The sequence below is a fragment of the Triticum aestivum genome, chromosome 2B (assembly GCF_018294505.1).
Source record: "Triticum aestivum cultivar Chinese Spring chromosome 2B, IWGSC CS RefSeq v2.1, whole genome shotgun sequence".
Taxonomy (NCBI): Eukaryota; Viridiplantae; Streptophyta; class Magnoliopsida; order Poales; family Poaceae; genus Triticum; species Triticum aestivum.
The window spans coordinates 577,097,628-577,169,159 of NC_057798.1; the positions used below are offsets into that span (position 1 = coordinate 577,097,628).

The 71,532-nt window shown below is 45.4% G+C and overlaps 4 protein-coding genes and 1 long non-coding RNA gene across 10 annotated transcripts; 3 read left to right on the forward strand and 2 right to left on the reverse strand.

Moving 5' to 3' along the window:
- Positions 1-6,422: 6,422 nt before the first annotated feature.
- On the forward strand, positions 6,423-7,343 carry LOC123041698 (uncharacterized). Its single transcript, XM_044464278.1, has 2 exons — positions 6,423-6,542; positions 6,646-7,343. Exons 1-2 carry the CDS (start codon positions 6,467-6,469, stop codon positions 7,161-7,163), a joined length of 594 nt encoding a protein of 197 aa, XP_044320213.1. The 5' UTR covers positions 6,423-6,466; the 3' UTR covers positions 7,164-7,343.
- Positions 7,344-10,143: 2,800 nt separating this feature from the next.
- On the reverse strand, positions 10,144-13,595 carry LOC123046123 (uncharacterized). Its single transcript, XM_044469408.1, has 2 exons — positions 13,313-13,595; positions 10,144-10,504 (listed from the first exon to the last, which is right to left on the reverse strand). Exons 1-2 carry the CDS (start codon positions 13,581-13,583, stop codon positions 10,407-10,409), a joined length of 369 nt encoding a protein of 122 aa, XP_044325343.1. The 5' UTR covers positions 13,584-13,595; the 3' UTR covers positions 10,144-10,406.
- Positions 13,596-13,833: 238 nt separating this feature from the next.
- On the forward strand, positions 13,834-16,327 carry LOC123041699 (uncharacterized). The gene is made up of 4 exons (XR_006418604.1): positions 13,834-14,035; positions 15,311-15,349; positions 15,495-15,598; positions 15,675-16,327. It is a non-coding gene; the product is annotated as an uncharacterized lncRNA (long non-coding RNA).
- Positions 16,328-29,796: 13,469 nt separating this feature from the next.
- LOC123046125 (IQ domain-containing protein IQM4) lies at positions 29,797-35,925 on the reverse strand. Of its 5 annotated transcripts, none has more exons than XR_006421959.1 (7): positions 35,460-35,924; positions 34,844-34,969; positions 32,644-32,736; positions 32,452-32,553; positions 31,599-32,346; positions 30,334-30,432; positions 29,797-30,234 (listed from the first exon to the last, which is right to left on the reverse strand). XR_006421959.1 is itself a non-coding variant. In XM_044469411.1 (5 exons), the coding sequence occupies exons 1-5, from the start codon at positions 35,766-35,768 to the stop codon at positions 32,137-32,139; spliced, it is 840 nt and encodes a 279-aa protein (XP_044325346.1). In that variant the 5' UTR covers positions 35,769-35,924; the 3' UTR covers positions 31,413-32,136. The 5 variants fall into 5 exon arrangements, 2 of the variants coding, with proteins under 2 accessions (XP_044325346.1, XP_044325347.1); XR_006421960.1 differs by having other exon boundaries at positions 30,312-30,432; XR_006421961.1 differs by lacking the exon at positions 30,334-30,432.
- Positions 32,161-34,436, forward strand: LOC123046124 (uncharacterized). 2 transcript variants are annotated; one of them, XM_044469409.1, is made up of 2 exons: positions 32,161-32,368; positions 32,443-34,436. In XM_044469409.1, exon 2 carries the CDS (start codon positions 33,088-33,090, stop codon positions 34,330-34,332), a length of 1,245 nt encoding a protein of 414 aa, XP_044325344.1. In that variant the 5' UTR covers positions 32,161-32,368; positions 32,443-33,087; the 3' UTR covers positions 34,333-34,436. The 2 variants fall into 2 exon arrangements, with proteins under 2 accessions (XP_044325344.1, XP_044325345.1); XM_044469410.1 differs by having other exon boundaries at positions 32,213-32,365.
- Positions 35,926-71,532: the final 35,607 nt, after the last annotated feature.

Here is a 71,532-nt window from a genome sequence, read left to right on the forward strand (position 1 = left end):
GCTAATGATGCCAAGTCATCATTTTTACTGTTGCTAGGTCCCACGTTGGTTCAAACCAATTCAAATTTCAAAATTAAAATAAAATCAAACAACGAAAGTTTTTCAAATGTCAAAAATAAAATGTTCAAAGTGTAGCAAATATTCCATAGCCAATTATGGTGCTGACCCAATAATTTTGTAAAAATATTTAAATGCTCTTTTGTGAATATAACAGTGATAATCATATTTAATTAAAGGGTCATTTGCATTTCTGCCCCTAACTCGAACCACCTACTCAGATTTGCCCCTAATTTCAAAGCATGCTCAAATTTGCCCCTCTGCCGTTAAGTCACTACTCAGAAATGTCCTTCCGTCCAGTCAAAGGCCTTTGACCATCAAAGGCCCATGTGTACTGTAGCAGACGGAAAGTGTTGCAGTATTGGACGGAAAGTGCTACAGTACTGTACGGAAGGGCATTTCTGAGTAGTGACTTAACGGCGAAGGGGCAAATTTGAGCATGCTTCAAAATTAGGGGCAAATCTGAGTAGTGGGTTTGAGTTAGGGGCACAGATGTAAATGTCCCTTAATTAAATACCTTTCCTAAGTTAAAAATTAGCAAAACCATTTTTATTTGGGAGTAGAACCTTTTGTGGCTGAGGGCTGAACTAAAACATTAATTTAGATGTTGGTCTCATATTTTATAAAACTATAATATGCTAATAGTAAATAAGACAGTAAAGAAAAATTAACAAACAAAAAACACAAAAGAAACCCCCTCCCCCTGGGCCTTTTGGCCCAGCTGGCCTCACTGGCTGAGCCAGGCCGGCCCACCTCGCACTGCCTCCCCCCTCCCTGTTCACGGGGGGGATCGTGGGCAGCACCGATGCCCGCCACGGCACCGACCATCACCGTGGCGGCCATCTGCCGTCTCCCCGGGGGCTATAAGGAGGCCCCGACGCCTCTCCCTCGCGCCCCCGAACCCTAGCTACCCTGTTCCCCTCCCCTGGTCTTCATCGTTCAGATCTGCCCGCCATTGCCACCGCCCGCCATGGCCGACCTCGTCCTCGTGCCCACCGAGCTCTCCGGCACCTGAGACCTCGTCCATCTTCTCTGTCGTCGTCCACCACTTCGTCTACGTCAATGAATCGAGCTGGAACGCGCCGAGTTGAGTGGAACGAGATCTTCTTCCACCTCCGGCCACCGCGGCGCCATCGTCGATTTCGGCGCCCTCTGCTGCTCCTAAACCTCACAACGAGCCTCCTTGTGCTCCTCGGTGAGCTTCTCCATCGGCTCCCCCTCCTCCCCCTTTTGATTTATCGCCGTACACCGCAACCCCCCTCGGGCCCGAGCTCCCGGCGAGCTCGTGGTTGATGCACCCGTGTGACCCGCCACGGTTGGCCACGCCTTCCCCTGGCTCCGCTCGCGCTCACCCTCCTCTTCCCGCGCTCACCATTGCTTTGGCGTCCGCTGCGAACTGCTGCTGCTGCTCCTCGCTGACGCCAGTTGCTGCCTGCCGCCGCGCCCCGTTGCTCGTGGCTGGGCCCGTCTCCGGCTGCCGCTGCTTCCTAGCGCCAGCCAGGCCCCACGCCACCATCGATGGTCGTCGCCCCAGTCCTCGCGGCTCCGGCCGGCCGTGCCATGGGCGCCCGAGTGCTCCCCGCCCCTGGTGGCCTCGAGCACGCACGCCCGCACCCGTGCGCCCGCACCCGTCGCCCGCTAGGCCACTAGGGTCTATGACAATGGGGCCCCACGCCCCTGTTCTTTTAAAAAATTAAAAAATATACATAATTAATTAGTTAATCAGTTAATTAACTTAATTAATTAATTAACCAGTTAATTAACTTAATTAACCGGGATTATTTAGCCTAATTGCTGGATTAGTTGAAACTATTTTAATTAACTAGACATAATCTATGACAGGGTGGCCCCACCCCTGTTGACCAGTCAAACATTGACTGGTCAACTGGGACCCCCTGGACCCATTGGTCAGCCCCTGGGTGCACTGTGGGTGCACTACACCGGGTGCACTTAGCAGTTTTGCTATTTTAATTCGAATTAATAATAATTCCAGAATATTGTTTAAAACTTTGAAAATTAATAGAAATTAAACCATAGCTCGGATGAAAAAGTTTTATACATGAAAGTTGCTCAGAACGACGAGACGAATCCGAATACGCGGTTCATTCGCCCGCCACACGTCCCTAGCATAGCAAACGTTGAACTTTTCCCCTCCGGTTCATCTGCCCGACAGACGTCCGGAACCGGGAAAACTTTCCCGGATGTTTCCCCCTTCGCCAGTATCGCCTAGCACTGCGTTAGAACACCTCTAGCACCGCTTGTTATCTTGCTATGCTTATGTTTGCGTGTATTTACTGTTTCTTCCCCCCTCTTCTCTCTGGTAGACCCCGAGACCGCTGTTGGTGCCCCTGTGATCGACTACGTCAACGACGACCCTCCTTGTTGTCTGAGCAACCAGGCAAGCCCCCCCCCCCTTTGATCATCCCGATATCGCCCATTCTATACTCTCATGCTTGCATTAGATTTTGCTACTGTTATTGTTTGCTCCTATCCTGATGCATAGCCTGCTTTTGTACCTGCTATTGTTACCTACCTGCTTATCCTAAACTGCTTAGTATAGGTTGGTTAGTGATCCATCAGTGACCCCCACTTGTCCTTGTTGCCCCTGCTTCATTATGGACGACTCGATCAGCATGATCGACGACCAGAGCCCGACACCTGACATCACATCACGCCCCTTTTGTTGCTCGACTCTGCAGAGCTACTATCGAGTGCCGAGGGTGATCCCTCATAACGCACTCTTGATGATAATTCTGTAGTGTAGCTATTCGGTCGTGGTCATCGAGGGTGATTTCCTCTTTCACCATTCCTGATACGGATCTGTCGTTCAACACCTCAAGTGTGAACCTCGAGGGTGGTCCCTCTTACGTTCACCTTGATGATTACATTGAGTGGAATCCACCGGGGGTGATTCCTCGGGTTTTCCCCTTGATGTCTGGACACACAGTTACCTCGACTTTACTTGAGACCTTTGTTGAAGTCGGGTGGGCCCGTTGAGCACCCGCGAGTTGATGTGAAAGTCGGGCGGGCCCGTTGAGCACCCGTGAGTTTTCCACATGGCACGACCGGGCAGTCTGGGCCCTTGCCATAAGTCCATGAGACAGGGCAACGGGGTCACCTTATCGTGAGTCTCTGCTCGTTTCCGCGAGCCCCCAATGCACTAACAGGTTTGGGTATTTGTTCTGAGTTGGCCTCTGGCCTTTACGCACTAACCACCACGCGAGAATAGATATGGGCCTCGATGTCATGGTATCAGCCGAAGCTTTGTCAGACGTCCAGTTCAGCAGTGCGGCACGGTCGGATCATGCTGGCCATCCGAGGCGGTGCTGGTATCCACCCTGCTCGCAACGACCCGGAGTGCTTCGGGTGATGGGCCCAAGACCCCGGAGTGCTTAGAATGTAGACCGGCGGGGACCTCTCTGCTGAGCCTAGGTAGGGCTACGACATGTTGATCTGCCGAGGGCGGGCATTGACCCCAAAAAGGTGTGTCCGGCCAGAAGGATCGAGCGTGTTGGGTAACGTGGTGCACCCCTGCAGGGAAGTTATATATTCGAATACCGTGTCCACGGTAATGGACGTTCAGACTTGTATCCCGATCTTATATAACTAGAAATGGATACTTGAGATATGTGTTGGATATGTGGCTCCGGGATTGCTTTCTCGGAGGTAGTCGAGGAAGGATCTCTGGGCGTTAATGCTACAACATGCTTGTTAATTATAAACTGCTATTCTTTACTCTTCTACATGCTGCAAGATGCTCGGAGCTGCGTGAAGATGCTAGTCTTCGATAGGCTAGGCGTTCCCCCTCTATTCTGGCATTCTGCAGTTCAGTCCACAGATACAACCCTTCCATTTGATACAAATGCATACTTAGTATAGATCTGATGCTTGCGAGTACTTTGGATGAGTACTCACGGTTGCTTTGCTACCCCTTTTCCCCCTTCTTTCTTCTTTCCGGTTGATGCAACTAGATGGTGGATCCTTGGAGCCAGATGCCACCGCCGACGGATACTACTACATGGAGGCCGCCGAAGACCAGGAGTAGTTAGGAGGTCCCAGGCAGGAGGCCTTGCCTCTTCGACCGTGTTGCTTTTGTGCTAGCCTTCTTAAGGCATCCTTGTTTAACTTATGTCTGTACTCAGATATTGTTGCTTCCGCTGACTCTTGTCTATCGAGCTTTTTGTATTCGAGCCCTCGAGGCCCCTGGCTTGTAATATAAAGCTTGTATTCTTTTATTTGTGTTTAGAATTGTGTTGTGATATCTTCCCGTGAGTTCCTGATCTTGATCGTACACGTTTGCGTGTATGGTTAGTGTACGATTGAATCGGGGGCGTCACAGGTTACATCTCACTACTTAGTTTTGCCACTAAGAATTTGAACTGCTAAAAAATGCCATCGCTTCGTTAGGCGCATCCTCAAAAATGCCACTAGACACCTTTACTGTCAGCTCAAATCTCGTTTTCCATGTTATAATGACCAAAATACCTATAGACCAACATGTCAGCTCTTCCTCTATCTCACTACAATAAAGTGCGGGTCCCACTTGATCCCAACAGTGTTCTTATTTTCCTCTAAAATTATTCGGTTACTTACTCCTGACAAGTGGGGTCCACACTTATCATTGTGAGGTAGACAGAGTTGACATGTGGGTATAGGGGAATTTTTTTCATATAACATTGTCAACGAGTTTGACCTCACAATAATGATGTCTAATGACATTTTTGAGCAAACATCTAATGGAAGGATGGCCATTTTTAGATATCTAATGGCATTTTTGAGCAAGCATCTCATGAAACGATGGCATTTTTGAGCAGTTGTAATTTCTAATGGCAAAACTGAGTAGTAGGACACAACTAGTGGCATAAATAATAAAAACCATAATAAAAATGCCATCTCTTAATAAAAAAAATCATCTCCTACTAATAAAAATGCCATCTACAAAAACAACTCGACTTGTAAAAAAAATGTTTAAATTGCCATGTGACATATTTCACAAATTTATAAACTGCATGTTTGTTTTTTCTACAAAATTGTCATGTGCAAGCTCACGCCGCCAGCTAGTGTGGTGCACAAAGGTGTTTTGAAAAGTAAGATGTTCCCTGAATTTACCCAAAAAGGCTTCCGCCCCGCTTTATATACAAAGCAAACCGCCAGAGCACGACATCGAATCAAGGTTTAACCCACGCCCCCCCCCCCCCCCCCCACACACACACACACAGACACACAAAGTAGCACAAAACAAAAGTACGGGGGTACTGCTGAGGGCACAGCTCAACAAGCCCTAAAAGACACACACCCAGACCCGACATAGGGTGGGGCAGCCGACGCAGGCTAATCAGGCTCATGAGGAGGCGGCGGAAGCAGCGGTGACAGTCGAAGCGCCATCGAGCGGAGGTCGGCAATGATGGTGTTGATGGCGTCCCGGTCGGAAGGGCGGCTAAGCGGCCGCCAGAGCTGCAGGAAACCACACATTTTAAAGACAGTGTCAGTTGCGCGTCGAAGGGTAACACGCTGGATCACAAGCTTATTACAGACCGTCCAGAGCGTCCACGCGAGCACTCCAACGGAGAGCCACCTAATATGGCGGGCCGATGGAGGGATGGGCTGAATTTCCGTGAGGAGGTCGGGGCCGTTGGTGTGGCACCAATGATCGCCAACGACTTCGCGAAAACAACTCCAAAGAAATTGGGCCGTAATACACGCAAAGAATATGTGGTTCGAGTCCATCATACCACAGAGGGGACACATCCCGTCTCCAGGGCCATTACGTTTGAGCACCTCCACCCCAGAAGGTACCCGACCCCTAACCCATTGCCACAAGAATATCCTAATGGCTGCCTTGGACAAACATCTGCCCTGCCACGGCTCGATCCGGTCCTAGTTTCAAAATCTGACGTGGCACCGGTCCTGCACCGAGATCCGTGCAATGGTGGGGAGAGTGTTCACTGGAGATCATCAAATATCCGGCGTTCGAGCCGGTTACTATTTCCATCTCTAAATGATGCAAGCCGTGTTGCATATGGCCATTGTGCCAAACTGTGTATTATAAACAGACTTTGTAGAAAAAGATCCTTTGGAATCCCAGAACTACTGATGTGCAGCCGGGCGGACGCTGCCGTGGCCGGCGGCCATGTGCGTCGGCGTCTAGCGTTGGTTTCTGCCACACGCAGTTCGAGTGCGCAGAGAGATCGATGGTACGACTTTTTTTATTTTTTATTTTTTGGTTTGCTGCGGGGATTGTTACGAGTTTGATTGAGACAAAATACAAGGTCTCCAATTGTAACCCAACTCTTGCACGTACACGCACCTCCATAATTTTTTTTTTTTGTATATATACAAGGCGGTCGCTGGCTCTGCAATATAAGTTGATCTGCTTGGGGGACAGATCGGCCTCAACAATCAATCAAGCATGGAGAAAGAATTGACCCATGTTCACTGGGGAGAGGTTTTGTGGTTTAGCTGGCTTTCCTTCCTGATTGGAGTCGGTACGGTTCCCCTCCTTCTCAAGATCGTTTTTGCATCTGTAATCATCAATCTGGTTCCAGGCTTCTGTATTTTTCGCTTTATACAAGCTTTCAAATCAAACAGGTGCAGGCGTGCTCCTGCTCGCCCTCATTAACGCGTTCAGGAGTTCTTACTGGGACGTCTACTCCCTCGAGCTCACCGGCATGGACGGCCGTGACCAGCCGGCGGAGCTCAGCGGCCTGGCGTTCAACGTGACCCTGCACGTGGAGAACAGGCGGCCGAAGTGGGTGGGCAACAGCTTCAGCCATGGGAAGGTGGTGGTGTCCTACGCCGGCGTCGCGGTAGCGGAGGGCCGTGTGCCGGGCTTCAGCGTCAGAGCGAAGAGCGCGGCGGAGGTGGATGCGGTGGCGCTAGGCGGCAAAGCAGGCGTGGCGGACGCCGCCGTGAGGAGGCGCGTGGAGGCCGAGTTGCGCTGGGACTCGGCGGAATTCGACGTCGAGGCCAAGCTGTTCCGCAGCGGCGTCGGCCAACAAGGCGGCCCCGTCGTGCTGTGGTGCAAGGTTGCATCGCGGGTGCTGCATCAACCGTCACGGTGCAGGACCTTCACCGACTTCATGACTAGGGCAGACGAGGAGTTTTGACTGATTTGTACTACGTGCGTGCAGCACGAATTCCCAGCCTATGCGTCTATTATTTTCCTATTCTTAAAAGTATATTTTTGTTCCCCAAGTTTCTCAAAGTATAGACTTTTTCTTAAGATTTTTAGGTATATATTTGGTCCTTCAAGTCTCAAAACGGGATAAGTTTGGTTCAAAACCAGATTTTGAGCACGTTGACCTAGTTTGACCTGGTTTGACCATGTTGACCAAGTTTGACCAATGAATAGTAAATTCGAAAAATAGCAAACAAATTCAAAAAAACTGAAATTTTGTGACATCAACATGCTTGGGTGCGTTTGGTGCGTGTAAATTGTTGTGGCCAAATAACATCTGAGGAGCTCTAGATTTTTTTTCTTTTTTGTGGGCCAAAATTAGTTTTTTTTTTTTGCCAAGAGCTCCTCAGATGTCGAAACACCACATAAATTTTCACGCACCCAAGCATCTTGGTTGCCACAAAATTTCGGAGTTTTTGTTGAACTTTTTTGCTATTTTTTGAATTTACTGTTCATCAGTCAAACATGGTCAAACCAGGCCAACGTGCTTAAAATCTGGTTTTGGACCAAACTTATCCGGTTTTGAGACTTGAAGGACCAAATACCAAAAAAAAAATTAAGGGACCAAGTCTATACTTTTAGGAAACTTGAGGGACCAAAAACATACTTTTCTCTTTTTCTTTAGGGCAGTGCTATGCGTCGGCCGAAGGATCTTTTAAAAAGACCCGCTGCCTCGTGAGCCGTCCGATTGTAAGAGGCGAGCCGTCCATTCTTGTTCTGTAATTTCTTGCAGCAATGTTCCTGTTGTGAAACCTCTTCTCGTGTAACTTTCTGCAACAAGAGCCATGTGACAAAAATCTCTTCTTCTCCAATTTTTTGCAACAAGACCTCTATTGCAAAATATTCTCTTCTTTAATTTACTGCATCAAGACACCTATTGCGAAACTTTTTCTCTCTATTTTTCTGCAACAAGACCCTTGATGTAAAACTTCTTCTTTATTTTTCTGTAACAAGACTCCTATTGCAAAAACTCCACTACAATAGGACCCAACATCTCTAGCTTCTTCTATGTATTCCTGCAACAAGACAGTTGTTCCGAAAACTTGCAAGAACGTCGACGGCTAAACGGAGAGAGCACCCCGCGGTCTCTGCATCACCCTATTTGTTGCGGTATGCCTTTTCGAAACAGGTGCTCAGTTGTAAGAACCGCAGAACAGAGCGCTCTGTGTGTTTAGATGAGATTCAACACATGGATAGGAGAGATAAAAAATGCGTCCATTTCATTAGAGATAGGGATGAAGGAGAGAAGTGGTGCGCTGGCCCATCACGATGTGTTTCAAGCGTAGAACATGATGGATGTGAGAGGAAAGATCAGTCTGTTGACCGCTAGCTTTTTCCTTTTCTTTAAGGGAATATGGGGTGCTTTATTCGGCCAAAACAACTCCAAAATCTGCTACGAGGCTTGTTACAAGAAAACTACTCTCTCCGTCCCATGACATATGATGTTTTCTGACAATACACTAGCGTAAAAAACATCTTACATTAGTCAAAAAATGTCTAAAATTAACGTCTTACTATATGACAGATGGGGCCCAGCAGACAGGCTGATGTGGCACCGCTTAACATCTCAGATTTAACGACGATGTTTGGTAATGTGTGGCCCTTTGGGGTTCCACCAGTCATTGGAAGAAAAAAAGAAAAAAAAATGGTTTCAGCCTGACTGGCAGGCCCACATAAACACACTTAACCGTGCTGAAGCCGCCGATCAATATTATTTGCAAAAAGATTACAGTAGACATAGTGTTTTCTACCCAAAAGAAAAATGTAGACTCGTGTTTTCTACTAATCTAGCCTTCAACGTGGTGGTTTTGTGCAATTTACTCCCACACCGAACAAGTGGCCCAAAAAGAGATGGGAAGGGGATAAGCCGAAAGGAGAGGGGCCACCGGTCCACTCAATGACGCGCCTCAGGTATACGTGGCCATAAGTCGGACCAGGCCTTATAAAGCCCGTAGCAAAACACCTAGGCCCGGGCCCGGCCGTTGGGCCTAGATTTGAAGCCCATGCCTGGCCCATTAGTAGAAAAGCCTGTCCGGCCTCGGTCCAGGCCTCTTCCCTAAAATGTACATATGTCAAGCCCAAGCCCAGCCCAGCCTTCAGGCTCAAAACTTAGGCCCAGGCCCGGCCCACGGGCAATACCGGGCCGAGTCTGGTCGGGCTTTTTCGGGTTGGGTTTTCCATGGCCGTATAACCTCAGGTAGGAGGTGACCAACGAAAGTTGTGGCTGGTCGCCCATCTCAAATCATTACCCATTCGGGATTGGTTTACAAGCACTTACTTCACATGACCTTTCTAAGTTGGATTTTTTCTTCTGAAATGCACTTTGTAGGCAGGTGTAGTGTATTATCAACTCTCCAAGTAGTGATTTGCAGCGAAGAATGTAAACTAATATAAAACGTTTTAGATCACTACTTTAGTATCGCATATGGCTGAGCATTTGACCTACATGCTATTGATTTCAGATTTGAGATTAAGTTCCCGTCCGAAAGGAAATAGACAAGTACGTAAAACTTACGGGGCATCTCCGAGATTTGACAAGCCTTCAGATCACGCTCTGGAGAACCTCGATTGCACGCGATCGTTTCACGGTGGCGTCACGCAATTTCATCCTCGGCAAGGGGCAATTTTGTCTTTTTGCTAGATGCCACCCACTCACGGATCTCTCTCAATCCCATTTTTCTTCTCCCTCCCTGTCCCCTCCGCCGCCAGCTCTATTCTGCCCGACGCCAAGCGCCAGCCATCTCCCACGGTGCCACCAACAGGCGCGGCAAGGTCTCGCCTCACTCTACCAATTCTCCCTTTCCTCTCCACTGTCTCCATCTCTCCACCTGCAAACCATGCAAGATGTGCGCTATTCCTCTACCAGCCCGTAACGTCAACAAAAAATTAGCATGCGCACTCTCTTCCAGTGGAATACAAACAAGAGTTGGCTCCGGACTGCAATTCGTGGGACAAAAATACCATGATTTGTCCATCATCTCCTCCTAGAATAGCAAAGACACTACTCTGAGATTCTGGCGAACAAAACTTCTATTACTGTATTACAATAGCACTACTCTGAGATTCAGGAACAGAGATGGTCTGTTTATTTGACACAAGATTAAGCCTTCAGATTCATAATGCAAACTGCATGCAGATGTTGGGCAATCTGGGGCCGGTTGAGACAGCTGCTTCATTCTTTCAGTGATGATGGCTGTCCAGAAGAAAGCCTATCCGACCTCGCCTTGTTAGCTCGCTCCACGTAGTCTTGATGGGAGTCATGCTTTGCGCCTACAATTGAAGAGATATATTGCAATCAAGTAAGCTCTCCGGTGCCAAAAGGAGTAAATGAAAAAATGTATTAGCTTCCTGGTTGGTTTATATATCTACAAAAAATGCTTTGAAGCAGGCAGAATTGATCCAATGGCCAAAGCATCATTGGACGATCAAGTTGGATTGTAACTCGTACTCCTACCTGATGTTTTGGGGGTGATGAATGCAGAAAATTGACCTAAACATATATAGGCATGTATGCTATGATGCTATGAATTCAAACTGCAGGTTTTATACCAATATCACGGGACAGGTCAAGCATCACACAGCTATCGTTATCAACTGAAGGTTTAATTCCTCTATTTACACCTAACATCGTGTACACACAGGAGACACAAGTTCATCACCATGACAGTAAACTTCTTTCAGTAACCATAAAAATGACCAGTTGCAGTGAGTATAAGGAAATCAAACTTGTAATGGGTTTTCCTATATTTAAACGTTGATCGTGCCTTCGGAATGCGCTAGAAACTAAGCAATTGTCAGCAACTGAAAACATAAAAGAAGTCACACACATATAGACCTGCATCAAAGATGATGAAACTGGGGACAGTTCCTTACCCTCAATGGAGACTTTATTCGCTAAATTCATATCTGTCATTTTAGCTGACGCCAAAGATTCCATCCCAAAAAGAAAATCATGTTTGAGACTAGGCTAAGGAATGGAGTCTTAAAGTATTTACCAAGACAAAGAAAACAACAGATGCAACATTGGCAACCAGAAAGCAAGCATGTGACCCACTTATATTGCTCCAACATATACTAACACCCAAAATATGGCAGCAATAGTGCATCGTCACTGTGCCTACCACCTAAATATACAAGGGCTGAGCCTGTGTAGCAAATAAGTCAGACATAATGCCTAATATGTGCTCAAACGTAATCCACACATGTAAACATCTTTACCCTTTCCACCATAATCCTACCAGAGACAGAGCAACAAAAGCACATTGAAATCCAATAGAAACATTAACCAGTCTACATCAATAACCCAGTCTAGACCATAGCATATCCAATCTTAATCAGACTAGAATATTTAAAGGAAACAGAATAATCCTATCAATGTTTCGGCACCGACCAACCCTACAATAGATTCAAGTTACAGATGTTTGAACACTTGATAGTGCTATACGTTGTTCCAACCAGAAAACACTGCGGTGTGCTGCAGCAGAAGTGATCAAATTGTAAACTAGACACTTTTTTTACCAAAGTATAGGGCATGAATTGCCTATCAGGTGCATGTACACTACACACCATGGTACTTGCGGAAATCAAGGTAGATGATAAAGAACATAGGGATGATTCTGGTGAAGACACCAATGCTATTTTTTTCTTGTCATTGGTCCTGTATCAAGTGAATGCTAATTGGTTCGCTGCCAAAGTTTGGCATTGCCAATATTTGGCAAGCCAACATTTGGCAAAACCAAAAGTTGCCAAAAATTGGCAACTTTTTGAGAGGTGGGCAAGAACCAATTGGTAGCCAACCAATTGAGAGCCAAATTTTTAGACTTGCCAACAATTGGCATGCCAATTATTGGCATCAAACCAATTAGGCTCTTAAACCTTTGATATAATGTGCCATATAACATGGTTCATAAGTGATGGAGAGTAGATAATACTATAACACTATATTGGTAAAAACCTGCTACAAGCTTTGTGCTTACCTATGCGCATATGATTTAATGGTAAAGCTCTACATTTATGATATACTATATAATTTAAAAGAAAACACAGACCTGATTGCTCAATCTGTAGACAGAATGCCAGTGGCCACATATTAAGGGAGGTTGTGGATTTCAATACAAGATATGAAAACCAAGGCGCAACGGCAATTCCAGTAAGGCGTGTAACGTCACAACTATATATTTTGTAGTACTGCGTAATTTTACAACAATGCATATATACTTGATTGCTAACCAAATGAGTGAAAATGACAAAGGTGAGCCCACAAAACTAGTTTTCTGCTTCATGGTTGAAATGCACATACTAAAACAGAAAGCCTGAGGAAATATCTCCAAGTACATACTACCTCCATTAAATAGACCACATCCTAGAATGCATGCAGTCAAACTTCCCTAACTTCTACTCATATTAAACTCAAAGAAATATTTAGTTCCATCAGGTGAACTGATGCTACAAGATTTTGTAATGGAAAATATTTCATAACATACCAAACTTTTAAAATAATATTAGCATATTCATGTGAAAAATATCAGTGAGAGTTGTATATGGCAGATTGTAACCATGTCCAAACCATCATCTATTTATGAACAGGAATATGTTCTCTCTGTACCAAACTGTCTCATGATGCTAAATAAATCCACAGATGTTCTGATTGATTGAAATACAGTGCAAAAATTATATGAGTTATCATCCAACAGGTATATGCATATAGGACCGACCTCCAGTAATAGCAGTTTCCTACTTCTGTTTTCCTAACTTGACAACTGAAGATGTCATTTAGAGGATTGAAAACGTTTATTCCAAGAAGGTTTGTAGTTGCAGAAACTTTTAGTCTTATGATTAAATGATTTCATCCAGATCTTGAAAATGCAAAGATCAAAGAGGAGGTGGAAGATAACATCGGCAACACGAATTACCAAGCCTGAAACTACCAAACCCTAGTTCCCCTCATCGAGAGTTGCACAACAGATAGGAACACGGAATAGGACCCGCCTAGGTGAATCCGCCGACTCTTCCAAATTGCATACAGATCATCACGGTAGCAAGAGGAGGTTTTTTTTTGTGTGTAGCAAGGGGAGATACCTCGGGTCATGAGGTACCAGGGCACCCCGAAAATGGCAGCGAAGATGGCGATGCCTGCGACGACGTGCTTCTTCTCTCCGCTGTACAGGTAGTGGTCTATCCGGGCGCGGAACCCCCCGCCGCTGGAACTGGCGCCCTCGCCTCCCATCACCGCCGCCGCCGCCGCTGCCGCCTCCTGTATGCTGTGGTGTGGGAAGTTGGTGCGTGCGTGCGACTGCGAGGGGACGAAGGATTCTCTAACTTGGCAGAGCCAAGTCACAGTATCTGCCATCCAAAGTGCATCTAAGGGCTCTCATCAATCCACTGCTTTCCAGCAAGGAAGTGTTTTTTTAGGGATCCAGCAAAAATGTGTGAGACTCGGCCCAAATACAGCAGACTTGTTGGCCCATGGACGCAAAATATTGGCCCAAGTCAGCCCGATCCACCCAGACCTTTAATCGGCCGGCCCAGACCCAAGCTAGAGGCAACTCCGCGTATATTGCGGGACACAACGGCTCGTCTCCATAGCATACCACGCCCACGCGCCGCGCGCATTCGGGTCTGCCTCGCCGCCGCGCCGCGCAGACGACCCGCCTTCTTCAGCGGCGGAGACGACCCGCCTTCCTCAGCCGCGTAGACGACCCGCCGGCCGCCCCCGCCTTCCTCAGCCGCGGATACGACCCGCCGACAGCCCCCGATACGGACCCTCACCCTCGCCGCGCCGAGCGCCGCTTGCTCTGGCAGGTACTTGCTCTTCCGTTCTCTCCGTTTTGTCTGGGGAAATCTACCGATGGAACGTTCGGTTCGACTCGACGGCGCCGCTGCCGCCGGCGGCAGATCATCGAGGTTGTGCTCGTGGAGAGAGTCGGAGCGGCGCGGAAGCAGGGGAGGGGGGAAGGGGGCTGCGCAGCGGAAGGAGGCGGTGGTGGGCGAGAGGACGCGGTGGGCGTGGGTGGGTAAGAGGAGCAGGGAAGGAAGAAGAAGCAGGAGCCAGGAGGTGCGGGGGCGTCAAGCCCTAGTGCATTCGTTTTATTGGAGCAGAAGGGAGGCGGTGGTGGGCGGGAGGACGCGGTGGTCGTCGCTGGGGAATAGGAGCAGGGGAGGAAGAAGAAGGAGCCAGGGGGTGCGGGGGCGTCAGGCCCTAGTGCACTACTTTTAGGTTTTACACGAAATGGAACTCCACGGATACTCAATTACTCATTATAGATAGAATAAGTCGCCTAATTTAGTGACTAAATATTTGCAACTTTTACATGTTTCTGCACTTTCTTTAACAAAACCTGCTGTGATGTACTTACGGGAGTAAGGGAGTGCTTTAGCTGCAACCCAAGTTCATGCCCATGTTGCTTATTAAGTGCAGCAGGTTTCCCCTGATCCCTGTGATCTCGGTCTATGCCGTGAACAGTGCTCAGACTAATTAAGAGTAGTCATTAGTTAATAGTCAGTTCTTCAGTTCTGATGCAGCTAGTAATAAATTGCTCTTTCTCACAGAGTAGATATTGTGTGTTTGCATGAAGTGAAGCTATAAACTGTACTAGTTTATTCTATCCGAGATGTTCAAGAATTCCATTTCTCAAGCTGCTTATCTTCAGAGTTACAGTTTAACTTGCGGGGTGTGTTTTGGAAATCAGTAAGGTTTAGAATTGCTATCTGAACTATGTGTATCTACTCCTTGCATATTATACTTGTGCAGCGTGTTACTCCATGATGGCACAACTGAGTTAAAGACGCACATCACAATAGGACATGTAAAACAAATACTCCCTCTGTTCACAAGATGTTCTAACTTTTTTCTGAATTGGATGTATGTAGACATGTTTTAGTGTGTTTGTTCACTTATGTAGTCCATATTGAAATATCCCAATCATCTTATATTTGGGCACGAAGGAAGTAGTAATTAAGACTACTCTACAGTGATGGTTGCTGCTTTGTGTTGGAGCTACTGCTGTGTGTTACTTTGTCTGTATTATTGTTTTAAGAATTGGATTTGTAGCTTATGGACACTCTCTTTTGTGCCAGCGTCCCTGCAATGCAAGGAATACTTGCCTGAGGTTTGAGGTATGTGTCTTTTAGCTCAATACAAGACTAATTGTATTTCGTCTGTTGTTGTCAGCATTTGATCTATTACTCATGGTTTGCTTTTCATTGTCAGTGTTGTTGGTCACAAAAACGCTTGATTCTTAACATTTGCGCTCTGTCCCAGATCTATTTCTCCCTGCTGCTCTACGATTACCACGCAAGGAGTCCTTGCATCTCAGATCGTTTGGACAGCACTACTTGATCACACTCTACAACCTTAGGTTTGGGGTATGCAAAATTTGATCATTATCTTTTATTCTTATGCTATATTCTTTTATTGACTTTTGTGTTTTTTACTGTGAAGGCTGGAATACTATCGAATATTTTGAGCTCGGTTATTTGAACCAAGATCAGTATACAATGAGAATGGAACTCTTGTTGTCGCACTTTTTGATATATTGAAAATGCCATCAAGAATATTTGTCGTCAAAGTGTTTTCACGACTTATTCAAAGACAACAAGAATGGAACTCGGGATGTCAGTTCAAATGTCAAATTCTCAAAACTTTTGGAAGGCAACTTGTGGAACTTTAGGTCATGAGGATGGAAAACTTATGTGCGCTTATCATTTCATCAACTTTCTAGTTCCTATTTTGAAAGTTGATAAACAAATCACATCTCCATGAGACTTTGAATCGTAAAAGAGAATGGAACTTGGGTTGCCACTTTAACTGTCGAATTCCTGGATATTTTTGAAAGGCAACTTGTGGAAGGAATTAGAGCTTTAGATCACGAAGATGGAAAACCTTTATCGACACTTTTCAGTCTGCAACTTTCCAGGTTTTTTTTGTTCTATGTTCATAGCAAATCCAGTCTCCAAAGCTTGAATTGTAAATGAGAACAGAGTATTGTGCTTGTAATTTATTTCTTCTTCAGATTTCACTTTCTCGTGTAATTGTACTTTGCTTATTATATGAATGAATAAAGATACTTTCTGCAATTTCTACTTTTGAGTATATTTCTTATTGGATTCGTGCAAATTGTATGTTTGATATAATAGCATGTTACTGTACAGATGTTTGTTTTCAAATTGGATCTTGTTGGTAAGGTTTCAAACTTGTCCATTTTGTTCGCCCATCAGAATTTAAGAAATCCCCTAAAAGAATCAGACTCAAAGGAAAAAAAAAAGGCTCACTGTAGACTTTTTTGAAGGGGAAAAAAACTACATACCTTTTATTTTACTTCCTAAAGATCTGTTTTCTGTCCCACTTAATATGACCAGACTTCGAATTTCGTACTTTGGCTTGCCAATTGAGTTCCTTGTGGTTGTTTAAGCCTTTAAGGGGCTTGATGATGTAATTCTGATACTCACATCTTTGTGGTATTATGGATTTTGTGTTTTTTTTTGGCAGCGTCGATTGGGCCCACAGAAGACTTTTTCACTTTTAGCAAGCACTATGATATATGAGATGAGATATACGCTGTCTGGTATAGAACCTGTTTCTTTCATATAAGAACTGGTAGTTATTATTGTTCTTTGTATCAATCTTGATGGCTATTGACTTTCACTACCTTTGTATCACGTACAGGTTTTGTTTGTGTCTGCTGGCTTCTTGTGTCCCCGGGGTATAATGATTTATTAGTTATATTATACATCTCAACTAGATCTATCAGGATTAATTATTTTCTGGTTAATTACTTGAGCTTCTTTCAATGTGTTGATTGGCAGTTGGAGAGTCTTTAGACTCAGGAGACGTAATGAAGATGGGTCCCGCGTACATGTGAGCGGCTGGCTGATAAGCTGGTTCGCTTTATCTTTGTTGGCGTCCATTTCTTGGATATACTTTTATGCATTTACCTGTGGGAGCAATAGGCTGCCGGATCCAGAGAAAGACAATTGCCCGTGGCGTGAAGCTGACCTATGCATGAAGATTGTGATAGGAGCTGCCCTTGTTTCTAACATGATCTGGCTAATATACCTATGCTTCATCGACTTTCAGAAGGTACGTGCGAACCATAGCATGGCACAGATGGTTCATTTCATTTGATCGTCAAGTGGTAATAGTTATGCTAGTTCTTCTCTGCAGACCTTCCTTTACTTTGGGATCAGTGCATGCGTATGCTTATTGGTTTCCAACTTCACATTGGCGGCTGAAGTTTGCTGGGATATGTTGCGAGTGGCCGGTTGGATGGCCATTTTGTTAGCATTTATCGGCAACATCTGCCGGTACATGTCAATGGTAAGTTAACGTGTACTAGTAGTTCCAAATTTCCATTCTAAACATAAGTGCACTTTGCTTCAATAAAAGTAGTAGTTCCAAATTTACATTCTAAAATATATGTGCACTTTGCTTCAATAAACGTACTTGCTTCACTCCTGACTAATTATAGTGTTATAAACATAGATATAACCTTTAAAATTTAGCTAATTAAACATGGTACGTAGTGGTGGCCTCTTCTATGCATTCCTTGTACATAACGAGACGGATAAAATTACCAGCCTTCATCTCCAAAGCATGCTTTTTTGAGATGTCGTTTTTACAGTGGACTAGGATCACACAGTACATCCTAAAGCAATAAGTAAGCGAATTGAAGAGTAATGCCGTCTTGTGCATATATTCCATGGCCGGAGTCATAGTGTGAACGAAATGCTAGAATGACACATGTTTAGGAACAGAGGCAATATTATAGTTTGTGTGAAAGAAAATAAGCAAATTTGTAATGTGTCTCTGGCTCCAATGAACTTTGACAGGGGCAGTGGCCGCCAGAGTTGTCTGTTTACACCTTGTCCGTTGCCCTCGCTGCTGTGCTTCCTGAAGTGTTTTGGATCTTGAATGTCATATGTGTGGAGCAATACACAGAAGAAGTCGAAAGATGTGGATTCGACGCCGTATTCGTCGACAAGAACTTCTACTGGAAGGTTAATTTTGTCAGCCACTTTTAGCACGTAATTAGTATTTACTGCAGCAGGACATAGTAAATAGTGCAGTACTGCCTCTTACTCTCCCTTACCATATGCCTTCGTTTGTGGCATTTGACTTACTAATGCCAAGTGTTTGCTTCATGCTTGCTACAGGTGTCCTGGACTGTAAATAGTCTCCTTCGGTTGCCAGAGCTTGTCGCCCTTCTCCCCAAGCTTGTCATCCTTCTCCCCAAGCTTGTCATCCGGTGCTACAATTGGGTCATGACTAGAGCGGGAAGACTCTTCGGAAGGGCAGCGCCGCTTGAAGGACAGTAGAGCTCCATTGTGAAGGATCTGTCGTTAATCCCATGGAGATCGAATCGCCTACCCCTGCACTGCACTTAACCATCTGACCGCCGGCCTGTGTGGAGTACCATCACCTAGTCATAGAAGTAGCTAGTGCACATGCAAAAGTTGCAACCCAGTCTTGGTGGAACAACAGCTTGTTATCCACATCAAAACCTGCTGAGCCCCTACCGCGCTCTGCATCCCCTGCTTCGCCAAGATGCGTCACCCACCGCCTTGTCACCTCCAGCCTGTTCATTGCACAGCACAAGGTTTTCGTGATTACATATACTCCTATCTCCCAAGCTACTGCAGTCCTGCAAATTTAAAGATAAAAGGGAATCGCATTCAAACTCTTGATCTCGGATAGTAAGATCTAGGTGTAACACCCTTTATCGGAAAAAAAAAAGTAAGATCTACGTGTGGGCGACTTTTCCTACTGTGAATAGGAGAACTCTTCATGTACGCTTCCTAATTAACCTGGGTTGGTTACCTTGCTGTCTTGGCCTGCCCGGACTGCCATTCGAAGAGATAGGTAGAGAGAGAGAGAGGCCACAACCATGGAGGAAAAGCTCCTAGCCGACAAGAGCGACAAGCATCTTCCGCCGCCGTGCCGCCTCTACGAGGGCACACTTTCCGATCTCGTTTTCGCCATTGTGACTGCCGCGCTATTCATCGACGTGACTGTTTTAACCTTGTACGACCTTAAAACCACGGACTTCTCTCGCCTGCTACCCGAGCTATCAGTCGTGGTGGACGGAGCGGCCGGACTCGACTCCCGCGTCCCCCGGGCGTTCAACCTCACCCTGAGCATCGACTCCGGTATTCGTGACGAGCAGTGCGTCGGCGGCGAAGCAGTCGTCCTGTATCGGGGCGTCCCGCTCGCCACCGGTGCCGTGCAGGAGCTCTGCGTGCCGGTCAACAGTACCGGGCAGGTGGCCATCTTCGCGGCGAGCGGAGGCGTCGGCCTTCCGACTGAGTTGGCCGAGCAGATGGCCGACGAGAAGCGCGACGGAGGCGCGGTGTGGCTGGAGGTTCGCGTCATCTCGGTCAAGCACAGGCTCCTGACGTGCACCGCAAGCCTGCACGGTGGGGCAGGCCCGCAGCCCCCTTGCGATCGCCGGTTGCTCAGAGATGAATCTGACGGTGTTGAAAAGGCTTTGGTATATTAGAAGAGATGAATCTAACGAGATTTTATTTTCTTTGGCAGTATGAGACATGCATGCGTGTGTCTACTAAGATTGCCGACGTGTGCTTGTATGCATGCCAGTTTCTTTCTTTTTAAACTAGTGTATAGCCCATTCTTTGCATATTAGATGTTCTGGCTGAATCTTCTGGGAAGTTATAAATTTGTTTCGTAAAAAACTTGTTGATCGACACTTATTATACTTCTTTTCATTATTTTCTAATATGTCTTACTATGAAGATAAATCATTTCAAGCAAAGGGGTGTGTCTTTCCACCAAGAGACCTTTTCATCAAGGGAGTGACTTTCCATGAAAAGGCTTTTTTCACCATGGGATGTGTCTTTTTCACAAAAAGACACCCTTTCAATAAGAGGTCTGTATTTTGACAAAAGAACACGACAGTTCATAGGCCCCAACTATCACGATCTTGTAGACATTGGGGCGATATAATCCAACCGAGGCGCGACCATGCTCGCATGCGCATCCTGGAGGCTGTAGGCAATGCTTTGAAGGAGAAGCGCCGCCTGGAGCATAGGGGCAGACGAGCTGGACAACACATGGGAACGAGTCCAAGCTGTTGAGCAGGATAGAAGCAATTCAGGCCTCACTCAAGACCACCACAGCGGCAAAGATGACCATACATGCGACAAGTAAGGTCGCGCTGGCGATGAAGGGCAAGGCGGATGAAGGAAGACATGAGGAGCGCCGCATCACACAACTCTTCCTCGTACCGCACTCCGGCAAAGGACATGCTCGCAGCTGCTCAGAGGTTGGCCAAGACCGATTTCCCGGCCGACCATCCGGACAAAAACCGGTTCAAGGAGACCATACAGTACCTGAATACGGCATGTCATGGCGTCTCAATTTCTTATTTTCACCCTTTAATCCAAATCCCAACGATCAATGAGTACCACCAACGATAATCCTATATACCACATGCATGAGATGACAAGGTAATGCCGTGGGTTTGTCTAAGAAAGATGACGTGAATAATTATGACATGGCAGACATGTATGGCTTGGTGGCGGGTTCGGCTCCTCTGCAGTTGAATTATCACTGTACGGGTACTGTAGCTTTAATATCTACCATCCATTGTAATCTGATGGTTCTCCTTAATCATGTTAATCAATGGAAACAAAAACCTATTAGCTCGTGAGCTGCACCGCTTCGTTCTCATCGACGCCATTAGAGGTTGTTGCGGCTGGAAGTTCTTGGGGCACCACCGTGGAAGGCATGGCAGTGATTGATGAAACCGTTCAAGGAGAGTGTGGCTGCCGCGGCTTGCTTGTCCCCTCGTCTGGCTGCTTCCTTCCTCCCTATCCAGGTCTCCCGTGCTCCTCCGGAACATCGCCGCCGTCGTGTTCCTTGTGGAGGTCGGTGGGAGGAGCCTCCATGTAGCCCTGCTGCTTGTGGAATATGCCATCGCCCTGCTGCCATCTTCCGCCATGTCCAGGTCGCATGTGCTGCTCCGGAACATCACCGTCACCGTGTTCCTTGTCGAGGTCGGCGGGAGGAGCCTCCATGTCCTCGTGGAGTATGTCGTCGCCCTGCTGCTTGTGGAGCATGTCGTCGCCCTGCTGCTCGTGGAGCTCGCTGTCATAAGCAACGCCGTCGTCGTCATAAGCAGCACCGGATGCTGTAGCCGCCGGCATCACGGCTGGCGCGGACGAAGGCGGGCGTGGTGTCCGGCGGGAGCGGCACCTGCGTGCCCGGCAAGCAGGTCGAGGAGGTGGAGCGAAAGGAAGAAGACGTCGGTAATGAGAGCCTTCCAATTAGATTGAACGGTAGATTTACAAGTAACTGTACCGGTGCAGTAATAACATGACTGCAGAGGAGCCGAACCCGGCACCGGGTGCTAGCGGACCTTTACGTTGTATGCTGCTGCTAGCGTTGGAGAATGAGACTCCAGCATGGGCGCTAGATGTATTTTTTTGCACTAAGCACCTGCATAAGAGCCTCCATGCGGCAATGATGATAAGTGACAGGTGGACCAGCTGAAGGATCCTTCGCAGCACGAACCTGCATAGTCCTTCGTTGTTCATTCTCAATCTGGGTTGTCTTGCTAGCGGTGTGTGGTGTTAATCGCTTGGCATGGATTTTTGTGTGACTTCTCGGGGCCTTTGTGGTGTGGGCTTGGTTGGTGATGTTTTTTTCATGGTGATGCGTGTGGTATTGTGATGTCCTTTTATGTGCCTAATCAACAGGTTATGATGGTTTTCACCAAATTTTATACTAATTAACTAGTCGACACTTCTTTCTTAATGGAAAAATGAAAAATAGTTTGCATCATTTAGAAAAACACTTATGGGATCAACTATTTAGATAGAGGTAATATCACCGAAAGTCATAGAACTTGCACTCGATGTTCAGTTTGGTGCTAGAACTTTGAAAATACGGAATTGCAGTCACTTAACTTGACTCAAGCGTGCACATACGGTTACAAAATACATATGTAGGCGTATCCGTGTTTATGGCCCACATGTCAGTGAGTGAAAGCACTTGGATGACACATTTTTGCATAAAACACCCTTATATTTTTTTATTCAGAAAAAAGGAAACTGCAATGATGTTTTCCATCAAATCCCACCGCATTTTGGTATTAAAAGTGAACCACTCACTGAAAAACACAGTACGAAATGGAGCTGCAGGGTGTCGAACCGGCGACCTACGTCTAAAACACGAGGCAGCATAGCCACTCCAGGCAATGAAACTTCTGGAATGAGTCGGATAACAAATCAATATGTACTAGAATAAAGGCGCTCGTGGAGCTGGAATGGGCTATGGCCGGTGCAGCCCATTTTGCACCTGTTATTTTTTTTTAGAAATTGTATATAGCATGTAATTTTAATTTCAGCAATAATAATCCTTTAGATAATCACCTGTTATAAGTATTGTACATACTCCCTCCGGTCCTTTTTACTCTGCATATTAGATTTATGTTAAGTCAAACTTTGCAAAGTTTGACCAAATTTATGTTAAAAATATCAACATATACAATATCAAATATATACAATGAAACTACATTTCGTAATGAATCTAACAATGTTGATTTTAGCATTATGAGTGTTGATACTTTTGTCTATAAGTTTGGTCAAAGTAGAGATACTTTGACTTCGGACAAAACTTCTCTACTACTATAGTACCACATTTTTTAAACTTGGGCTAGCCATCCACAACATTGTAGAAGCAAACTGTAGCCGTTAATTTGTTACACAGGGTGAATCTCCATTCTTCATCAATACAAAGCTCAAATGATCCGACGACTGATGTTTCTTGGATTCGCCACGTACGGACGCGCGCCAAAACGCTCCCAGCTGGATCCTTCTAGACTCATCACGGCGCGCTGCACGCCTGCACCCAGCGGCCTGGTGCTGGTGAGATAAAAATTCCTTTCAAGTCACTATCAATGAGCAGTTTGTACATGTCAAAGCACTCAAAAGCAAACGTGCGCATGTGGTTACAAGACGATAAAAGCGGTAACCTGACAAACAATTATTTAACTCCAGCAATTAACGCCACGTGCATAGCACGTACCTTATACTAGTATATGTAGACTAAAAAGGACCGAAGGGAGTACAACTAAATAATCTATTCTCAAAATTCTCCCTCTATTATTTAAAAAATAAATATACAATTAAAAAAACATTTATGAATTATAATTTTTGTATAAATAACATTATTCATAATTTAGAATTCAAACTTTCGATGTGAATATTCAATTATGTACAATATTTAAATTATACACAAGTGAATAGTCAAAATATTTAGTACATGTTTTTATTCATCATTTTGTATATTGAAATATAAGCCATGAATGTATAACTTTTTATGAATTTTTTTTGACATATTTATTTAATCTACTATTTAATATCCATAGGTATATATTTAAATGCCTTTTGAGAAATAATCATTGTCTATATGTATAGTATTTTTAACACACAAATATTTGAACAAAACTTTTTTACTTACTTTTTTTTAGTAAGCAAAGGGCTTTATTGGATTATAACAATGTTGTCAGGAATAAAAATAATCTCTGGCAAAGAAACTAGCCAACATGGCGCCCTATGGCTAAAGAACTTAACTTTTGTAAATATATATAAAAAATTGCTCGTGCAAAATGGCCGAGGTATCTGCAGCTGTTTAAGCTCCGTATGCATTCTCGTTTACTCCACATGCATTTTATCTGTAATGGACATGTGAGCGTGATGGTTCTGTTGGCTAGATGGATTTCTGTTTTAGTAAAGCTCGGTGTGTGTTCGAGTCCTTCCATTTTATGTATGTATTATTGCAGTACAGTGCTGCTTGCTTTTTTGGAAATTAAAAAATCATAAGGAGTTCGTGCAAAAATGCGTCGCTATGGTTGGCTTTTCCCAGGAATAAAAAAATACACAGGTCACCCGCAAAAAAAATACATTGGTGATTTGTGCAAAAATGCTTCGGCCTAGAGCCCTCACTCACTGACATGTAGGGCCGTACACACTGATATGTCTGCATATGTATTTTGTGACCGTATGTGCATGCTTGAGTCAAGTTAAGTGACTGCAATTCCGTATTTTCAAAGTTCTAGCACCAAACTGAACATCGAGCGCAAGTTCTGTGACTCCCGGTGATATTACCTCTATTTAGAATAATGTTTTGCATCTTTAGTTTCAATAGAAATGTTAAGGATAGTCTTTACCATGCTTATTTTGCAAGTATACATGTTGCTGTTTGAAAACAGAAAGTTTACCGCTATTGCAAAAATTTCCTAGAAAAGTCAGAGAATGGTATAATGTTGAAACTTTTTGCATATTGAGCTCTGATAAATCTTCTACAGCGTAGAATTTTTTCTCATAATTTTTGAATTTAGCGAAGTATGATGAATATTGCATTCTTTATAGACTATACTGTTTTGGCAGATTGCTGTTATGGTTGCATTGTTTGTATATGTTTGCTTGTTTAATGATTTTATTTGAGGATAGGAGTATTAAATATGCAGAGACATTTAGTATGCAATGTTGAATAATTATTTTTGTGATTTGTTACAGTAAAAAATGATAAGGCTTTTGCATTGGTTTATACTAACCTATCTCATGAGTTCTTGTTGAGTTTGGTGCGGATGAAGCTTTTGATAAAGAGATAAACCATGATATGAGAGGAATTAAGGAGACACAAAAGTTCAAGCTCGGGGATGCCCAAGGCACCCCAAGATAATATTTCAAGAAGTCTCAAGAATCTAAGCTTGGGGATGCCCCGTTAGGCATCCCACCTTTCTTCTTCAACAACTATCGGTTAGTATCGGTTGAGCCTAATTTTTTGCTTCTTCACATGAGTTGTGCTATCCTTGCAATGTCATTTTATTTTGCTTTGCTTGCTGTTTGAATAAAATACCAAGATCCGAAATTCTTAAATGAGAGAGAGTCTTCACTTAGCTACATAATTATTCGACTACTCATTGATCTTCACTTATATTTTTCTGGAGTAGTTTGTCATTTACTCGTGTGCTTCACTTATATCCTATGAGTAAATGGTTGAATGAGTTGAATGTCATAAATCTGAAATTATATATGTCTCATTTGCTTATTCCATCGGGAGTAATGACTTCACATCTAAGAAGTAGAGGTTGTAAATTTATTGAAGGTTAGTAAGCATTGTATTGGTCATTTGAACAATTCATGAAAGAATATTGAAGGAACAGAGATTTCACATATAAATATACTATTTTAGACATCTTTTATAATTGTGAGCACTCATTAAATATAAAATGCTAAAGAGTTGATGTTGGACAAGGAAGACAACATAATGGGTTATATTTTCTCACATCTCAGTTAACGTGTATTGTCATGAATCATTCAAACATGTTGAGCTTGTCTTTCTCCCTCATGCTAGCCAAATTCCTTGCACTAAGTAGAGGTACTACTTGTGCTTCCAAATATCATTAAGCCCAGTTTTGCCATGAGAGTCCACCATACCTACCTATGGATTGAGTAAGATCCTTCAAGTAAGTTGTCATCGGTGCAAGCAATAAAAATTGCTCTCTAAATATGTATGATCTATTAGTGTGAAGAAAATAAGCTTTATACAATCTTGTTATGGAAGCAATAAAAGTGACGGACTGCATAATAAAGGTCCATATACTAGTGGCAATATAAAGTGACGTTCGTTTGCATTAAAATTTTGTGCATCCAACCTTAAAAGCGCATGACAACCTCCGCTTCCCTTTGCGAAGGGCCTATCTTTTACTTTATGTCTTTTACTTTATGCAAGAGTCAAGGTGATCTTCACCTTTCCCTTTTTCATTTTATCCTTTGGCAAGCACCTCGTGTTGGAAAGATCCTGATATATATATACAATTGGATGTAAGTTAGCATGAACTATTATTGTTGACATCACCCAAAGGTGAATACGTCGGGAGGCAACACTATAAGCCCCTATCTTTCTCAGTGTCCGATTGAAACTCCATAACCATTAGTATTGCGTGAGTGTTAGCAATTGTAGAAAACTATATGATAGTTGAGTATGTGGAATTTGCTAAATCAAAGCTCTGACATAGACCCTTCCTGAAAATAAGATGAATTGTAATTGTTTGATGACTGAGACTGAAGTTTGCTAGCTTTCAAGAAAGTTTATGGTCTATGCTTTAACATGTGAATTGCTTGTTACTTGTTCGTGAGAAGTTTTATGAGATGAACTACTATTATGACATATAATCATGCTAGAAAAGATGATTGAAATTAGCATTGATCAAACTTGTGCACCTTCTAGCATTCACACTTCATAAATTCTTTCTTTTATCATTTACCTACTCGAGGACGAGCAGGAATTAAGCTTGGGGATGCTGATACGTCTCCAACATATCTATAATTTATGAAGCATTCATGCTATTTTATTATCTGTTTTGAATGTTTACGGGATTTATTAGACACTTTTATATTACTTTTGGGACTAACCTATTAACCGGAGACCCAGCTCATATTGTTGTTTTATTGCCAATTTCAGTATTTCGAAGAAAAGAAATATCAAACGGAGTCGAAATGGAATGAAACCTTCGGGAGCGTGATTTTTGGAACGAACGTGATCTAAGAGACTTGGAGTTGAAGTAAAGGAAGCTTCGAGGTGGCCATGAGGGTGGGGGTGCGCCCACCCCCTGGGCGTGCCCCCTGTCTTGTGGGCCCCTCGAGGCTCCCCCGACCGACTTATTTCGCCTATATAAGCCCACATACCCTAAAACCTTCAAAGAACAAGATAGATCGGGCAAGCCTCTGTAGCCACCAAAAACCTCTCGGGAGCCCGTTCCGGCACCCCGCCGGAGGGGGGATCCCTCATCGGTGGCCATCTTCATCATCCCAATGCTCTCCATGACAAGGAGGGAGTAGTTCACCCTCGGGGCTGAGGGTATGTACCAGTAGCTATGTGTTTGATCTCTCTCTCTCTCTCTCTCTCTCTCTCTTTCTCTCTCTCTCTCTCTCGTGTTCTCTCTATGGCACGATCTTGATGTATCACGAGCTTTGCTATTATAGTTGGATCTTATGATGTTTCTCCCCCCTCTACTCTCTTGTGATGAATTGAGTTTTCCTCTTGAAGTTATCTTATCGGATTGAGTCTTTAAGGATTTGAGAACACTTGATGTATGTCTTGCCGTGCTTATCTGTGGTGACAATGGGATATCACATGATCCACTTGATGTATGTTTTGGTGATCAACTTGCGGGTTCCGCCCATGAACCTATGCATAGGGGTTGGCACACGTTTTCGTCTTGACTCTCCGGTAGAAACTTTGGGGCACTCTTTGAAGTACTTTGTGTTGGTTGAATAGATGAATCTGAGATTGTGTGATGCATATTGTATAATCATGCCCACGGATACTTGAGGTGACAATGGAGTATCTAGGTGACATTAGGGTTTTGGTTGATTTGTTTCTTAAGGTGTTATTCTAGTATGAACTCTATGATAGATTGAACGGAAAGAATAGCTTCATGTTATTTTACTACGCACTCTTGAATAGATAGAACATAAAGGATAACTTTGAGGTGGTTTCGTACCCTACCATAATCTCTTCGTTTGTTCTCCGCTATTAGTGGCTTTGGAGTGACACTTTGTTGCTTGTTGAGGGATAGTTATATGATCCAATTATGTTATTATTGTTGAGAGAACTTGCCGTAGTGAAAGTATGAACCCTATGCCTTGTTTCCTACCATTGCAATACCGTTTATGCTCACTTTTATCATTAGTTACCTTGCTGTTTTTATATTTTCGGATTACAAAAACCTAAATTTACCATCCATATCGCACTTGTATCACCATCTCTTCGCCGAACTAGTGCACCTATACAATTTACCATTTTATTGGGTGTGTTGGGGACACAAGAGACTCTTTGTTATTTGGTTGCAGGGTTGTTTGAGAGAGACCATCTTCATCCTACGCCTCCTACGGATTGATAAACCTTAGCTCATCCACTTGAGGGAAATTTGCTACTGTCCTACAAACCTCTACACTTGGAGGCCCAACAACGTCTACAAGAAAAAGGTTGTGTAGTAGACATCATCGGTGCCGATGCGCGTCGGCGGGAAAGCTCGAACGGAGGAAGAATGATGGCGGGAGTTGGGGCGGTGAGGGAGGGGCTAAATAGGGGTGGACTCGGCGGGAGGTGAGCCGAAATCCTCCCGCCGATTTTTCGGCGACGCGGGCAAGCTCAATCCATCTCCCCTGCTCGCACGAGGGGAGAAGCACGTCGCCCTCCCCTGGCTCGCCCGAGCCAGGCTCACGAGCTACTGCTGATTCGTGCGTTTCCCCTGGGCTTGGCCTGGACGTGCTTTAAGTTTCGTACGATGCGGGCCGCACAGTTAACGCAGGAAACCAAACGGGCCACTTTCTTCCCGCGCAGGCCAGGCTGGGCCTAATGCGGGCAACCAAACACACCCTATATGTATATCAGTACTAATATGTCTTCAGCATTTGGATCTAACATAGGGAACACAATACATGTCCAATTAAGGCCAGATGGTTCATCAATAGACTCCATTGATCCCTTATGTTGTTCAAGAATTTCAGCATTTCTGATCTGATAATTGATTTGACAAGTCTGGGATGTGATTTTCTGGCTTGGGTAGTTATTTGTAGTATTTATTTTGACAACTAGCACTTCAAAACAATAAAAACTAGAAGAATGCTCGTGCATTGCAACGGGGCCACATTAACTTTAAGAGTTCAATATTACGACATTGGCAACCTTTTTTACCATCAAATCCTCACACACACACTCTCCCTCCTTCTTCCTCACTCTCTCTCCCCCTCTCCCTCTCTCTAACACACACACATATCCATCTTATTGGGTACGGGACCATAATCCATCTATTTCACACACACACACACACGCTAGTGCATAACAATATGGATTATGTGTATTATATTTGCCACCAGAACTGAGGGAATTAATTTCATGTAAATCGGCCATCCACAGCTCCAAGAATACGTGGCGGAGGTGGCCCGGGTCAGCGTCGGCGCCGTCCGGCGCGGGCCACGGGCCTGCTTCCAAGTGCACGTGCAATGCACGTCTTCATAAATATTATAACCAGATGTGAGAAATCACATACTAACACGATGTTGCAATCAATTTGTAATTAAAGAAGTCAAAAGTCTTTTTTCTTAAACCAGAATTCCTTATGCTGGAGTTTAAACAAACCCCACAATAACATGATCAATTTTTTTTGCTCTACTTATCACCTAATTAAGCAAATGCATGACTTATGAAGCGGATAAGAAATCATGTTAACTTGGAACTAAAATTCCAACAAAAGAGTGAGAAAAAAACCTTTTTATCATTGCTCAGAAGTCTGAACCTCTCCCTATTTGTTAGTGAAATGTGAGTATGTTTGGAAGATAATAATTTCTTATGCAACATATGCTTTTACATCTGAAAGAGCTACAAAATATGTTCACCTACCTATGTTCACTTCCTAAATCAAGCGGATAAAATTATTTCTATCGGCAATATAAAATACTAAACATTAGAAAGAAAGGGACAATCTCCACTAACCATGCAAATATTCTGACCATGGGATATTTAGGCTGGCGTATATGGGAAATCAAAGCTAAAAATGACTTGATGAGTTAGGGATACATCAATAAATATTATAAAAAGTGATAAAAACAAATCTGCAGCAACTCGCGACCCCACAAACTCGTATTCACAATGAGCAAGTTAGTGAGGCCGCCACGGTAGGCTAGCACCAAGGGACAAGGGCAACAACCGCCTTCCCATCCAACCTACTGATTCTGCTGGCGCTACTTTCATCCTAAGCCCATGAGTACCGCTAGTGTGTTGCCACGTACGGAGAAACTATGAACTGAAATTTTCATCCAAATCATGAAAAATGTTAATGTTCTTCTCCTCTCCCATCCCTCGTGTGAACATACCCAATTCGTGGTTGACTCGCTACATTCAGCGTAGCTCTGATGTGCACTGCCCTCGCTCTTGATTAGTTGCCGCAGTGCCACGCATCTACGCCAACAAGCTGGGGAAACAAATGCAAATGTTACACCGAGTCAAAATCAACCATCCCACAATTGTAACAATAGAAAAGATAATAACCAAAATTTAACAGAAGAACTACTGCTTGGCTCCCAGGTCCATCTCGATAGCCCTTGATCTGGCTGCTGAGCTTCTCCTAGCCGCCTCAACATCACGTCATTACCAAACATGTAGTGGATGTCTAGTGGGACAAGGATTAAGAAATAACATGAGGTGAAAATACGATGGCTGGCAATTCCATAAGACGATCCAAGTAATTTGACAAAATAGATCGGGAGCATCTTGTATAATCTCAAAAAAGCAACTAAAAATATGAGAAATTAACTGATGAAAATCAGCCCCTGCTCTCATTCATGCTCGCTTTTGTAATGGGAGGCAAGGAATGGGGATACCGGGAGAAGAAAGGATCACATGGACGGCAAGCCTCCACCACCGGCAAGTGGGGTTGCTTCACATCCAATCTCCACGGCCGCCGCCTCCATGGGGACGACCTCCCATGTTCACAACCGGACTCCCAATCGGCCGCTGCCTCGCCGACCTTGACGACGAAGTAGTCCCTCCCTTCGATCCCATTCGCAACAGAGGGAACACCTATCCCAGCGGACGGGTCCGTAGTGAGATCCCTACTGGATTGTGGTCGCGCCTCCCCAAACCTCACCTCGGGACACATGAGAGGGCGTCGTTGCCATTGTCAGGTTTGGATGGGGAAAGGAGGCAACATAGCAGCAACGGCGCCTTCGCCGGGATTGGTGGCGACGGCGGCGGCGAGCGAGCGGCAGGACGGCGGCGGCGAGAGAGTAGGAGGGTGGTGGCGGCAGTCCATCGGCCGCCGTGGCGTGAGAGGAGGATGGGGACGGGGCCGCGATCTGGACTATGGAGCGGTCGAGAGGAGGGGAAGCAGGCGGCTGGGTTTTTCCATCGTGCGGGGTTTGGGGGAGGTCAAACGAGAGGTTTTTTTTTGTGCGGGAGGCAGAGCAACGAGGGCGGATGTAGGGAGACGGGACGCGGTCGGTTGGCAGGAAAAGGAAAGCTACGCATTTTTTTAAGCAGTAGAGATGATTGATGATAAGAAAGGGAAAATCACATCAATATAAGGAAATATCCCATGAATACTTGATTGATTGCGTTTTTTTATATGGTAACTAATCTGATCATCAATACTTGATTGATTGTGATTTATTTTTTATATGGTAACTAATCTGATGGGTTTATGTGAGTGGTGAAGCGAAAAGGCGGATGGGAAGAAGACGAAATAAAACCAACGAAAATGATGAGGCAAAATAAAACCAGCGAAAAATAACCGGCGGACTATTCACCAACTGCTTCATTAGGAGTAGAGATAAGAACCTCAATCTCCCGCCTGCCAGAACCTCGAGCTCCATCCCCAGCACTAGGATCCCGTCGCCGGCGTCAGCTCCTCGAGCTCCCGCACCCAGCACCTCGAGCTCCCCACCTCCGAGTACCTCGAGCTCCATCTCCGGCAGCAAGATAGCGCCGGTGACTCCAGCACATCGAGCTCCGTCTCCGCCGCCGCCAGGCTCAGGCGCCGAGGCTCCATCTTCCACTGCTGCCAGGCTCAGGCGCCGCGGCTCCATCTTCCGCCGCTGCCAGGCTTAGGCGTCGCGGCTCCATCTTCCGCCGCTGCCAGGCTCAGGCGCCGCGGCTCCATCTTCCGCCGCGGTTCCATCTTCCCCTCCTCGTTGCTGTAGCATGGGCAGGCGTCCCTGCATCTCCACGGCCAGGTTCGTGGCCACAGGGGTGCAGCTGCTACCACTGGTTCTTCTGTAGATGTTGATCCTCTGAAGGATCTGTAGATGTTGATGTTGGTGCTGATGCTACCACTGGTTCTTCTGTAGATGCTGATGCTACCACAGGGGTGCAGCTGCTACAACCATCTCCTCTGAAGGATCTTCTCGCGCGCCACCACTGGTTGCTCGCGTTTTTCTGTTTCTGTAGATGTTGTTTGAACGACTTGAGTTGTCTGAAGAGAGCCAGTTTCTTCAGGTGCAGCAGGGCCATCTTCAGATTTGTCGTTCTCCGAACCGATCCTTTTGAGGCTGCCCCAGAATTCCTCATCCTCCTCTGCTGGGCTCATCTGCAGCAATTTGAAACATGTAGTAAGACCACTCTCCTGGAATGTATCGACACAACACTGAGATGTCGTCTAATTTTTGTCTGAATCATATTGTAGGATGCTTACCTTAACATCAGTGATATCAACCAAGTTGTCATTGAGGAAGCTTTTAAACTCCTGGAACTTCTCCTCTGTGGGGCGGTCGTGGCCACTGTGAGGCCAAATAGCCTGCCAACAATAAAGTCCAGGTGGTGTCAGCATGTTGCCTGATAAAACTGGATGTAATGTAAGAGTTGTTTGCAGATAAGAATTGCATACCTTCAGAGTCCCATTTTCAGCAACCAGTCTCCCAGCAGCAGAGGTAGCTCCCCTAGCAAGCAATCTAGAATGCTGAAATTTACCTTTCTTCTTCTGCAATTTATAAAGGCAAAAAAGATTCATATTACACACTGAACTGACATTTCTACAGTTGATACATTAGGGCTGCCTATACAAAAGCACCAAGTAGGCTTCTAGAATGAAAAATACAACTGAATATCTTGTGATTATCTCTCAGTCTCTCAGCCCACGTATAAGAAATTAGCAAGCGAGGCAGCATATTTCAGTCTATCGGTCTTAACATGTGCATGTTCTGAAACAAGTGAGGCCCACAATAAAGCCAGCCAACGAGATAGAGAGATTGAGATTTTGCATTTCTATGCCTGATGAGAATTGGCTGGAACTCCCTGGCCTCATTTCCGAGAATTACATGACATAGTCTATATGGATGAGAAATGGTTCAATCTGACACAGGAGGAGAACGGCTACTTGCTGCTTCCCGAAGAACCTGATCCCTTACGCACCTTGCATCATAAGGATAGCATTGCGAAGGTGATGTTTCTTGCGGCCGTGGCTAAACCAAGATATGGCAATGTTGGTGTCGTCACGTTTGATGGTAAGATAGGCATTTGGGCCTTTGTCACAGAGTCTCCGACTCAAAGGAGTGAAAATAGAGAAAGAGGGACACTTGAACTCAAATCATTGAAAGTTACAAGAGATGTAATGAGGTTCTGTATGTGTGAGAAACTAATTCCAGCTATCCATGATATGTGGCCTGATGAAGATGAAGAACGGACCATCTTTATCCAGCAAGATAATGCTACACTGCATCTTAAGCCTAGTGACGAGATTTTTCGACGGGCCGTAGAACAGACCGGTCTGGATATCAAGTTGATCCAGCATCCTCCAAATAGCCCCGACCTGAATATTCTTGATCTCTGCTTCTTCAGGTCTCTCCAGTCGCATACTGATTGCAGAGCACCTCAAAGCATAAGGGAATTGATAGAAGGCGTGGAGGAAGAATATCAAAACTATGATGTCAACACGTTAGCTCGAAGCTTCATGACACTGCAATCATGCATGAGAGAGATTATGAGAGAAAAAGGAGGGATAGGCTACAAGATTCCTCACATGCAAAAAGAGCGCCAGCAGCAAGAAGGAAGGCTTCCTATTGCTCTCTCTTTAAACGTTGAGCTAGTTGAGCATACCTTAGCACTTATAGCAGCAGCAGACCTCGAGGCAGCAGCAGCAGCACCTTTGAAGCGGAGAAAGAGAAAGAGGAGCAGCAGCACCCTCCAAGCAGAGAAAGGGAAAGAAGACCAGCAACATCCTCCAAGCAGCAGTACCCTACAAGCAGTAGCAGCAGCACCACCACCTTCGAAGCAGAGAAAGAGAAAGAAGGGCAGCAGCACCCTCCAAGCAAAGAAAGGGAAAGAAGCAGAGAAAGGGAAAGACGACCAGCAACATCCTCCAAGCAGCAGTACCCTCCAAGCGGCACCACCTTCGAAGCAGAGAAAGAGAAAGAAGAGCAGCAGCGCCCTCCAAGCAAAGAAAGGAAAAGAAGCAGAGAAAGGGAAAGGAGCAATTACATGTCATTTTTTTGTATTAATGTCAGTAAAGGAAAGAAGTAACAGGCAGAATTCCAAATCAAAATTGACCGCTGACCGAGTTCATCTCTGTTTGTACTAATCAATCAAAACATGCAGAGAGGACTCTCCATCGATCACTTGCTAGCTGCTCACAGTTAACTGAACATGAAAATACTGAACCAAACATGCTACTCCTAGTGTTTCAAGCTCATCATGCTACTGGAATAAAAAAAGAAAGACTTGAAAATGAAGACAAAAATGTTCCAAGACTGAATTAGGAGTAATAATTATTTTTTCTAGAAACACATCAGTGGTAAGATGCATGACATTAAGAAAGTGACAATTCAAGCTAAACAACATTTACATTGTTTTATAAATATATTTAGTCATTCTATTGACATTGAGTGAATACTACAAAATATCAACCTTGAGTGAATACAAATCCGAATGTGCTGCTTCAGGTAATTGACATTGTCTTGTAACTAAATTGTTTTTAGAAAATGCAGATGTCATTTTTATCATATTTGGGACTCTGCAATTTCTTACTCACTGAATTTATCATATAATGTTGTTCATGATCAATGGTGAAAGAACTGAACACCGATGGTTACCATGGGTGAGCGTAGTGATTGGAATTGCTTATCCTCTCGGACGTCGGCACGCAGTTGTTGGTTGTCGGGCACAAGGCAAGGGTGGGGGGCCTCTTCTGCACGCCAAGGTAGCTCGGCTTTGTGCCACTTGAGCAGCCAAGAGAGCAAGAGAAATAAACAAACACACATGTCAAACCACCGGAAAAGAAGAAATTCAGTTAATTGTTAACTGCATCGTCCCCTTCTTCAGAGAGAGCTCAGGTTCTGAATTTTCCCTTCAGTGTACACACAAGTGGAGAACAAAAAACCTAGCAGAAACAGAGGACTGAACCAAGATATGGCAAAGAATAGCTGCCTGTTTCTGAAGATGCAGCCTAGCGCCCAAATTTGTGCGCCATCTGTGCGGGATTTGTGCGATCTCAAGTCGCACGTAAGTGGCAAAAAAAGACTAATGCAGACTACAGACTACAGACTAATGCAAGCGGGATTTGTACAGACTAATGCAGGACAAAAAAATACTAATGCTTTGATCCAATCTAATGGCGCCTACAGACTACAGAGAGGTTAACTGAACAGTATACTTGAGAATGGAGAAAGGGATTCCAGAGGTGAGAGGTGGCTGAGTTGCTAGGCTGACCGTGATGTAGAGTACGGAGGAGGCGGCGATGGTGCGGTACCGCCCGAGCCATGAGTCGGCGACGGCGGCGCCGAGCAGCGACAACATCGACGCGGCGCCCGACCACGCGTTGACGGCCGCGGGCGCTAGGGCAGCGGCTGGCAGAGCTCCTCGGCGGGTGTGCCGGCTGGCTTGGGATGGAGTCAGAGCTTGCGTACTGCCGCTCCAGGCCGCCGCCCGCAATCCTGCCCGCAGATCAACCACCGGCGATGTGGCAAAAATTGAAGCTTGAGACGGTGGGAAACAAGGAGGGGGACGAGCCGGCAGCATCGGAGCGTGATTCGGGGGAGGAAGGCGGCATGGGGCGGGGGGGCGAGGAAGGCGGCGGGGGGCAGCGCCGGAGAGCCAAGACGGCGAGCAGGCGAGCAAGAATGGCGAGCCACGTAGTTTGTGTCGGGAGCGGAGGACCGCGGGATTGGTCGGAAAAAATAGGAGCACTGTTTCGCAAAAAAAAAAAAAAAACGACCGGGTCATCTATTACCGAATGGAGGGAGTACTTCTGTGCCACTGATCGATGTCAAGTAATACAACAATTCTACTGTCATTTTTTCCTTTTTTGTCCAATTTGCCTATCATTCTAATCACACTGTCGGTATTTCATATTCATGTTCAGACTTGCATGCTCTTAAGAACTGCATGAGTATTTGTATTGTGCGTTCATACTCAGATCTCTAGATTCTCTAGACAATGATGACATAGGTAATTTTAATTGTGTTTGTGATTTCTTCCATGGAAATTAAAATTATGTCCGTAATATCTCCAATTGATTCATGGGTACCTTCTGTTGGGGAACATAGTAATTTCAAAAAAAAAATCTACGCACACTCAAGATCATGGTGATGCATAGCAACGAGAGGGGGGAGTGTTGTCCACGTATCCTCGTAGACCGAAAGCGGAAGCGTTAGCACAACGCGGTTGATGTAGTCGTACGTCTTCACGATCCGATCGATCAAGTACCGAACGCACGGTACCTCCGAGTTCAGCACACGTCAGCTTGATGACGTCCCTCGAACTCCGATCCAGTCGAGCTTTGAGGGAGAGTTCCGTCAGCACGATGGCGTGGTGACGATGATGATGTTCTATCGACGCTACGATATTATCGAGGTGGATTATGATGGAAGGGGGCACCGCACACGGCTAAGAGATCCAAGGGATCAATTGTTGTGTCTAGAGGTGCTCTCCTGCCCCCGTATATAAAGGAGGGAGGGAGAGGCCGACCCTAGAGGAGGGCGCGCCAAGTGTGGGGAGTCCTACTAGGACTCCCAATTCCAAGTAGGATTCCCCTTTCCTTTTCGGAGTAGGAGAGAAAGAAAGAGGGGGAGAGGGAGAAGGAAAAGGGGCTGCACCCCTTGTCCAATTTGGACCAGAGGGGGGGTGCGCGCCTCCTTCCTTTTGGCATCTCTCATCTATTCCCGTATGGCCCAATAAGGCCCATATACTCCCCGGCGAATTCCCATAACACTACGGTACTCTGAAAAATATCCCAATCACTCGGAACCTTTCCAAAGTCCGAATATAGTCATCCAATATATCGATCTTTACGTCTCGACCATTTCAAGACTCCTCGTCATGTCCCCGATCACATCCGGGACTCTGAACTACCTTCGGTACATCAAAACACATAAACTCATAATACCAATCGTCACCGAACTTTAAGCGTGCGGACCCTACGGGTTCGAGAACAATGTAGACATGACCGAGACACGTCTCCGGTCAATAACCAATAGCGGAACCTGGATGCTCATATTGGCTCCCACATATTCTACGAAGATCTTTATCGGTTAAACCGCATAACAACATACGTTGTTCCCTTTGTCATCGGTATGTTACTTGCCCGAGATTCGATCGTCGGTATCTCAATACCTAGTTCAATCTCGTTACCGGCAAGTCTCTTTACTCGTTATGTAATGCATCATCCCACAACTAACTCATTAGTCACATTGCTTGCAAGGCTTATAGTGATGTGCATTACCGAGAGGGCCCAGAGATACCTCTCCGACAATCAGAGTGACAAATCCTAATCTCGAAATATGCCAACTCAACATGTACCTTCAGAGACACCTGTAGAGCTCCTTTATAATCACCCAGTTACGTTGTGACGTTTGGTAGCACACAAAGTGTTCCTCCGGTAAACGGGAGTTGCATAATCTCATAGTCATAGGAACATGTATAAGTCATGAAGAAAGCAATAGCATCATACTAAACGATCAAGTGCTAAGCTAACGGAATGGGTCAAGTCAATCACATCATTCTCTAACGATGTGATCCCGTTAATCATATGACAACTCATGTCTATGGTTAGGAAAATTAACTATCTTTGATTAACGAGCTAGTCAAGTAGAGGCATACTAGTGACACTATGTTTGTCTATGTATTCACACATGTACTAAGTTTCCGATTAATACAATTCTAGCATGAATAATAAACATTTATCATGAAATAAGGAAATAAATAATAACTTTATTATTTCCTCTAGGGCATATTTCCTTCAGTCTCCCACTTGCACTAGAGTCAATAATCTAGTTCACATCACCATGTGATTTAACACCAATATTCACATCTGTATGTGATTAACACCCATAGTTCACATCGTCATGTGACCAACACCCGAAGGGTTTACTAGAGTCAATAATCTAGTTCACATTGCTATGTGATTAACACCCAAAGAGTACTAAGGTGTGATCATGTTTTGCTCGTGAGAGAAGTTTAGTCAACAGGTCTGTCACATTTAGAGCCGTATGTATTTTACAAATATTCTATGTCTATAATGCTCTGCACGGAGCTACTCTAGCTAATTGCTCCCACTTTCAATATGTATCCAGATTGAGACTTAGAGTCATCTGGATTGGTGTAAAAGCTTGCACCGATGTAACTCTTTACGACGGGCTCTTTTATCACCTCCATAATCAAGAAATATTTCCTTAGTCCTCACTAAGGATATTCTTGACCGTTGTCCAGTGATCTACTATTAGATCAAAATTGTACTCCCTTGCCAAACTCAGAGCAAGGTATACAATAGGTCTGGTACATAGCATAGCATACTTTATAGAACCTATGACTGAGGCATAGGGAATGATTTTTCATTCTCTTTCTATTTTCTGCCATAGCCGGGTTTTGAGTCTTACTCAACTTCACACCTTGCAACACAGGCAAGAACTCCTTTGATTGTTCTATTTTGAACTACTTCAATAGTTTATCAAGGTATGTATTCATTGAAAAATCTCATCAAGCGTCTTGATCTATCTCTATAGATCTTGATGCTCAATGTGTAAGCAGCTTCACCAAGGTCTTTCTTTGAAAAACTCTTATTCAAGTATCCTTTTATGCTATCCAGAATTTCTAATTCATTTCCAATCAACAATATGTCATCTATATATAGTTTTAGAAAATGCTACAGAGCTCCCACTCACTTTCTTGTAAATACATGCTTCTCCAAAAGTCTGTATAAAACCATATGCTTTGATCAACTCATCAAAGCGTATATTCCAACTCCGAGATGCTTGCACCAGTCCATAGATGGATCGCTGGAGCTTGCACATTTTGTTAGCACCTTTAGGATTGACAAAACCTTCTGGTTGCATCATATACAACTCTTCATTAATAAATCCATTAAGGAATGCACTTTTGACATCCATTTGCCAGATTTCATAAAATGTGGCAATTGCTAACATGATTCGGACAGACTTAAGCATCGATACGAGTGAGAAAATCTCATCGTATTCAACACCTTGAACTTGTCAAAAAACTTTTTGCGTCAAGTCGAGCTTTATAGATAGTAACACTATTTATCAGCGTCTATCTTCCTCTTGAAGATCCATTTATACAATATGGCTTGCCGATCATCGGGCAACTCCGCCAAAGTCCACACTTTGTTCTCATACATGGATCCTATCTCAGATTTCATGGCCTCAAGCCATTTCGCGGAATCTGGGCTCATCATCACTTCCTCATAGTTTGTAGGTTCATCATGGTCTAGTAACATGACTTCCAGAACAGGATTATCGTACTACTCTGGTGCGGACTGTACTTTGGAAGACCTACGAGGTTCTGTAGTAACTTAATTTGAAGTTTCATGATCATCATCATTAGCTTCCTCACTAATTGGTGTAAGAATCACTGGAACTGATTTCTGTGATGAACTACTTTCCAATTCGGGAGAAGGTACAATTACCTTATCAAGCTCTACTTTCCTCCCACTCACTTCTTTCGAGAGAAACTCCTTCTCTAGAAAGGATCCTTCTTAGCAACAAATATCTTGCTTTCGTATCTGTGATAGAAGGTGTACCCAATAGTTTCCTTTGGGTATTCTATGAAGACGCACTTCTCCGATTTGGGTTCGAGCTTATCAGGTTAAAACTTTTTCACATAAGCATCACAGCCCCAAACTTTAAGAAATGACAACTTTGGTTTCTTGCCAAACCACAGTTCATAAGGCGTCGTCTCAACGAATTTTGATGGTGCCCTATTTAAAGTGAATGCAGTCGTCTCTAATCACTACTAGGGAAAACCTTATACACAGAATCTTAGCAGCAGCGCGGCTCAAAAAGAGGCGCTACTGCTAATTAGCAGTAGCGCGTGCGTGCAAAACTCGCTACTGACACGACGTTAGCAGCAGCGCGCTTGGAGCAACCCGCGCTGCTACAAATATCGACCGACAGTGTGCACCAACCTACATTTAGCAGCAGCGCATTGTCGCGACCCGCGCTACTGCTAAAGCTGTAGTAGCAGCGCGCTTTTTCTGAGGTCGCTGCTGCTAATTTTCAAATTGGGCACACTGTTGGTCCCAATTAGCAGTAGCGCTTATGTGGAAAGCGCACTGCTGCTACTTTCTTATCAGCAGCGCATTTTACGTCCCGCGCTACTGCTAAGCTGCACCAGCCCACCACCTTTCCCCACCCGTCCTCCCCTCCCCCATCTCCTCTCTTCCCTTTCCCCTACCTCCCACATCCACCCTCTCTCACTCTTCTTCTTCCTCAATACTTCTCCCCCATTACTCTCCCTCTCCTACCTACCTTTCTCTCTCTTCATTACTCCTAGCTAACTACACCACCTCCATTAATGCATCTCCTTTCTATTTTTCCTTCCCCCTCCACTAGTTGAAGTTGTCTCCTCCCAAATTAGCTAGCTAGGTAGATGTGGCATTTAGTTAATGACCTATTTTCCCCCTAACTAGATCTATCTTTGTCAAGAAGAGCTTTGTGCACTTTTTATCTCCCTACATCATCATCTCTACCGTGTGCTCAATCTCGAGATAGAAGTGATTAAAATTTCATGTTTTTGCAAAATGGAAATATGTTTATGTGTGTGTGATATGATAATTGGGAGATATGATGGAAATTGTGTGTGTGGCATGAGTTGACGCCAAATTGTGCTTTTGAGTTGCCTATGTTTTGCCGAAATGTCGATTTATTTCCGTTTCGGTGAATTCCGGGCAAACTCTAGATCTATATATGTCCTATTTTTAGGGAAGGTCATGCCGAATTTTTGTATGACTTTGATGCATGCACGCATTTTTATAATCAATTTGTTTATTATTATCGTGCAGAGTTCACGATGGTCAGTGGAATGATGGTGGACAGGTGGTTGCGGTCGGTGGTGCAGGATGTGAAAGAAAATAACCAGATAGAGGTTTTATGTCCGCGTCAAAAATGCAAAGGAATAGTTTGGCTCGACCCCCATGACGATTGTCGTGTCGAAGCGCACCTGCTCATGACTGGTTTCATGGATGGCTATACTCGGTGGATAATTGAAGATGAGGATGACGATTTGTTGAGGACGCCGACGGGGCAGGCAATGATGACACGGGGCAAGACAAAGAGATGATCGATAATGGCGGCGGGGAAGAGGCTAGACATGGCGGCGGAGAAGGGGCCGGACATGGCGGAGGAGAAGGGGCCGAACATGGCGGAGGAGAAGGGGCCGAACATGGCGGCGGAGAGAACGACATGGACTCCACGCAACAGCGTTCGTCGGTACTAAGTTCAATCGTGCGAGACCTTCATGTTCAAGCATTGCTTTGCAAGGAGACGAGTACTGAGAGAGCTGCTTCTAGAGAGGAGGCTAAGTTGGAGCAACTGGTGGTAGACTCGAACACTCCATTGTATGATGGTTGCAATCCTGAGGTGACCCGCTTGAGTTTCACGCTCCAACTCCTGAAGACGAAGGCTAAAAACAAATGGACCGACACTAGCCTCGATGAGCATCTCAAGTACCTAAAGGATGTTCTTCCCGTGGGGAATCTATGTCCTACTAGTGTTGATGAGGCCAAGAAGATCGTGTGCCCTCTTGATCTGACACACGTTAGATACCATGCATGCATCAACGATTGCATAATTTATTGGAAAGAGCACGCGGAAAAAACAAGTTGTCTGATGTGCAATGCTTCTCGATACAAGAAGGCCGGGAAGAAATGTCCACAGAAAGTTGTATGGTACTTACCGATCACTCCCCGTCTCCAGCGGTATTTTGTAGATCCCAAGGAAGCAAAGCTAATGCGCTGGCACGCGGAGAGGAAGAATCCCGATGATGGAGATGATCCGAAGTTGAGACACGTCAAGGATGGAAGCCAGTGGAGAGCGTTGAACAGCTTCTATCGGTATTTCGAATGTGATGCAAGGAACATCATGCTCGGCGCGTGTACCGATGGCATGAATCCGTTGGGCAACCAGAATACCAACCATAGCACATGGCCCGTGTTTGTATGGATGTACAACCCCCCCTAGTTGTGCATGAAGTCGAAGTACATTCACATGAGCATGCTTATTCAAGGGCCGAAACAACCAGGAAATAAAATTAATTTGTATCTGGGGCTACTTCAAGAGGAGTTAGACACGTTATGGAAAACACCGACCAACACATGGGGCGCCAGCAAAGGCAAGTATTTCTACATGAGAGCCGCAGTGATCACGACGGTCCACGACTATCTCGGTTACGGATATGTCGCAGGCCAGGTGTGCCATGGATATTGCGGATGCACGCAGTGCATGGATGATACGACGTCTCAACAACTAACGTCAAGGAAAGATGGCGAGTCTAGGAAAATTGTGTACATGGGGCATCAAAGATGGCTCGAACAGGATGACCCGTGGAGAAACCGTGGAGATCTATTTGATGGTCAAGCTGAGCATCGAGGACCTCCACGTAAGCGGAGCGGGGATGAAATCGATGAGCTATTGAAAAACTGGAAGGAGTGCCCCGCGCCGGGAAATACGATGAGAAGGCGCCGGAGCCGCTGCTGAAGGTATGGAAGACGAGGTCTGTGTTCTGGGACTTGGAGTACTGGCACAAACTCGATACACCTCATTGCCTTGATCAAATGCATATATGTAAGAATGTCCTTGAGAGCTTGCTCGCAACACTGATGAACATGCCGGATAAGACCAAGGATGGGCCGAAGGCAAGAAAAGACTTGCAAGATTTGAAAATCAGGGAAGATCTGCACATGCCGCCCCGTAAAATGTCAGACGAGACAGAGACGGAGACAGAGGCACGGGAGAAGAAGGGCAAGAAAATAAAGAAAAAGGATTATTGCCCCCCCTTCTTGCTTCACCTTAAGTCAGGCTGAGATCGATCAATTCTTTAAGTGCCTTAACAGAGTCAAAGTTAGTTTCGTTACTGTGGCAAGATAAGCAGATACTAGACACGGACAAGAAAAGGTTCAGCGGGATGAAGTCCCATGACTGTCATGTGATGATGACGTAGATACTACCTGTTGCCCTTAGAGGGATAATGGACAAGCACGTCCATGACACGCTTATTGGTCTCTGCAACTTTTTCGACGTCATCTCTCAAAAGTTGATCAGTGTGAAGCAACTCCAAAGGCTACAGGAAGAGATCGTTGTGATACTGAATGAGCTTGAGATGTACTTCCCACCCGCGTTCTTTGACGTGATGGTGCATCTGTGTGTCCATATTGTGGATGACATAATAGACCTGGGGCTGTCATTCCTGCACAACATGATGCCGTTTGATAGGATGAATGGGATCATCAAAGGATTCGTTCGTAACATGTCCTGTCCGGATGGAAGCATCGTCTAGGGCTATGTGACACAAGAGTGCATCTCTTTCTGTGAGAATTTTCTATATGGTGTAGACCAGCCGCCTGGTGTTAGTGTTGGTTTGCCCGTTAACAAGCACGATGGGAGGCTCGAAGGAGAAGTTCACTGCAACGGTCGCAGGGAACTGCACGTGGCATACTCAGATCGACACAACGACTTTGACAGAGCAAACTTGGTAGTGCTACAACACCTAGACGAGGTAGATCCTTTCATGGCACTGCACAAAGAAATTATCGCAAAGAAGTATCGTGACCGGGGGATATGCAGGACGGACGCCGAAGTTACTAGAGAGCACAACTCCACTTTCCTGCATTTGTTCAAAGAGCATATTATTGCTAATCCCCTGGAGGAGGGCTCTAAGGACGGATTGCTCATATACGCCTTAGCACATGGCCCCTCGCCCAACCTCGTAACCTATCAGGCATATGATATCAACGGATACACGTTCTACACAGAGGCCAAAGATATGGACAATGATGATCAGAACTCAGGGGTGACGATGGAATGCATGACCGGCAACGACAACGGCGCAACTGAACAATTTTATGGAAGGGTCGAGGAGATCTGGGAGCTTGACTACTCTGGACTACACAACACGATGATGTTCCGTGTCAGATGGGCTAAGAATGCCGAAAGAGAAAACCGGATTTTCACTACCATGACTATACCTGACGCCAAGAGCGCTACCGTGAACGCTATCGCAAAAAACAAGCCATGGGTACACGCTAAGCACGTGACACAATGCTTCTTCATAACCGACCCGCGCAATCCCAGCCATGTTGTCGTGAGGAGAGGCAAAAAGAACATCATTGGAATGGATGGAGTCGCCAACGAGGAAGACTACTATCAGTACGACAACCTAATGAGGGAAGATGACGATGATGATGAAGTATACGTCAAAAGAAGAATCAATACTACATTACCTAAGAAAAATTGTACTCCATGGAAAAGGCAAAGTCACAGCGAGGAGCTCAATTATTCTTCGACGAACAAGAACGGAAATAAGCTGACTCAAAAACGAAAACGTCAACGCTGAGGAACCGTATGTTATTGGTCAAATGATGTAATATATATATATATATATATATATATATATATATATATATGTTCCTATTTTGTATACACACTTAGCCATTATTATGCATGGGTCCAATGATGTAATATATATATGTTCCTATTTTGTATACATATTTAACCGTCAAATGATGCAATATATATCGCCTTCCCTTCGTTCACTCCTCTCGGAAAAAAAGTGAGAGAAATAAAGGAAAAGAAAAAGGAAAACTGGTTATAGTAGTAGCGGTTTACTGAAAAAGAGCTACAACTAGTCAAGGTAGCAGTAGCGGTTTCCGTAAAAACCGTTATAGCTACCTGTATTAGTAGTAGCGCGTTTGGTCTAAACGCGCTACTGCTACATCCACTTAACCCAAAATCCTCCCTCTCTCTGCTTCATCCCGCCTCTTTTCCCCCCAAATCCCCACTCTCTCTTCCCCCGTCGCACTGCCGCGCCCCGACGCTCGCCCCCGACCCCAGCGCTCGCCCCCGACCCGGCGCTCGCCCCCGACCCGGCCCTCGCCCCCGACCCCGGCGCTCGCCCCCGACCCGGCGCTCGCCCCCGACCCCGACGCGCCACGCCTCCCTCCTCTGCTTCCTCCCCTCCCAACCTCGGCCGTCATCGGGCCTGCCTCCTCGCCCCTGCACCCTCTGTAAACCCCCCTCTCTCTCTGCTAGCTAGGGTTCTTTGGTTAATTTACTTAGGTTTTAGTTAGGGAAGTAGGTTAATTAGGTTATCTATTTAGTTATGAATTTAGCTAGGTTGAATTTATATGCAAATTTAGGTAGGCTAAATTTAGGTAGGTTGAATTTATATGCAAATTTGAACTGGACATGTGATATGTGGACATGTCATGTTTTGGACATGTCATGTTTGGAATTTGGACATGTCATTTGGACATGTGATGTTTTGGTTCAATTTTGGTAAATGATCCAGTGGCCTATGTTACGCCGGAATGTTGATTCATTTCCGTTCCAGTGAATTTCAGACGCTTGATATGTCCATTTTTTTAGCAAAGGTCATGCCGAAATTTTTTGTAAATTTTGACATGATTTGTACTAGATAGTAGGCGAGTGCTGGCACATAGATTTATTTTTTATGTCATTTCTCATTTTTTCCATACTTTTAGAAATAAACGAGAAGACTTAATCATGGGAAGCATGTCGAACAACGAAGAAACTAGGCCTTCTGACCAAGATGCAGACGAGATGGATTATGAGGGTGAACAAGAGTACCTCGACTATTTGACTGCTAAGCAAGGTTTGAAGGTTGGCCTCGATGATGGTACTGACGCCGACATCGACACCGACGGCGCTGACATCGATGGCAGCACCGAGACCGGCGGGGAAGATACCGGCGGGGAAGGTACCGGCACCGATGCCGCTACCAAAAAGAAGAAGCATAAGAAGCAGAGGATACGAAAACCTAACAAGCTAGGAATTGGACGACTAGTGATCACAAAGATGGCACCTAGCAAGTTTGAGCCATTAGAGCCGGAAGAACCTCGCAAGTGCTATGGGAACCAAGTAGGATGCATCCTACGGGAATGCGCGAGCATCAACGACGATGACTTAAGGAGTAAAGAACATTTGACGCAGTTGCTCCTAACAAAGTTGCACAAGAGATTCAAGTTCCCCGACTGGGATGATAACATAGAACAACCATGGGATGATCCAAAGATGAAAAAGATTAACAATCATGCCATGGGCATGTTCAGCAATGATTTGGCCTCCTGGAAAGGGAGGGTGAAACGAGCTATTGAGGCTGAGGACTGTCCAAGATTCTGGAGGAAAATCCGACACTTACGGAAGAGGAGTTCGAAAAGGTCAAGGACACTTGCGCTACCGAGGCAGCCAAGGCTAAGGCTGCGAAATTCAAGAGCCTTCAGCAAAGGAACACGGGGAAGCATCACCTCGGAAGCCGTGGCTACCTCGGTAAAAGGCCCATATGGGATAAATAGGACGTGGAACGTGAAGCCGCGGGTCTCCCAGACCCCTTCGCGAAGTTCACCAACCCCTTGGAGCGTGACTTCATCAGGGCCCGCTACAAGTGGGACAAGGAAAAAAAGATTTTTTACACGGACCAGATCACGAGGAAATTGATTAGACTACTGGTAATTATTCTTTTAGCACCTTACATTTAGCTCCATATCTAGTCGACTACACATTCCTAAACGGTTCACGCTCCTTCTGCGGGAGAAGCAACACAAGCTTGCAGCCGAAAGCCCTACTTCTCCGATGAGGCCCAAGTGGGACACCCCTCTCAACTGGGCCTTGAATGAACTTAAGGGACTCCCTTTGGGCCAGCAGCCGCAATATGGTCGTGTGCACGGCGCTGGTGTCGGATGTTGGGTTCCGGCAGACCCTTAAGGTTCGAACACTGGGGTGCGCATGAAGATCTCTCCCCTATCGATCTATGTCCGATCGCCTTGTGAGATCTAAGCTGGAAACGATGAACAACACAAGGGACGCGAGATTTATGCTGGTTCAGGCCACCGTTGTGGTGTAATACCCTACTCCAGTGTGTGGTGTGGTGGATTGCCTCAGGGGCTGATGATGAACAGTACAAAGGGAGAACGGCCTCACGGGAGGTGTTCTTGAGCTGGTGCGACAAACTGCTCAGTGAGTTCGATCGCCTCTCTCTCTCTCTAGGCTTCCCCAAGTCTGAATCTGATCACCTCTCTACTGTGGTGGCTAGTCCTATTTATAGAGGCCCTGGGCCTCTTCCCAAATATTGAGCGGGAAGGGTGCCAATAACGGCCATTTCGAAGGGGAACATCTAGTACAAGTTATCCTGACTAAAGTTGGTCTTCGGCTGCTAAAAGCACTGGCGACGACGCCATCTTGGGCTCCACGGTGACCTCCATCCTGCCGCTCCGCTGGTCTTGGTCTCGTTGCACTGAAATGGCAACCTTTGCCCGATGCCTCGGTACTCCACGTCTGTGCTTGCCCCCTTTGCACCAACGAGGAAACAAGGACACTGTGCAGGCCGACGCCCACCTGGCGCCCGCCTGGCCTCGATCGTCATGGCTTGCATCACAAGCACCTCGCGAGGTACCCTGCCTTGACCTCTCCGCCTCCTCATGAGCCTACCTGGCGAGGCCTTCCCCGAGGAAGCCTTGTGTCGTCCGCCCCGCGAGGCTTGGCCCCTCGCGAGGGTCTTGAGTCTTGTGCTGATGAAGATGGGTCATACTGGGCCACCACTTGAGCCATGCCGCAGGCCGCAGGCAGGCAAGTCTGGGGACCCCCGTTCCCAGAACGCCGACAGTAGCCCCCGGACCCAAGGCACGCTCGGACTTGGCTTAGCGGAGAAGCGAAGGGGCAAGTGCGGAGAGCCGCGGGCCCCATCAGCATGCGGCCTCGGGCGCCGTGTGGCGGTTGATTGGACGTGGGCGTCTCCACTTCCCCACGCTGCCTCGGACTATAAGTACGGACGGGCGAGAGCCCCCGCAGTCCATCCCTTACTGCTACTCTCTTTCTTCTTCTTCCTCGCCCTTGCTCCACCTTACGCAGATGGCGCCGATCCACCAATTTTCCGCGGAAGAGAAGGGAATGGCCCCTCGAGAGGGTCCTGACCCGCTTCCGCCGAATAAGCGACCTATCCCCGGCCGCCGCGACGTGGTCGCCTGGCAGGGGTCGTCGCCGCCCTGGTACGAGCGGTCACCTCCTAGGTTTCCGCTGCCCTTGTACGCCCGACTCGAGGGCCCTGGAGGAGAAGATGCTGAGCAACACCGACGACGCCAACGGCGAAGCCGGCGGGTCACGGCGGTGCACATCGTCACCCCTGGCGTCCACGGCGAGGGTTCTTCCCGCGAGTTTGTGCTTCATGCCGCCATGCCTCTGCGATCTTGGATTCGCCATCCTCCCTCCTTCGCCTTCGAGATGCCGCCGAGTGGGTCTCTGGAGCTCTGGGTGCAGCACGCCGGCTGCAGCACCCTTGCAACCGGAGCGAAGGTTGCACTTGTCGCTCCGGGCAAGTTCTTCATGACCCAGGGCTGGGGCGAGATCGCCCGGGTCTGTCAGACAAGTGGTGCCCTCGTAATTCATCTTGAATACGATGACGCCTCCTTGATTTTCTTCAAGGTCTTCGATGCGGAAGGCCGCCGGCTGGTGTGCTGCCCCAAGAAAGGCGACCGGTGTACCGTCATGGCAAGGGCCAGGCCGGCCAACCGCCTCCCCGACGGCTCCTCAGGCAGCAACGGAGGAGCCAGAGGGTCCAGCGACTCCGGAGACGAGCGACGACAGCTACGAGCCCCCGAGCTCGCGTCGCGCTCGGAGCAAGGCAGCTGCGTCAGGCCGTCGACGCAGCTGATCTGGATGGGGTTGGCACCGACGCCTGGCGGCCCACTGTTGATGATGGCGTCTCCTTCGGAGGCGCGCGTAGTTAGCGCTCCTTAGGATTAGCACCTTTTGTTCCCTGCGAGGAATCGAAATGACACCCCATGGGGATATGTAAGGTGCCTGCCATGCCTTTTGTGAATTGTACACCCTTATCTTGAATCGATGCGAGAAGCGTGTTCTGCCCCGGCTCAGCTCCCTCTTTCTTTCCTCACGAGGGCTTGGTGCTCTACGCTGACAGGTCCCGGTCCCCAGGCAGGCTTCAGCCGTCGCTGGTATGCCAGGTCGCGATGCCGTGGTCAAGGCCAGGAGGTGAGCGGCCCAAGGTCCAGTAAGAGCCCCTGAGTCGTGATGCTCAGGAGGTCCCCTTTAGCACTCAAGCAGCCTCCGCTGGGCGAGAAAGGCAGGCAACGTTGCCGTGACAGAGCTGCAATAGGCGAGGGTTTGGCGTTGAGTTGATTTTGCTTTCGCGTGACTTATCTCATAGGTTCGGAGTAGTCCTTCGGCGAGGTGTCGGGCTTGCGTGCCGGCAGCTGGGGTGTTGCTGGGTCTGGCCTTCGTGAGCTTCTCCCCTCTTCCCCGCACTTTCCTTCATGCTCTACGTCCTTAGGTCCCGTCCCTCGAGCGAGCTCAGCCGCCGCTGGTATGTGATACATCCATTTTGCATCATGCTTTTATATCAATATTTATTGCATTATGGGCTGTTATTACACATTATATCTCAATACTTATGGCTATTCTCTCTTGTTTTACAAGGTTTATCATGAAGAGGGGGAATGCCGACAGCTGGAATTCTGGCTAGAAAAGGAGCAAACGTTGGAAACCTATTCTGCACAACTCCAAAAGTCCTGAGACTCCACGAAACAACTTTTTGGATTTAATAAGAATTTTTGAGCGAAAGAAATAGGCCAGGGGCCCCACACTCTGTCCAGGAGACAGGGGGGCGCCCCCCCATAGGGCGCGCCCCCTATCTCCTGGGCCCCCTGGTGGGCCTCCGGCGTCCATGTTCTGCTATATCATCACTTTTACCCTGGAAAAAATCGTGGGCAAGCTTACGGGACGAAACTCCGCTGCCATGAGGTGGAACCTTGGTGGAATCAATCTAGGGCTCTGGCGGAGCTGTTCTGCTGGGGACACTTCCCTTCGGGAGGGGGAAATCATCACCAACGTCATCACCAACGATCCTCTCATTGGGAGGGGGTCAATCTCCATCAACATCTTCACCAGCACCATCTCCTCTCAAAACCCTAGTTCATCTCTTGTATCCAATCTTGTATCAAAACCACAAATTGGTACCTGTGGGTTGCTAGTAGTGTTGATTACTCCTTGTAGTTGATGCTATTTGGTTTACTTGGTGGAAGATCATATGTTCAGATCCTTTATGCATATTATTACTCCTCTGATTATGAACATGAATATGCTTTGTGAGTAGTTACGTTTGTTCCTGAGGACATGGGTAAAGTCTTGCTATTAGTAGTCATGTGAATTTGGTATTCGTTCGATATTTTGATGAGATGTATGTTGTCTTTTCCTCTAGTGGTGTTATGTGAACGTCGACTACATGACACTTCACCATTATTTGGGCCTAGAGGAAGGCATGGGGAAGTAATAAGTAGATGATGGGTTGCTAGAGTGACAGAAGCTTAAACCCTAGTTTATGTGTTGTTTCGTTAGGGGCTGATATGGATCCATACGCTTAATGTTGTGGTTAGGACTTAATACTTCCTTTTGTAGTTTTGGATGCTTGCAATAGGGGTTAATCATAAGTGGGATGCTTGTCCAAATTAGGGAAGCACTGTCACGCCCAATATGCGACCCTATCCAAAAGGAACTCGAAGGTCCCACCAAGGATAGACCCGCATATTGAAACGCTTTTGCAAGGTGGATATCATTACATCAACATTACATAATAGATAGGGATACATACATAAGGCATACAATGCCACACGAATACAACATCATCTTACATAAGATCACCATCCGACTACGGATGAAACACAAACAGAAACTCAAATGGCATCCACCCTGCTAGCCCAGGCTGCCGACCTGGAACCTATCCCCTGATCGAAGAAGCAGAAGAAGAACTCCAAAACAAGCAAACATCGCTCTCGCGTCACGATCATCGCAAAACCTGTACCTACAACTGTTGTTGTAGTAATCTGTGAGCCACGAGGACTCAGCAATCCCATTACCATGGGTATCAAGACTAGCAAAGCTTAATGGGAAAGGAAGGGGTAAAGTGGTGAGGTTGCAGCAGCGACTAAGCATATATGGTGGCTAACATACACAAATAAGAGCGAGAAGAGAGCAAAGGAACGGTCGTGAAGCTAGCAATGATCAAGAGGTGATCCTGAACTCCTACTTACGTCAAACATAACCCAGAAACCGTGTTCACTTCCCGGACTCCGCCGAAAAGAGACCATCACGGCTACACACACGGTTGATGCGTTTTAATTCGGATCTGGTGTCAAGTTATCTACAACCGGACATTAACAAATTCCCATCTGCCACATAACCGCGGGCACGGCTTTCGAAAGTTTATACCCTGCAGGGGTGTCCCAACTTACCCCATGATAAGCTCTCGCGATCAACGAAGGATATTCCTTCTCCCAGGAAGACCCGATCAGACTCGGAATCCCGGTTTACAAGACATTTCGACAATGGTAAAACAAGACCAGCAAGACCGCCCGATGCGCCGACAATCCGATAGGAGCTGCACATATCTCGTTCTCAGGGCAACACCGGATGAACACTATGTACAACTAAAACCAACCCTCAAGTTTCCCCGAGGTGGCGCTGCAAGTGGCTCTAGTTCGGACCAACACTTAGACAAGCACTCGCCCGGGGGGGGGGGGGGCTAAATAAAGATGACCCTCGGGTTAATTACTCCCAAGGGAAATGTAGGTGGTGGTGAGGCAAATGGTAAAACCAAGGTTGGGCCTTGCTGGAGGAGTTTTATTCAAAGCGAACTGTCAAGGGGGTCCCATAAATCACCCAACCGCGTAAGGAACGCAAAATCCGGGAACATAACACCGGTATGACGGAAACTAGGGCGGCAAGAGTGGAACAAAACACCAGGCATAAGGCCGAGCCTTCCACCCTTTACCAAATATATAGATGCATTAATAATATAAGAGATATTGTGATATGCCAACAAAATCCTGTCCACCATGGAGCAATCTTCAACTTCACCTGTAACTAACAACGCTATAAGAGGGGCTGAGCAAAGCGGTAACATAGCCAAGCAACGGTTTGCTAGGAAGGGTGTCAAAGGTTACAGGTTCATGACAATTTGGGAGGCTTGAAGAACAAATGATAGGTAGCGCAGCATAGCGATAGAACGAAGCAACTAGCATAGCAATGATAGTAGTGAGATCCAGGGTAGCGGTCATCTTGCCTGAAATCCCGCTAGGAAGAAGAACGAGTCCATGAAGAAGACGAACGGATGAAGCCGAACCAAGCGCAGACGAACCAATCCTCACGATCACAACGAAGCATGAACTATCGAGAAGAAGCACACAACATGGTAAACACACCACACATAGACAAGACATGATGCACAACAAGCATGATGCATGACAAAGCTACATGAAGCTCCTCAGGGCAAGAGACGATGCAAACAAGAGCAACACATCAAAGCAAGTTTAAATGAGGCCGGGAACAACATATAACAATTCCGGTAAGTCCTCATATGTAAATTTCGAAGTTGGTCCAGATCTGAATAAAACTTATGTTCAAATTGTTAAACAGCAAGTTAAGATGCACCAAGATGATCTACACGAGATTCTAGTCAAGTTACATATAAAGTTCATTAGATTCGGAGCTACGGCCTAGAAGATATGAGCAAAACAAGTTAAGCATGGCATTGATGCAAAATGCAAACAAACATCAAGCAAACACCTCAAAACAAGGATGCAACATGATAATATGAAACTACATGCAAAATCAAGCAAGTTTCATATAGAGGACACTCAAAACGGAGCAACGGTTCAACACACACACATGAAACAAGTTATAGCAACAATCTGTCCAAAACAGCAACTAGGCATATTGCAAGCATCAAAACAACATGCTACAGTACCACAATATGAAAACAATAGGCATGGTCATGATGTACAAGTAAATCATAACAAAACATGAACACTGAGCTAACTCCAGAAATCACTAGAACATGCTCAAACACACATGGCAAGATTGCATATAGTAACAGTTTACAGGCTTAGCAGAAATAACATCAGGTTGCAATGTTTAGAGCTATCAAACAATATGTTGCAGAAACTTATCATGGCAAAGAAAGGCATGGTATGAATCTACTAATTGCATAGAACAAAAGTCCTTTACTGACCATGAGCCAAAAAGGATCAGAAGAAATGATGGCATCCATGTAAACATGGCAAGTTATATGATAGATTCATACATGGCAGGAACAACGATAAGTAGGCATGTTGATGAGCTTGAACCACTCACCACGGAGCAATACATGGCATGGCAAGGCAACCAACAGTAAGAAGACATGTTTATAAGCTAAGCATGGCAAGAGCAAGTTCATAGCATGCAAGGATCAACTACAACAACCTTGGCAAAATTGAATAACATGTAAACAATCTGCCAGGAAACATTTTGTAGCAAAAGTAGAGCACGAAAATGACATGCTAGGCTACTCCATAATTGCAAACAGGGGCATGGATGGATAGCTCATAACCATATGTACAAAACATCCTTACTGAAGTATCTCAAAATAAGCATGGATCTCTCTGTAGCATCAAGTTTACATGGCATAAAATAACAGCAGAACAGGGACTGAAATCAGCAACATCACGAGGCCTAGTTTATATGCTTGTGCTAGTCACCACATTGATTACAAAAATACATGGCATACACTCCTGTAAATATGGCATGGCATAGTTCAAAACATATGTAGGGCTCAAGTTCATAAGATGCACACATCACTCATGGCAAAAATGACAAAAGTGCATGTTATAACAGTTTCAGCAGATTAACAGCAACATGCACTCTTGCAACGATGACTCAGGCATCAAGATGAGCTCAAATGAACATGATGCAATGGAATGAAATGAAGTACTCATTGAGACGAACAATTGGACATATTACACGCACGAAACGGAGCAGTATGCAGCAAGTTATGATGTGATGAATAGGGCAACATTATGCAAAAATCTCAGGGACTTAGCAGATTTTTACCCTCGTGAAAAGTCAACCCGGGACGAGGAGATCCCGGGACGGAGGGATCCGGGCGTGGGGACGCATTTGGTTGCGGGGATGGGTGGATCTCATCCACCCTCACGGATCTGGCCGGAGAGGAACTCCGGCGAGCTGCGGGGCGACTCCGGCGAGCTCGGGCGACGAGATCCGGCGGAGGTGCGGAGGAGGAGCGGCGGCGAGGCGCTGGCCGGCGGCGGCGGGGCGCGCGAGGAAGACGGGCGGCGCGGCGGCGGAGGGAGAGGCGCGGGAAGGCGGCGGTGGCACGGTGACCGGAGCGGGCGGCGAAGGGCGGCGGGGCGCGGGACGCGGGACAGGCGCGGCGGCGGGGCCGGCGCGAGGCTCGCGGCGGCGAAGGCGGCGAGAGGCGGCGGCCGGAGCGCGGGGAGGCGGCGGCGCTGGGCCATGGGCGCGCGGCGCGGCCCGGAGCCGGGCGGCGGCGCGAGGGGAGGCCGGCGGGCGGCGCTCGGGCCCCGGATGGGCTCGGGCGGGCCGACCGTGGGCACGACAGGCCGGCGGTGATGTGGGCGCGGGGGCGCCACTTGGCGGCTGCGGAGTGGCTATGGGGGCGGGCGGACATGTTCGGATGGTGGAAGAAGTGTGCGGCGGCATGAGGGGAGCGGGGCTAGGGTTTCATCTGCGCGAAAAATTCGGGAGGGGCACATATTTATAGGTAGAGGGAGCTAGGAGAGTCCAAATGAGGAGCGGTTTTTGGCCTCGCGATCGTGATCGAACGACCGAGAGCAAGGAGGGGGTTAGGATGGGTTTGGGCCAGTTTGGAAGGGTGTTGGGCTGCAAGACAAAAGAGGCCTTTGCGGTTACCCGATTAACCGTTGGAGTATCAAACGACCTCCAAATGGCACGAAATTTGACAGGCGGTCTACTGGTGCTATACCAAGGCTGCTTGGCAAACCTCGTTCCATTCCGAGAAAGTTTAACACCCACTCACAACAAAAGACCAAAGAGGAACGCCGGATGACATAGGAGTGCCGGATTGCAAAACGGACAACAGGGAAAATGCTCGGATGCATGAGATGAACACGTATGCAAAATAAGATGCACATGATGACATGATAAAATGCAACACGCAAGCAAATGACACGGCAACGATGGTGAATAACTGGGAGACAATTGGCGCATCGGATCCGGGGCGTTACAACACTCCTCCACTAACAAGAGATCTCGTCCCGAGATCTTAGGACCTAGACGGAAGGGAAAAGTGATGAGGTGAAACAAGAACTCAAGAGAAGAAGCAAAGAATCTAGAGCACCCGAGAAGAAGAGAGGAACGACGAGAATGATGAGAAACGAAAGCTCACGGAAACACATAGTCTATGAAGCACTCCGGTTAGAACGAGATAAGAAACGAATAAGACTGAAAGGATTTAGGTAGCACTCCGGTTAAAACATGGAGGAATAGAACACGAACTTAAGAAGATGGAATGATACTTGATGAACTCTTGAAGAATGAATTAAATCATGAAGAACCACCATGAAGAACTCCGGTAACAAAAGGATGATGAGATAGAATGAAGGAAGAAATAATAAGATGAGCCTTCCGATGATTCAGATGGAGGTTCCGACGAAATGGCCGAGGAGATTTGAACTCCGGAAAAGAAAAGATGAAAACACTTGGAACTAGAATTTATTCATCAAGAACAAACTTCGAAGGAAGGGATTAATCACTTGGAGGATATAAGGATAAGATTTATTGTATGCTTATCCTTCATCAAATTAAATTGATGACAAGCAATGGATTTTGCATACTACTTATTCTTCTTGAAAATGATTAAGGGGAACATAGCACAAAACTTGAGAAAGTCTTCATGAACCACCGGTCGGATTGGAAAGAACGAAAGGATTAATATGATAAACAAAGAAAAAGAATCTTGCACGAACCACCGTAAGAATTCGAAAATGACTGACGAAAGAGAACGAATCACCGGGAAGAATTGGAAGAACCCAAAAGCTAGAGGGGATTTAGATGCAAAAGAATTAAGAGATCATGAGCTGATTAAAGAACACTTGAATGAAGCACCGGGGTAAATGGATAACGGTAACTGGAATGATGGCCTCTGGTGAAAAGAAATGAGAAAAAAAAACAACTCCTGAAATACTCCGGATGGATGAAAAGAATATGAAAGCGTTCTTGGAGAAGGCATGTGACTGATGGGATCCATTCTTACGTCACACTTGAAAAGAATTTGGGAATAGCTCCGAAATAATTAGAAGAGTCAGGTAAGATCCTGGAAAAATACCTGTGGGTTAGGGCCCACTAAAGAGATAACACCGTTGAAAAGGATTGTTGAACAGATAGATGATGCACCGGAACAATTGAAATATTTGAATGAGGTGACAACCTTGAATTAATTGGAATACAGACGAATCTCCTGAGATGTCTTGAGCACTCCGAAAAGATAAACTGGCGAGAGGGGAACGAGCAGGGAAAACACTTGAGCTGAGGGAAAGAATATAGTCACTACCAAAAATTAGAATTGAATCCACTGTAAAAGAAAAAGAGATGAAGAATGACGAACGAGACGATAATTCACCGGTTGAAATAATTGAGGGAAAACTGAAGAGGCTCCACACGAATGAAATTGATGCTCGAAATAGACTCAGACTCCGGGAAGAAGAAAGGGTGGGAGGTCGGGAAAACAAAGGCACCTAGAAGGGAGAACCAACGAATATCTTGAAGGGAAAACACCGGTTGAAATAAATGAGGAAAGAAAGCAAAGACTTCGCATGAGTAGGATGGATACTCGATTACGGACTCCGGTTTCGAGAAGAAGAAGGGAGGGCGGGTGGGAAAAGAAAACAACTGAGGATTGAACTGAGAGATGGAGAGGCTCGAGTCAACTTGATGGGAAATGCACCGGATGAAAGGAGTTGAGGAACAACGATTGGAAAAACCAACTGCGTGATCCTAAAGAAAATTTTGAAGGGGAAGAGGAGCAAGTCAAAACACCTACGTCAAGATTCCTTACCAGAGCGACGAAGGGGCTGAGGAGTAAAAAGAATTCCTACTCTCCGATATAACTAGACTCCAAAAACAGTTTTTTTTCTAGACACAACAATGACCAAACTACACGATCAATCAAGGGGGGCTCCTAAGGTCGGTCGAGGCTCTGATACCAACTTGTCACGCCCAATATGCGACCCTATCCAAAAGGAACTCGAAGGTCCCACCAAGGATAGACCCGCATATTGAAACACTTTTGTAAGGTGGATATCATTACATCAACATTACATAATAGATAGGGATACATACATAAGGCATACAATGCCACACGAATACAACATCATCTTACATAAGATCACCATCCGACTACGGATGAAACACAAACAGAAACTCAAACAACATCCACCCTGCTAGCCCAGGCTGCCAGCCTGGAACCTATCCCCTGATCGAAGAAGAAGCAGAAGAAGAACTCCAAAACAAGCAAACATCACTCTCGCGTCATGATCATCGCAAAACCTGTACCTGCAACTGTTGTTGTAGTAATCTGTGAGCCACGAGGACTCAGCAATCCCATTACCATGGGTATCAAGACTAGCAAAGCTTAATGGGAAAGGAAGGGGTAAAGTGGTGAGGTTGCAGCAGCGACTAAGCATATATGGTGGCTAACATACGCAAATAAGAGCGAGAAGAGAGGCAAAGGAACGGTCGTGAAGCTAGCAATGATCAAGAGGTGATCCTGAAATCCTACTTATGTCAAACATAACCCAAAGACCGTGTTCACTTCCCGGACTCCGCCAAAAAGAGACCATCACGGCTACACACACGGTTGATGCGTTTTAATTCGGATCTGGTGTCAAGTTATCTACAACCGGACATTAACAAATTCCCATCTGCCACATAACCGCGGGCACGGCTCTCGAAAGTTTATACCCTGCAGGGGTGTCCCAACTTAGCCCATGATAATCTCTCACGATCAACGAAGGATATTCCTTCTCCCAGGAAGACCCGATCAGACTCGGAATCCCGGTTTACAAGACATTTCGACAATGGTAAAACAAGACCAGCAAGACCGCCCGATGCGCCGACAATCTCGATAGGAGCTGCACATATCTCGTTCTCAGGGCAACACCGGATGAACACTATGTACAACTAAAACCAACCCTCAAGTTTCCCCGAGGTGGCGCTGCAAGTGGCTCTGGTTCAGACCAACACTTAGACAAGCACTGGCCGGGGGGGGGGCTAAATAAAGATGACCCTCGGGTTAATTACTCCCAAGGGAAATGTAGGTGGTGGTGAGGCAAATGGTAAAACCAAGGTTGGGCCTTGCTGGAGGAGTTTTATTCAAAGCGAACTGTCAAGGGGGTCCCATAAATCACCCAACCGCGTAAGGAACGCAAAATCTGGGAACATAACACTGGTATGACGGAAACTAGGGCGGCAAGAGTGGAACAAAACACCAGGCATAAGGCCGAGCCTTCCACCCTTTACCAAATATATAGATGCATTAATAATATAAGAGATATTGTGATATCCCAACAAAATCCTGTCCACCATGGAGCAATCTTCAACTTCACCTGTAACTAACAACGCTATAAGAGGGGCTGAGCAAAGCGGTAACATAGCCAAGCAACAGTTTGCTAGGAAGGGTGTCAAAGGTTAGAGGTTCATGGCAATTTGGGAGGCTTGAAGAACAAATGATAGGTAGCGCGGCATAGCTATAGAACGAAGCAACTAGCATAGCAATGATAGTAGTGAGATCCAGGGTAGCGGTCATCTTGCCTGAAATCCCGCTAGGAAGAAGAACGAGTCCATGAAGAAGATGAACGGATGAAGTCGAACCAAGCGCAGACGAACGAATCCTCACGATCGCAACAAAACAGGAACTATCGAGAAGAAGCACACAACATGGTAAACACACCACACATAGACAAGACATGATGCACAACAAGCATGATGCATGACAAAGCTACATGAAGCTCCTCATGGCAAGAGACGATGCAAACAAGAGCAACACATCAAAGCAAGTTTAAATGAGGCCGGGAACAACATATAACAATTCCGGTAAGTCCTCATATGTAAATTTCGAAATTGGTCCAGATCTGAATAAACCTTATGTTCAAGTTGTTAAACAGCAAGTTAAGATGCACCAAGATGATCTACACGAGATTCTAGTCAAGTTACATATAAAGTTCATTAGATTCGGAGCTACGACCTAGAAGATATGAGCAAAACAAGTTAAGCATGGCATTGATGCAAAATGCAAACAAACATCAAGCAAACACCTCAAAACAAGGATGCAACATGATAATATGAAACTACATGCAAAATCAAGCAAGTTTCATATAGAGCACACTCAAAACGGAGCAACGGTTCAACACACACACTATAACAAGTTATAGCAACAATCTGTCCAAAACAGCAAGTAGGCATATTGCAAGCATCAAAACAACATGCTACAGTACCACAATATGAAAACAAAAGGCATGGTCATGATGTACAGGTAAAGCATAATAAAACATGAACACTGAGCTAACTCCAGAAATCACTAGAACATGCTCAAACACACATGGCAAGATTGCATATAGTAACAGTTTACAGGCTTAGCAGAAATAACATCAGGTTGCAATGTTTAGAGCTATCAAACAACATGTTACAGAAACTTATCATGGCAAACAAAGGCATGGCATGAATCTACTAATTTCATAGAACAAAAGTCCTTTATTGACCATGAGCCAAAAAGGTTCAAAAGAAATGATGGCATCCATGTAAACATGGCAAGTTATATGACAGATTCATACATGGCAGGAACAACGATAAGTAGGCATGTTGATGAGCTTGAACCACTCACCACAGAGCAATACATGGCATGGCAAGGCAACCAACAGTAAGAAGACATGTTTATGAAGCTAAGCATGGAAAGATCAAGTTCATAGCATGCAAGGATCAACTATAACAACCTTGGCAAAATTGAATAACATGTAAACAATCTGCCAGGAAACATTTTGTAGCAAAAGTAGAGCACGAAAATGACATGCTAGGCTACTCCATAATTGCAAACAGGGGCATGGATGGATAGCTCATAACCATATGTACAAAACATCCTTACTGAAGTATCTCAAAATAAGCATGGATCTCTATGTAGCATCAAGTTTACATGGCATAAAATAACAGCAGAACAGGGACTGAAATCAGCAACATCACGAGGCCTAGTTTACATGCTTGTGCTAGTCACCACATTGATCACAAAAATACATGGCATACACTCCTGTAAAGATGGCATGGCATAGTTCAAAATATATGTAGGGCTCAAGTTCATAACATGCACACATCACTCATGGCAAAAATGACAAAAGTGCATGTTATAACAGTTTCAGCAGATTAACGACAATATGCACTCTTGCAACGATGATTCAGGCATCAAGATGAGCTCAAATGAACATGATGCAATGGAATGAAATAAAGTACTCGTTGAGATGAACAATTTGACATATTACACACACGAAACGGAGCAGTATGCAGCAAGTTATGATGTGATGAACAGGGCAACATTATGCAAAAATCTCAGGGACTTGGCAGATTTTTACCCTCGCGGAAAGTCAACCCGGGACGAGGAGATCCCGGGACGGAGGGATCCGGGCGTGGGGACGTGTTTGGTTGCAGGGATGGGTGGATCTCATCCACCCTCACGGATCTGGCCGGAGAGGAACTCCGGCGAGCTGCGGGGCGACTCCGGCGAGCTCGGGCGATGAGATCCGGCGGAGGTGCGGAGGAGGAGCGGCGGGGCGCGCGAGGAAGACGGGCGGCGTGGCGGCGGAGGGAGAGGCGCGGGGAGGTGGCGGTGCGGCGGCGACCGAAGCGGGCGGCGAAGGGCGCGGGGCGCGGGACGCGGGATGGGCGCGGCGGCGCTGGGAGCGGCGGCGGCGCTGGAGGCGGCGGGGCCGGCGTGAGGCTCGCGGCGGCGGAGGCGGCGAGAGGCGGCCGGAGCGCGGGAGGCGGCGGCGCTGGCCACGGGCGCGCTGCGCGGCTCGTAGCCCGGCGGCGGCGCACCGGCCGGCGGCGACGGGGGTGGAGCCGGGCGGCGGCGCGAGGGAGGCCGGCGGGCGGCGCTCGGGCCCCGGATGGGCTCGGGCGGGCCGACCGTTGGCACGGCAGGCCGGCGGCGATGTGGGCGCGGGGACGCCACGTGGCGGCTGCGGGGGTGGGAGGACATGTCCGGACGGTGGAAGAAGTGTCCGGCGGCGTGAGGGGAGCGGGGCTAGGGTTTCATCTGCGCGAAAAATCCGGGAGGGGCACATATTTATAGGTAGAGGGAGCTAGGAGAGTCCTAATGAGGAGCGGTTTTCGGCCACATGATCGTGATCGAACGACCAAGAGCAAGGAGGGGGTCAGGATGGGTTTTGGGCCAGTTTGGAAGGGTGTTGGGCTGCAAGACAAAAGAGGCCTTTGCGGTTACCCGGTTAACCGTTGGAGTATCAAACGACCTCCAAATGGCACGAAATTTGACAGGCGGTCTACCGGTGCTATACCAAGGCCGCTTGGCAAACCTCGGGCCATTCCGAGAAAGTTTAACACCCGCTCACAACGAAATACCAAAGGGGAACGCCGGATGACATAGGAGTGCCGGATTGCAAAACGGACAATAGGGAAAATGCTCGGATGCATGAGATGAACACGTATGCAAAATGAGATGCACATGATGACATGATAAAATGCAACACACAAGCAAATGACATGGCAACAACGGCGAATAACTGGGATACAATTGGCGCATCGGATCCGGGGCGTTACAAGTACCCAAGTACCGGTCCACCCACATATCAAATTATCAAAGTACCGAACACGAATCATATGAACGTGATGAAAACTAGCTTGACGATAATTCCCAATGTTTCCTCGGAGCTCCTTTATCATTATTAGAATTTGTCCAGGCTTATCCTTTGCTTCATAAAGGATTGGGCCACCTTGCTGCACTTTATTTACTTTATTTACTTGTTGCTCGTTACTATTTATCTTATCACAAAACTATCTATCACCTACAATTTCAGTGCTTGCAGAGAAAACCTTACTGAAAACCGCTTATCATTTCCTTCTGCTCCTCGTTGGGTTCGACACTCTTACTTATCGAAAGGACTACGATAGATCCTCTATACTTGTGGGTCATCAAGACTCTTTTCTGGCGCCGTTGCCGGGGAGTGTAGTGCCTTTGGTGAGTGGAACTTGGTAAGGAAACATTTATATAGTGTGCTGAAATTTTCTGTTACTTGTTACTATGAAAACTAATCCTTTGAGGGGCTTGTTTGGTGTATCTTCACACCAACCAGAAGAGCAAAGAGTTGCTCCTCAACCTACTGAACTTTATGAAAATATTCACTTTGAGATTCCTTCGGGTATGATAGAGAAACTGCTAGCTAATCCATTTGTAGGAGACGGAACATTGCATCCCGATTTACACCTTATCTTTGTGGATGAAGTTTGTGGATTATTTAAGCTTGCAGGTATTCCTGATGATGTTGTCAAAAGGAAGGTCTTCCCTTTATCTTTGAAGGGAGATGCATTGACATGGTATAGGCTATGTGATGATACGAGATCTTGGAATTATAAGCGATTGAAGTTGGAATTTCACCAGAAGTTCTATCCTATGCATCTTGTTCATCATGATCGTAATTACATATATAATTTCTGGCCTCGCGAAGGAGAAAGCATCGCTCAAGCTTGGGGAGGCTTAAGTCAATGTTATATTCATGCCCCAATCATGAGCTCTCTCGGGAAATGATTATTCAGAATTTTTATGCTCGGCTTTCTCTTGATAATCGCAACCTGCTCGATACTTCCTGTGCTGGTTCTTATATGCTGAAGACTATTGATTTCAAATGGGACTTATTGGAAAGAATTAAACGCAACTCTGAAGATTGGGGTTCTGACAATGGTAAGGAGTCAGGTATGACACCTAAGTTCGATTGTGTTAAATCTTTTATGGATACCGATGCTTTTCGTGGATTTAGCGCTAAGTATGGACTTGACTCTGAGATAGTAGCTACTTTTTGTGAAACTTTTGCTACTCACGTTGATCTCCCTAAAGATAAGTGGTTTAAATATAATCCTCCTGTTGAAGTGAAAGTAGTTGCACCTATTACAGTCGAAGAAAAGACTATTACCTATAGTGATCCTATTGTTCCTACTGCTTATGTTGAAAAACCTCTTTTTCCTGTTAGGATAAAAGATCATGCAAAAGCTTCGACTGTTGTTTGTAAGAGTAATACTAGGACTTATACACCTCCTGAGCAAATTAATGTTGAACCTAGTATTGATATGATTAAAGATCTCTTGGATGAGGACTTAGATGGGCATGTTATTTCTTTCTTGGGTGAGACTGCTAATATTGCTAGACCTGACACTAAGACATGTAGACCTGTTGTAGGCATGCCTGTTATTTCTGTTAAAATAGGAGATCATTGTTATCACGGCTTATGTGATATGGGTGCTAGTGCTAGTGCGATACCTTATGATCTTTATAAAGAAATTATGCACGACATTGCACCCATTGAATTAGAATACATTGATGTTACTATTAAGCTTGCTAATAGGGATACCATTAAACCTATTGGGATTGTTAGAGATGTTGAAGTTTTGTGTGGGAAGGTTAAATACCCTGCTGATTTTCTTGTTCTTGGTTCCCCACAAGATGATTTTTGTCCCATTATTTTTGGTAGACCCTTCTTGAATACTGCTAGTGCTAAGATTAATTGTGAAAGGAATATTGTCACTGTTGGCATAGATGGTATGTCTCATGAGTTTAATTTTGCTAAGTTTAGTAGACAACCTCGTGAAAAGGAACCACCTAGTAAGGATGAGATTATGGGTCTTGCTTCCATTGTTGTTCCTCCAACTGATCCGTTAGAACAATATTTGCTAGACCATGAAAACGATATGTTTATGAAGGAAAGGGAAGAAATAGATGAATTATTCCTTAAACAGGAACCTATGCTGAAACATAACCTTCCCATTGAAATTCTTGGGGACCCCCCTCCACCCAAGGGTGATCCCGCGTTTGAACTCAAACCATTACCTGATAATCTTAAGTATGCTTATCTTCATGAAAAAGAAATATATCCTGTTATTATTAGCGCTAACCTTTCAGAGAAAGAAGAAGAAATATTATTGAAAACTCTGAAGAAGCACCGAGCTGCTATTGGATATACTCTGGATGATCTTAAGGGCATTAGTCCCACATTATGTCAGCACAAAATTTCAGTGGAGAAAGATACCAAACCAGTTAGAGATCCTCAAAGACGATTAAATCCCAAGATGAAGGAAGTGGTAAGAAAGGAGATACTAAAGCTCCTTGAGGCAGGTATTATTTATCCCGTTGCTGATAGTGAATGGGTAAGCCCTGTCCATTGTGTTCCTAAAAAGGGAGGTATTACTGTTGTTCCTAATGATAAAGATGAATTGACCCTGCAAAGAATTATTACAGGTTATAGGATGGTAATTGATTTCCGTAAGTTAAATAAAGCCACTAAGAAAGATCATTACCCTTTACCTTTTATTGATCAAATGCTAGAAAGGCTATCCAAACACACCCATTTTTTGCTTTCTAGATGGTTATTCTGGTTTCTCTCAGATACTTGTGTCAGTGAAAGATCAATCTAAAACTACTTTTACTTGCCCTTTTGGTACTTTTGCTTATAGACGTATGCCTTTTGGTTTATGTAATGCACCTGCTACCTTTCAAAGATGCATGATGGCTATATTCTCTGATTTTTGTGAAAAGATTTGTGAGGTATTCATGGATGACTTCTCAGTCTATGGATCCTCTTTTGATGATTGTTTGAGCAACCTTGATCGAGTTTTGCAGAGATGCGAAGACACTAGTATCGTCCTGAATTGGGAAAAGTGTCACTTTATGGTTAATGAAGGCATTGTCTTGGGGCACAAGATCTCCGAGAGAGGTATTGAAGTTGATAAAGCCAAAGTTGATGCTATTGAAAAGATGCCATGTCCCAAGGACATAAAAGGTATAAGAAGTTTCCTTGGTCACGCCGATTTTTATAGGAGGTTCATTAAGGACTTTTCTAAAATCTCTAGGCCTGTGACTAATTTATTGCAAAAAGATATTCCTTTTGTCTTTGATAATGATTGTGTAGAAGCATTTGAAACACTTAAAAAGCTTTGATCACTGCACCTATTGTTCAGCCACCTGATTGGAATTTACCTTTTGAAATTATGTGCGATGCTAGTGATTATGCTGTAGGTGTTGTTTTAGGGCAAAGAGTCGATAAGAAATTGAATGTTATCCAGTATGCTAGTAAGACTCTTGATACTGCCCAGAGAAATTATGCTACCACTGAAAAAGAATTCTTAGCAGTTTTGTTTGCATGTGATAAGTTTAGACGCTATATTGTTGATTCCAAAGTTACTATTCACACTGATCATGCTGCTATTAAATATCTTATGGAAAAGAAAGATGCTAAGCCTAGACTTATTAGATGGGTTCTCTTGCTCCAAGAATTTGACTTGCATATTATTGATAGAAAGGGAGCTGAGAACCCCGTTGCAGACAACTTGTCTAGGTTAGAGAATGTTCTTGATGACCCACTGCCTATTAATGATAGCTTTCCTGATAAACAATAAGCGGTCGTCAATGCTTCTCGTACTACTCCTTGGTATGCTGATTATGCTAATTACATTGTTGCTAAATATATACTGCCTAGTTTCACATACGAGCAAAAGAAAAAGTTCTTTTATGATTTAAGACATTACTTCTGGGATGATCCACATCTTTATAAAGAAGGAGTAGATGGTGTTATTAGACGTTGTGTGCCTGAGCATGAACATGAACAGATTCTATGTAAGTGTCACTCTGAATCTTATGGAGGACACCACGCTAGAGACAGAACTGCACACAAGGTACTACAATCGGGTTTTTATTGGCCTACTCTCTTCAAAGATGCTCGTAAGTTTGTCTTATCTTGTGATGAATGTCAAAGAATAGGTAACATTAGTAGACGTCAAGAAATGCCTATGAATTATTCTCTTGTTATTGAACAGTTTGATGTTTGGGGCTTTGATTATATGGGACCTTTTCCTGCCTCTAATGGTTATACACATATTTTAGTTGTTGTTGATTAAGTTACTAAGTGGGTAGAAGCTACTCCAACTAGTAGTGCTGATCATAACACTTCTATTAAAATGCTTAAAGAAGTTATTTTTCCGAGGTTTGGAGTCCCTAGATATCTTATGACTGATGGTGGTTCACATTTTATTCATGGTGCTTTCCGTAAGATGCTTGCTAAGTATGATGTCAATCACAGAATAGCTTCTCCTTATCATCTGCAGTCTAGTGGTCAAGTAGAGTTGAGCAATAGAGAGCTCAAATTAATTTTGCAAAAGACGGTGAATAGATCTAGAAAGAATTTGTCCAAAAAACTTGATGATGCTTTATGGGCCTATAGAACTGCATACAAAAATCCTATGGGCATGTCTCCATATAAGATGGTTTATGGAAAAGCATGTCATTTACCTCTTGAACTTGAACATAAGGCATATTGGGCTATCAAAGAGCTCAATTATGACTTCAAACTTGCTGGTGAGAAGAGGTTGTTTGATATTAGCTCACTTGATGAATGGAGAACCCAAGCTTATGAGAATGCCAAGCTATTCAAAGAAAAAGTCAAATGTTGGCATGATAAGAGGATACAAAAGCGTGAGTTTAACGTAGGAGATTATGTGTTATTATTCAACTCTCGTTTAAGATTTTTTGCAGGAAAACTTCTCTCAAAGTGGGAAGGTCCCTACGTTATCGAGGAGGTCTATCGTTCTAGTGCTAAAAAATCAACAACTTCGAAGGCACAAATCCGAGGATGGTAAACGGTCAAAGAATTAAACATTATATTTTAGGTAATCCCATCAATGTTGAAACTAATATTATTGAAACCGTAACCCCTGAGGAATACATAAGGGATACTTTCCAGAATGTTCCAGACTCCGAAAAGGTATAGGTATGTGATACGGTAAGTAAACTGACTCCAAAACAACTTTAAAGGCAATTTTTATCAGTTTTGGATTATTTAAGAATTTTAGGAAGCAATAAGTAGTCCGAAAGGGACACGAGGCCCACACGAGAGTGGAGGGCGCACCCCCCCCCTTTAGGGCGCCCCTGTCTTGTGGGCTCCTCGTGTGCCTCCCGGACTCCGTTTTCTTGTATGTTACATATTTTGGTCGGTAAAAATTCATTATATATACCCCCAAAGGTTTTGACCACTGTATCACGCAAATATCCTCTGTTTTCGTTTCGAGTTGTTTCTGTTGCAGAATAAAGCAAGATGTCTTCTCAGGAGTTAGTTGGGGAGAGTCAGGTGTCTCACCCAACGCCAGGTCCAGGAGCAAATAGTGATGCCTATCACTTTGGACCATCAACGGAGGATGAGATCGAGGCTGATTTGAAGAGGATAGATGCCATGGAGGAAGATCAAGAAGTGACCTCTCGTCTCCGAGCGGAATTCATGATGGGGGAACTACCGAGCATGGCTATTCCAACTTCGGTCATCCCTTCCAACTCTAGATTTCTTTCTTATGAAAATATGAAAAAGAGTTTTACTTGTTCTCCAGAAGCTATGCAGCATCCTTGGGTAAAAGGAGCTTTGGCCATTACGGGCAAGCTCCATAAAGAAAACATGGACCTCAAACAGCAAGTCAATAAGCTCGAGGAGGAGAACCGTATCCTGAAGGGCATCATCGCCAAGAAGATCATAACACCAACCGTGAAGAAGGATAAATAATCACATGGGTATGGGCACTCCCCTTGGCAACTGCCAAGCTTGGGGGAGGTGCCCCGGTATCGTATCACCATCACACTCCTATCTTTACCGCTTTATTTAGTTTGATCCTTTTAGTAGTATCTTGATCTAGTAGATTAAAGTTTTGATATCAAGTAGTTTTGAGATTTTGCATTGTGATCTCTTTTCGTAATCGAGTCTGAGTGCTTTCTATAATAAAGACTAGTGTTGAGTCAAGGGCTTTGCTATACTACCATGATCTTGAGAAAGTAGAAAGAATAAAAGAGTTCATATTGATCTTATGGATAGTGATAAGTTCACACATAGAAAGTATGAGGCTTAAAAATTGTTGAGAGTTGATGAGCGTAGCCTTGGTCATCGTTGCAATTAATAGGAAGTGATAAGGAAAGAGGGGTTCACATATAAATATAGTATCTTGGACATCTTTTATGATTGTGAAGCACTCATTAAGTATGACATGCTAAAAGATTTGATGTTGGACAAGGAAGAAAATGTAATGGTTTATGTTTTCTGACATCTTAGTTAAAGTATATTGTCATTGACCTTCCAAACATGTTGAGCTTGCCTTTCCCCCTCATGCTAGCCAAATTCCTTGCACCAAGTAGAGATACTACTTGTGCTTCCAAATATCCTTAAACCCAGTTTTGCCATGAGAGTCCACCATACCTACCTATGGATTGAGTAAGATCCTTCAAGTAAGTTGTCATCGGTGCAAGCAATAAAAATTGCTCTCTAAATATGCATGACTTATTAGTGCAGAGAAAATAAGCTTTGTACGAACTTGTTGTGGAAGTAATAAAAGCGACGGACTGCATAATAAAGGTCCACATACAAGGGGCAATATAAAGTGACGTTCTTTTGCATTAAGATTTTACGCATCAACCCTAAACGCGCATGACAACCGCTGCTTCCCTCAGCGAAGGGCCTATCCTTTACTTTATGTTTTTACTTTATGCTTGAGTCAAGGTGATCTTCACCTTTCCCTTTTTCATTTTATCCTTTGGCAAGCTCCTCGTGTTTGAAAGATCATGATGCATATATCCAATTGGATGTAAGTTAGCATGGGCCATTATTGTTGACATCACCTAAAGGTGAATACGTTGGGAGGCAACACAATCAGCCCCTATGTTTCTCAGTGTCCGGCTGAAACTCTATAACCACAAGTATTGCGTGAGTGTTAACAATTGTAGGAGACTACGGGATAGTTGAGTATGTGAACTTGCTGAAAAGCTCTATTATTGACTCTTTCTGATGTTACGATAAATTGCAATTGCTTCAATGACTGAGATTATAGTTTGTTAGTTCCCAATGAAGTTTTTGAACCATACTTGACATTGTGAATTGCTTATTACTTGAGCATAGGAAATCATATGACAAAATCTATATATGTTGTTGTTATTAGAATGATCATGATGCCCTCATGTCCGTATTTTACTTTTATCGACACATCTATCTCTAAACATGTGGACATATTTTTCGATTTCGGCTTTCGCTTCAGGACAAGCGAGGTCTAAGCTTGGGGGAGTTGATACGTCCATTTTGCATCATGCTTTTATATCAATATTTATTGCATTATGGGCTGTTATTACACATTATATCTCAATACTTATGGCTATTCTCTTTTGTTTTACAAGGTTTATCAGGAAGAGGGGGAATGCCGACAGCTGGAATTCTGGCTGGAAAAGGAGCAAACGTTAGAAACCTATTCTGCACAACTCCAAAAGTCCTGAGACTCCACGAAACAACTTTTTGGATTTAATAAGAATTTTTGAGCGAAAGAAATAGGCCAGGGGGGCGCACACCCTGTCCAGGAGATAGGGGGCGCCCCCCTGTCCAGGAGATAGGGGGCGCCCCCCCTGTCCAGGAGATAGGGGGCGCCCCCCCCTAAAGGGCGCGCCCCTATCTCCTGGGCCCCCTGGTGGGCCTCCGATATCCATCTTCTTCTATATCATCACTTTTACCCTAAAAAAATCGTGGGCAAGCTTACGGGATGAAACTCTGCCGCCACGAGGCGGAACCTTGGCGGAATCAATCTAGGGCTCTGGCGAAGCTGTTCTGCCGGGGACACTTCCCTCCGGGAGGGGGAAATCATCACCAACATCATCACCAACGATCCTCTCATCGGGAGGGGGTCAATCTCCATCAACATCTTCACTAGCACTATCTCCTCTCAAAACCCTAGTTCATCTCTTGTATCCAATCTTGTATCAAAACCACAAATTGGTACCTGTGGGTTGCTAGTAGTGTTGATTACTCCTTGTAGTTGATGCTATTTGGTTTACTTGGTGGAAGATCATATGTTCAGATCATTTATGCATATTATTACTCCTCTGATTATGAACATGAATATGCTTTGTGAGTAGTTACGTTTGTTCCTAAGGACATGGGTAAAGTCTTGCTATTAGTAGTCATGTGAATTTGGTATTCGTTCGATATTTTGATGAGATGTATGTTGTCTTTTCCTCTAGTGGTGTTATGTGAACGTCGACTACATGACACTTCACCATTATTTGGGCCTAGAGGAAGGCATGGGGAAGTAATAAGTAGATGATGGGTTGCTAGAGTGACATAAGCTTAAACCCTAGTTTATGCGTTGCTTCGTTAGGGGCTGATATGGATCCATACTCTTAATGTTGTGGTTAGGTTTACCTTAATACTTCTTTTTGTAGTTGTGGATGCTTGCAATAGGGGTTAATCAAAAGTGGGATGCTTGTCCAAGTTAGGGCAGTACCCAAGTACCGGTCCACCCACATATCAAATTATCAAAGTACCAAACGCGAATCATATGAACGTGATGAAAACTAGCTTGACGATAATTCCCAATGTGTCCTCAGGAGCTCCTTTATCATTATTAGAACTTGTCCAGGCTTATCCTTTGCTTCATAAAGGATTGGTCCACCTTGCTGCACTTTATTTACTTTATTTACTTGTTGCTTGTTACTATTTATCTTATCACAAAACTATCTATCACCTACAGTTTCAGTGCTTGCAGAGAAAACCTTACTGAAAACCGCTTATCATTTCCTTCTGCTCCTCGTTGGGTTCGACACTCTTAGTTATCGAAAGAACTACGATAGATCCCCTATACTTGTGGGTCATCAGTATGACAGGTCGCGATGCCGTGGGTCAAGGCCAGGGGGTGAGGGCCGGAGAGCCAGTAAGGGCCCATGAGTTGCGATGCTCAGGCGCCCCCCTTTTGACGCGCGAGCGGATCATGCGGGGGAGAGGGAGAGAGAGATCGCCAGGCCCCCCGCGGTATTCCTGAAGCGGATCTTGCACACCAATCATGAGGGAAAACAAGGTCTGCCATTACGATTGCCAGCCATCCATTGGTTGCTCCGAGGGAGTGATTGGGGCATTGAGGGCCTGGTGAGGTAACGCTATGCGGGGCTGCCGCGGCCAGAGCTCGACCACTCAGGTTTGTCGGTGCTGTAGGGACGGACCCATGCGCAAGCACCGTGCCAGAGCGAGTGGCTCCAAAGGTAGGTCAATCGAGCAGGCGATTATCTCAAGCAGGTTAATCATGAAGGAGCAAATCAACTTAGGTAGATGCAGGGAAAGCAAACGCCACTGGGTCAGGCCCGAGCGGCTTGGGGGTGATGCAGCCCG

What these genes read in the sequence shown, in the direction of transcription:
- LOC123046124 (XM_044469409.1), top strand. Translation starts at nt 33,088, where the DNA reads ATGGATGAGAAATGGTTCAATCTGACACAGGAGGAGAACGGCTACTTG.
- LOC123046125 (XM_044469411.1), bottom strand. Translation starts at nt 35,768, where the DNA reads ATGCTGCCGGCTCGTCCCCCTCCTTGTTTCCCACCGTCTCAAGCTTCA. An exon ending in CCTCCGTACTCTACATCACG is followed by an intron (nt 34,970 to 35,459) that starts GTCAGCCTAGCA and finishes TGGCTGCTCAAG; the next exon opens with TGGCACAAAGCCGAGCTACC. An exon ending in TTGATATCACTGATGTTAAG is followed by an intron (nt 32,347 to 32,451) that starts GTAAGCATCCTA and finishes AAATTGCTGCAG; the next exon opens with ATGAGCCCAGCAGAGGAGGA.
- LOC123041698 (XM_044464278.1), top strand. Translation starts at nt 6,467, where the DNA reads ATGGAGAAAGAATTGACCCATGTTCACTGGGGAGAGGTTTTGTGGTTT. An exon ending in TTCCTTCCTGATTGGAGTCG is followed by an intron (nt 6,543 to 6,645) that starts GTACGGTTCCCC and finishes CAAATCAAACAG; the next exon opens with GTGCAGGCGTGCTCCTGCTC.
- LOC123046123 (XM_044469408.1), bottom strand. Translation starts at nt 13,583, where the DNA reads ATGGCAGATACTGTGACTTGGCTCTGCCAAGTTAGAGAATCCTTCGTC. An exon ending in CTGGTACCTCATGACCCGAG is followed by an intron (nt 10,505 to 13,312) that starts GTATCTCCCCTT and finishes CTTCAATTGTAG; the next exon opens with GCGCAAAGCATGACTCCCAT.